General features: G+C 48.4%; 2 protein-coding genes across 20 annotated transcripts in view; both read left to right on the forward strand.

The window, feature by feature from the left end:
• The first annotated feature begins 5,184 nt into the window (after positions 1-5,184).
• On the forward strand, positions 5,185-46,506 carry NCMAP (non-compact myelin associated protein). Of its 3 annotated transcripts, none has more exons than XM_053209083.1 (4): positions 5,185-5,297; positions 37,651-37,739; positions 40,670-40,754; positions 43,736-46,506. In XM_053209083.1, the coding sequence occupies exons 2-4, from the start codon at positions 37,658-37,660 to the stop codon at positions 43,875-43,877; spliced, it is 309 nt and encodes a 102-aa protein (XP_053065058.1). In that variant the 5' UTR covers positions 5,185-5,297; positions 37,651-37,657; the 3' UTR covers positions 43,878-46,506. The 3 variants fall into 3 exon arrangements, with proteins under 3 accessions (XP_053065058.1, XP_053065055.1, XP_014930648.2); XM_053209080.1 differs by lacking the exon at positions 5,185-5,297 and adding an exon at positions 28,086-28,593; XM_015075162.3 differs by lacking the exon at positions 5,185-5,297 and adding an exon at positions 32,761-34,418.
• A 19,342-nt stretch (positions 46,507-65,848) lies between these two features.
• The window catches only part of SRRM1 (serine and arginine repetitive matrix 1), a 32,617-nt gene continuing 30,625 nt past the window's right edge, over positions 65,849-67,840 (forward strand). For 7 of the 17 annotated variants that reach the window (XM_027060054.2, XM_027060060.2, XM_053209125.1 and 4 more), the window contains exon 1: positions 66,687-66,845. In XM_027060054.2, the coding sequence (XP_026915855.1) occupies positions 66,825-66,845 (21 nt within the window). In that variant the 5' untranslated portion in view covers positions 66,687-66,824. Of the gene's footprint in view, positions 65,900-66,679; positions 66,846-67,840 lie in introns of those variants that run through there. The other 10 variants (XM_027060058.2, XM_027060059.2, XM_027060057.2 and 7 more) reach the window with 7 other exon arrangements.

Raw genomic sequence — 67,840 nt, forward strand, 5'->3', positions numbered from 1 at the left:
AATCCCCCAGGCTAAGGACTCAGTCCCCCAAAACTATTTCCTTCTCCCCACCTTCAGTTGCGAATCATAGGTCCAGATTGTTACCTCTGCTTCCAACTGGTATAAATCAGAGGTTCCCATGGTCCCCTCCTCGGGCTCAATTAATTTGCTAAAGCAGCACACAGAACTCGAGCAAACAGTTTACTTACTAGATTTACCTGTTTATTACAAAGGATATTAAAGGATACAAATGGACAGCCAGGTGAAGAAATATATAGGGTGAGGTCTAGAAGGGTCCTGAGCACAGATGCTTCTGTCCCCATGGAGTGTGGGGTGTGACACTTACTGGAACAGGGACATATTTGTGTTTACCAAATTGGAAGTTCTCCAAACTCTATCCTTTTGGATTATTATTTTTTTAATTTTTAGATGTTTATTTATTTTTGAAAGAGAGCATGTGTGCGGGAGGGGCAGAGAAAGAGGGAGACAGAAGATCCCAAGCGCGCCCTAGACTAACAGCAGAGAGCCTGATGTGGGACTCGAACTCACAAACCATGAACCTTCATGACCTGAGCTGAAGTCAGAGGCCAACTGACTGAGCCACCCACATGCCCCATATCCTTTTGGATGTTAATGGAGGCGTCATTACACAGGCATGGTTGATTAAACCATTGGCCATTGGTGATTGATTCAACCTCCAGGCCTCTTCCCCCCTTGGATGGGGAAGGACAATAAAAGGCCAACTCTGTAATCACTTGGCTGGTTCTGGCAACCAGTTTCCACCCTTGGGTGAACTAGAGACTTTCCAAAAATAATTTCATGAAAATAAACTCAGGCGTGGTTGGAAAGGGCTTGTTATAAATAACGGAAGACGCCCATTTCACCCCTATTATTCTGAAGCGATTTCAGGAATGAGGGCAAAAGCCAACTATTACAACGAAAGATGTCACTATTGCTCTCATCGGGAAATTATAAGGGTCTGGGGAGCTGTGAGCCAGGAACCATGGACAAAAACCAAAATATATATTTACTATAGATCACAACATCACATCCACACATCTCCACAAATTGCAAATAGTATCTGTATGCCTGGTGCCTCTGTTATGAAGCACAATTGGCTTGGCCGTTCTCCATCACTTGAAATTGTAGTCATTTCTAGTTTTTACAACGTGTGGAATATCACTTGGTAATTTTGTTCCTGTTGCCTGATGTAGCACCTTAGATGCCCTGTCCCTGGTGTTAACCTTACACATAAAACTGCCAGTTATTTCACCAGCAAAATAGGCTTATTCAGGAATAGCAGAGAATTACAATGCAGGACATGCAAGTCATGGCAAAACCATCAGCAACTCCAGTGAACAAAGAAGAACTTCCTTTTATAGAGGGAAGGGGGTAGTTGGGAGGGGCTGTTATAGACAAAAATTTCATTGGAGGAAACTAGGAGTTCAAATGTAATGGCTTTTCATTGGCTGAGTTGTGCCAGTCTCTCATTGGCTGGGCTGTTGCCAGGCAAGGAGAATATCTTCCTTCCTAATGCTGGGGTACTAAAGTGCAGGCTTCTTTCTGTGGGGAATATAAGGTATTGCCTTTCTCTTGATTCTGCAGTCGATAAGGAGTGGTCGAGGGTAAGAGCTGCCCCTTCCGGCCTTCCGACTCCATTTCAAATGAGGTTTCCTTTATTCCAGTTCACCACTGATTTGCCCAACAAGTAAAAATGAAAGCCCGTGGTCAGGCCAGCTCTGTACTGGGAGCCACCCAGGACAGGGGCATGTTTCCTTGCCCGCCCTGGGCTCAGGCTCTATGCGTGTAAAACCCCAGGGAGACTGGAAGGTGTCTGAGTTGTGTCCAGCTCAGTCAAAAAGGAGGGTCAGTGATTCTGGTTGTGGAAGCCTCCACTGCTCAGGACATGAACTGACTCATCAGCAACCATCCCGTGGCCTTCTCTGCATCTTCCCCCCCGTTAGCAATTGCAGTCTGCCCGTCTTCCAGAACATCTCCCAAATCTGACCACCTCACAAGAGCTGATCTCTGCCTGCCTCCGACCTTATCCTTATCCTGTCTACTCTGCCTTCAACCCCTACTCTGGTCAACCACATTGGCCTTCTGGACTTTCCCTCCTTCCGGAATGCTCTCCTGCTCTAGTGTTCCCTGTACTTTCTTGCTTGTCCTAGTTAAAAAAAAAAAAAAAAAAATCAACACAGTAAATTTGAAGATCTAATTGGCTTTCTTAAGGGATTCATGAGTCAGACAGCATCCCTCCTAGTAAGTAGAGGGGCGCTCTGAGGAGTCACACAAAACAGAAGGTTTCTATAGGAAGGAGGGTGGGGAAAGGAAGTTATTAGCAAAAAAGAAAAGGTATTGTTTCAGGCAAGGTCATTTTCCCTGTAGGGGAAGGGAAGAACAGGGCGTTTTATCATGCAGATTACCTCATCTTTCTTTGGGGAACGGAGAGGGCCCTTGTGACAGATTACCTCACTGGTGCTGACCAGAAAATTCCTGACTGATCCTTGAAGGCTACATTTCTGGGGGAGGTTGAAACTGCAATTAGATTAGGTTTAATCCTGAGTTTTGTGACTTGGCCTAGCATAAGTGACTCCATCTTGGGCCTGTGGTTTTCTTCTTAACATCCTTCAGGCTCAGCTCACCTGTCTTCTCCTGGTAGATGGTCCTTACCCTTCCTCCCCTGAAGGGACCCCTGCCTCCTACTTATAGCGATCAACGACAGCACGTTATTATTTCTTTCAAAGGACTTTTCATAGATTGTCTTTCTCTCTCACGTTGCCATCTTTTTGTGCTTGAGTATCAGCTGTTTCCCCCACCTCCGCTGGAAAGTGAGGTCTACAGGGTGGGGCAGGACCTCTGCTGACTCTTCTCCACCTTGCAGAGTGCCTGGCCTGTAGTGAACATTCAGGAGGACTTAATGAATGCATCCCCAGAAAGATGAAGGTTACCTAGAGCCTTTCCATGCTTCTGCCTCTCTGGGCTTGGCTCAGGTGTCTGACCCTGGTCCACTCTTTATGGAGGAGGCTGGTGAAGGGAGGGGTTCCGTTCCTAAATCTAGGAACAGAAGTATGTGCAAAGTCATTCTGATATAGCAGGTGTCCTATGACTTGGTTGGTCTGGGTTAAGGGAGAAAGCAGAAGGCGGCGGGGGGGGGGGGGGGGGGGGGGCGGGGCGTCAAGCCATGGATGGCAGATGGCTGAAGACCACCAAATCCCATGCAGGGGGGACCTACCCAGAGATGTCAAGGTCCCCTTTGTGTTAGCACATCCCCATCCCCAGCCCCTATCGCTTAGCATAGTAATTCTCCCATGTATCCAGCATTTTATAAATATTATCTCACTTTTTATTTTATTTTAATTGTTTTTAATGTTTATTTTTGAGAGAGACAGAGACAGAGACAGAGCACGAATAGGGGAGGGGCAGAGAGACGGAGGTAGACGCAGAATCCGAAGCAGGCTCCAGACTCTGAGCTGTCAGCACAGAGCCCGACGCGGGGCTCGAACCCATGAACCATGAGACCATGACCTGAGCCAAAGTCGGGCACTTAACTGACTGAGCCACCCAGGCGCCCCAACATCATCTCAGTTTTAATCCTCATCAGAACTATACTGGGGTAAGGATATTATCTTCATCGAACCAAAAGAGACTGAGTCTCAGAAAGGTTTAAAAAAACATCCTATCGTAGCACCTGCGTGGCTTTGTTAAGCGTCTCTTGGACTGGTCTCTGGGCTAGGTCATGAGTTTGAGCCACGCATTTGGCTCTGGGCCGACAGCGCAGAGCCTTCTTGGGATTCTCTCCCTCCCTCTCTCTCTCTGCTGTCCCCTGCTTGCTCTCTCTCTCTCTCTCAAAATAAATAAACTAAAAACATTTTTAAATAAAAATTTAAAAAAAAATTTAAAAATCCTGTCTTGCAATGAAGTTAGGATTAGAACCTGAGACCACTGACTTTCGAGCCCTTGACCACATGCACATCCCAGCAAGAGCTTCTGGTAGCATCTGGAAGTGGCCGTAGAGATCTCAGATCCCAGGGCCTGAGCAGACTGTCACTGGGTGCCCCTCCCTTCTTCATGGACCCTGCTTTGTGGACAGGTCCCCTTCTCCCGCCACAGTGAAGTTCTTTGAAGTCAAGGGTTGTGTCTCAGGTCTTTGGTGAAGCAGAATCTCAGAATTATACTTCTTTACAAAAAAATTTTTTTAAACATTTATTTATTTTTGAGAGAGAGACAGAGAGAGACAGAGAGAGAAACAGAGCACAGGCACGGGAGGGGCAGAGAGAGAGGGAGACACAGAATCCGAAGCAGGCTCCAGGCTCCGAGCTGTCAGCACAGAGCCCACGCGGGGCTCGAACTCACAAGCGTAAGATCCTGACCTGAGCCGAAGTCCGAGGCTCAACTGGCGGAGCCACCTAGGTGCCCCTCAGAATGTACACTTCCCAATCTTTGTTAATAAATACTACCTGGAGTTTCCTGTGAAAACACGGTGGACTCAGTTCTGCCAACCTGGGAGGAAGTGGGCAAGGCTTGGATGGCATTTCACAGGCGGCCCGTGGCAAAGCCAGTAGGCCCATAACCCAACACTCTCTGTAAATACTCCTGGTTCGGTCACTAACCTTCGATGTGACTTTGGGCCACTCGCCTCTGCTTCCCAGGCCTCAGTTTCCCTCTTTAGAAAAGGAGAGGGCTTGGGATTCTCCTAAGACCTCTTCCCTCTTTCTGTACATATTGGTCGAAGGCCTGTGGTGTGCCAGGGTTAGACTGCTGGGGTAGGGCAGCCAGCCGGTCTGATCGAGGACACGGGGCAGGTTCCCCAGGGCAGAGTTTTTGACCCTTGCTGGTTATCAAACCTGCTGTAACACCTGGCGGCTGTCTAAACCCCAACCTGCCCCCAAACCTTCCAATCAGATGAACACGGTCCCACTTTAAAGATAACTCCATCCGGCCTGCGGTATCTGTCAGGTGCCTTCTCCCCGCTTTCGCCCTTGGAGAAAACGGACCTGGAAGAGGTGGCCGGCTGGGCTGCGCGCCCCGGACGAGGAGCCAGAACTGGAATCCCAAAAAGGACCCAGGCCCGGGAGAGGCGCGAGGACACCACGGGGAGGCGCCGCCACTCCAGCGTCCCTACCCTGGCGCCCCCGGGGCGGTCCCCAAGGCGGTGGGACCGAGGGGCGAGCTCGGCCCCTCCCCAGGATCACCTGCGCCGGGCGGGGCGGGGCCGGGGGCGGGATCCCCGGCGGGAAGAGCCCGGGCGGCCGCGGCGGCGCCGGCGGGAGGGCGAGCGGGCGGCGGCGGCGCGGGGCGGGCGGCTCGTCGGGCAGGTAAGGGGCACCGGGACGCACCCGGGTCTGCGGGGGGCACACGGGCGGCCGGGCTCCGGCGCGGCGGCCCGCGGTCCACCTGCCGGCCGCCCTGGGCGAAGGAGAGCCCGGAGGGGGTGGGGGGCGTGAGGGGTTCCGGCTGTCGCCCCACTTTCGTTGGAGGGCCAGGAGTGTGTGCGCGGGGGCAGCGGTCAGGGCTGGCGGGAGGAAAGTTGATCGTCTCCCGTGGGGCTTGGAGATGGGGATGGGGCAGGCGTAAAGGGGCCCGGAGTGCCCGACAAGCTCAACCGAGAGCAGAGAAGCGCCCTTGGACTACGTTTGGGGGGTTGACCCTTCGGCATGGAGGAAGCAAGTCGGTCCTTTGTCCCGCCCCCCAGCACGCCTCTGCGGAGAGCCTGAGACTCCCCGGAAGAAAGGGGAGCTGACCTGGCCAGCCGGGAGGTGGAAGGGGCTTTGAACCGCTCGGGACCAGTGTTTGCTTCATCTGTGAAATGGGCGTCTTGGTGGGTGGGCCCTATGCGGAGGCCCCCACCCCTCCGGGAGGAGGATCTGCGATTCTAGGAGATGAAAAGCCACGTTAGGGTTCGGATCAGCAAGTTCAGTAGACACGTTGCAGCAGCTGCTGGGTGGCTCGCCTGACAAGCTGCTCCAGAGGAGAGAGGCAGGCAGGGCTGCTGTTCAACCACCTGGGGACCTGGGTGGGAGGAGGAGATGGGTGTGTCACAGATACTAGGGCTGGTTTAAGGGGACCAAGGAAGCCCTCTAGTCTGGGAGGAGGATCCAGAAGGCTTCCCGGAGGAGATGGGATTGAAAGCACTGTGCTTGGGGGCCGGTGCTTTGGAATCAGTCAACCTGGGTGTCGGAATCCCTGCAGCGCCCCTTAGCCGGAGGCTAACTTAGCCTTGGGCCAAAGCCTTCATTCCTCTGTGGTTCAGTTTGATGTACTCATTAAAAGAAGCTGTCTCTCCGAAAGATTAAGTACTATAATCCATATAAAGTACTCAGTACAGAGTCTGTATATCGTAGGCGCTTCACAAACATAAGCTATAATTTCCACTAGACTGAAGCTCCTGGGGGACAGGGACAATGTCACAATGTCCGTTCGGTTTGCCATTATATCGGCATAGAGTAGGTCTCACTACATCTTTTTTTGAATGAACGAATGATGAATGGGTATGTAGTAACTGTTTGACACGTGGTGAGTAGTCAGCCAATAGTAGTGAATTTAGAAATGGCCAGATCCCAACAGGAGGGTATGGATATAGAAGACAATGGTTTAAGCGGACGGAATAGTGTAAACCAAAGCCCAAAATAACAGATCCGGGATCCCTGCTTCCTATGGGGAGGAGGGGTAACATGATTAGCATATCCAGAGCATAGAGGTAGGGAAGGGCACCCAAAATCCTGGAATCCCAAATCCCACACGGATTTGGTGAAGGAGCCACATGGTCACAGGTGAAGGAGCTGGAAGTCTGGGTAGGTCAAATACCTTTCTCATGTCCTCTCAGTGACCATCTCAAAGTTATGGGGGGAAAGGAAGGAAGGGGGCCAAGAGACAGCAAAGGACCATGGGTACCTGATGGGAGCAGAAGATGAAAAGGGAAAGGAGCCCCCGGGACCCCTCCGTGGGGGTGGGGTGTTCCTCACCTTGACCCTGCTGGTGTCTGTGCGGCCGATGGTGAGGTGGTCAGAGGGGGCAGTGTGGTGCCAAGCAGGCCAACCGCTGGGTGTGTGTGTGACAAGCCAGGCACGCACTGAGCTGGGTTAGAGGAATGTGCTGTGACTTTAGGGGAATCTGCTGTAGTAGTTTTATATCAATGGCTAATCCTAGAGGCCAGTTCCTGTGCTCCCTGTCCCTCTATGGACTGTGGCCAATCCAGCCTCAGGCCGGGAGGAGCTGTGTCTTTGGGAATAGAACCACTCGAAGTGAAGTGAAGAGCCTTTCTCTTTTCTGAAGTCCCGGAAGGCAGATGTTGGGTTTCCACCTCCCCTGGGTGACCAGGAAGATGTAAGAAGCAAAGGTCGGAGGTGGAGGGGAGAGTTTGGGGGGGAATACATCCACAGGAGATCAGAGGCACTGTACCCCCCCTCGAAAGAGCCGGGTTCATAACTTCTCCTCATAGCGCTTTCCATAATTTCCATAATCATTTGTTCAGTTTGCAATTTGCCCTGGACAAATCAGTGCCCCAGAAACCCGCGGGGGTCCGAAGAGAAGGAAAACAACACCCACACTGATCCCCTCCCCACTGCTCCTGGGACACAGGGTCACAGTGTGTGAGGGCTACGGGGACTCTTGGCAGTAAGAGAGGGCACCCTCCATTTAAATTTGTTTTTTTTAATGTTTACTTATTTTTGAGAGAGAGAGAGAGAGGGAGACACACACTCTGAAGCAGGCTCCAGGCTCCGAGCCATCAGCCCAGAGCCCGATGCGGGGCTCGAATTCACGAACCGTGAGATCAGACCTGAGCCGAAGTCAGACGCTCAACCGACCGAGCCACCCAGGCGCCCCAAGAGGGCACCCTCCATTTAAAGGTGTGGAAGCAGAGGCCACCCAGGCAACCCCCTAGGCTGAACTCTTGCTGTCAGATGGGCCTGGGCAGATGCACACTTTGCAGGCTGCCATCGAAGGGCCCCTGAAGGCGGCCTCGAAGCCGCAGCCTGTTTATTTCTCCTGGACAATGTCCAAGCCCTGTGCGTGCTGCCCCATCACCTTCCCCACCTCCATCCAGCCTGCTGATGCAGTCATTGGCATCTTGGCTTCTGGCATCGCACTCTTTGCTTTGGGATCTGGCAGGATGGGTCCCTCTTTGTTTTCCCTCAAACAAATGCCTTATCGGAACCAGAGATCCTAGGCAGGCAGGAGGAGGTAGGTAGGAAGAAGGGGTCTGAGCCAAGGCAGAGAGCGGCTGTGGATTCCTGAGCAGGGCTGGGGTGTAGGTAAGGCTGAGGGAGGTGTGGCAGGGGAGGTGGGAACCTCTCCTGTGGTTTGAACTCCCGGGAGTGGTGGCTGCAGGCTGGCCTAAGGAAGGAAAAGAGGGTGTGCCTGTCTCTAAGACCGAGAGGCCTGTAATTCGGCCAGCTTCAGGGCCTGCTGTGAGCGGCCTCCTGCCTGGGCCGCCACTCCTGAGCCGCTGGGGCCCTTGGTGGGACTGCCACATCCTATGGTGGCTGCTGGGGGCCTTGAGGAAGCGGGGCAGGTGGTGCAGACCCCGGAGAGCCGGTGCGCCCTGCTCCAGGCCAGCCTTGGGCAGAAGTCAGCAGCAGGCCTGGGCGAGGAGCAAGGGCTTGGACCTCTGCTTTGGAGTTGTGGGGTCTTGTTTAAGCCATGACACCTCTCTGAGCCTCAGTTCCCTAATTTATTAGAGAGAAAACTATCCACAGCAGTCACTCAATGGATATTAGCTTCCCTTCCCCTTTATTTATTTATTTAAAATATTTATTTTGGGGAGGGGGGCGGGGAGGGGCAGAGAGAGAGAGAGGATCTGAAGCAGGCTCTGTGCTGACAGCAGAGAGCCGGATGTGGGGCTCGAACTCACAGACCCTGAGATCATGACCTGAGCCGGAAGTCAGACGCCTGACCCTCGGAGCCACCCAGGAGCCCCTTTCTTCCCCTTTTAAGAAACTTGTGTCTTGGGAACTGTGGAGCCAACCTGGAGGGCAAAGAGCCTCTGAATTTTTGAATTCCTCCACAGTTTACACACCATTCACTCATCCCACGTCTCCAGGGCTACCAACGCCCCCGGCCTGCACTGGGGATTCAGACACACCCCCAGTTTCTTGCAGACCCCCCAGCACAGCACCCTGGCTTTGCTCGGAAGCTTCTGTATATTCCTGCACCTGGGGTATCTCCTCAGTCTCTTTCTTGTGCCGTCAAAAGCAATTGTGTAACTAGTTCCCCCACTGCTGTACCTCATCCCATCATCCCTCTCCCCCAGATTCTCTAAGGTTTCAGCCTGCAGGTCACAGAGGGAAACAAAGGCGCGCGCCCACACGGTGCTAAATGCTCCCCGCATGCCTCCCTCCCTGTAACACCCACAGCATCCCAGGAAGCGAGTTAGGAGGATTCCCTAGTTCCGTACCAAGGTTCGGAGACATGTGCAACGTTCTGGTTGTCACAGAGGTAACCAGTGATGCATCCTGACTTTCCTAGGCAGTTCTGCCTTCAAGGGCCCCTTCCTCCATAAAAATATCAAAAGTTTTATTTACGACTGCATTGAATAATTAATTAATAATTAATTAAATAATTAATATTTAATTTTAAATTCAAACTTTTAATTTTTAAATTTAATATATTTAATATTTAATTGAATCTATATTTAAGTAATATATATATATTTAATATATAGTTTTGAAGTTTATGTTGAGAGAAACAGAAACAGCGTGAGTGGGAGAGGGGTGGAGAGAGGGAGAGACAGAATCCCAAGCAGGCTCTGCACAGTGTGGAGCCTGACCCGGGGTTCAAACCCACGAAGGTGCGAGACCATGACTTGAGCCAAAACCAAGATGACAACCGACTGAGCCACCTGTTGGTTAGTGGGGAGCCCACTGTCTCCCCATGTCTCCCCAATGCCCCACTGCATTGGTATATTAAAACATTTTCTTCAACCTAGAAGTTCCTCTTTTCTTCTGTTTTGAAAGAAATGGAAACATTTTTGTGGGCCCCGGGGCTTTGTCTCCTGTGCCCAGTGGCAACGTTGGCCCCAGAGCTAATAGGCCTGGAAATCCAGCCGACGCCCGTGGGGACGCTGTGAAGTTCTAACTCCTCCCTGCGCTGCTCTTTAGCAGTTAAAAAGAAAAATGAACAAAGAACTGGGGGAAAGGACTGGTTATCTGAAACCGTACCACCTGGAGTGGTATTAATAGTTCTTTCTGGAAAAGGAAACTTGATTTGTATATCCCACCCCCCCCGCCCCCCACCCTTCAACCCCCTCCCTGCCTTGCTGGTTTTGGACCAAAACTTTAAAAACATTTTTTAAAATATTTATTGATTGATTGATTGATTGATTGATTGATTTTTGAGAGAGAGAGAGAGAGAGAGGGAGACACAGAATCCGAAGCAGGCTCCAGGCTCTGAGCTGTTAGCACAGAGCCGTCCATGGGGCTCGAACCCACAAACTGTGAGATCATGACCTGAGCCGAAGTTGGATGCTAAACCGACTGAGTCACCTGGGTGCCCCTTGACCAAAACTTTTTAAAGGTCAAGCCCGCTGAATCCTCTTTCTCAAAAACTCCAGATGCCCTACCTAGGGCTTTTCTCCATGTCACGGACCTTAAGGAGAACTGGTTTGCCCAGAGGACAAAGGGGATTCATTTATTTTTTAGAAATAGCTCCAAGTTCCTGCCTAAGCCCCGAAATCAATATCGTTGGTCATAATAATAACAACAACAATAATTAACACATTTGCGCGCTCTCCGAGTGTGGGGTGCTGTGCCAATCCCTGAGTGCGCATGTTTCCTAAAAGCCTCGGTAACCCTACGGATAGATACTGTGATTATCTCCATTTTGCAGATGAAGAAACTGAGGCTTAGGGAGACTGAGTGGCCCAAGTGGCAGGGGGTCTGCTGGTTGATTGTCAAAGCATAACCTCCACGAGGGCAGGGACTGTTTCCCACTGTCTCCCCATCACCCGGCACGATGTCTTGGTACACACGAGCCTTCAATACAGAATGAATGTTTGACCCCAGAGCCTGACCTCCTAACCTCTCCTCTGTCCTGCTCTTTAGGGAAGCTTACCTGCTTCTGGTCCTGCCCTTACGGGGCAAAAATTGGTAGCTACAGCCCAGGGGGGTGGTCTGGGACGGGTCAAAGCTGGGGGCAGACTTGAACAGAACAGGCAAAGGTGGAGGCATTCACTGCCCCATCAACACCCCTCCTATCACCCCCACCCCCAGCCTATGGAACCCCACTGGGAGAGTCTACCCCTCGCCCAGGCCGCTGCCCAGCTAGGAACTCAAAGGTGCAGCCTGACAGTCACGCAGGCAGAGTGCGGCAGGAAGGGGATGGCCGAGGGTGTCTGTGTGGCTCTCCACCCTGGGGCCCATCTTTTTTCCTCTCCTGTTAGGCCTTTGGCCCTTCCCCGGGGTTCATTTACAGCCAGATAGCTGGTACCCCCAGGGGAACTTGAACTCACCTGACAAAGTAATTAGACACCTAAGAAATACAGCTACTGTAAAAGAAGGACAATAAACCAAGCTACACGTTCCATCTGAAGCAGAATTATTGAAGCAGAGGGACCAAGATTTGAAAAAAAAATTTTTTATGTTTATTATTTTGAGAGAGAGAAAGAGCGCAAGCAGGGGAGGGGCAGAGAGAGAGGGAGACACGGAATCTGAAGCAGGCTCCAGGCTCCAAGCTGTCAACACAGAGCCCGATGCGGGCTCAAACTCATGAATCATGAAATCATGGCCTGAGCCAAAGTCGGATGCTTAGCTGACTGAGCCACCCAGGTGCCCTGGGACCAAGATTTTAAAGTAAAACCTGATCATAATACTTAAGGAGATAAGAGCAGACATTTGTAAAACGATGCAAGAATAAGAAGTCATAGGTGAGAACCAAGTGGTAACATGAGCTATTTAAAATAAAGGACCGGGGCGCCTGGGTGGCACAGTCGGTTCAGCGTCCGATTTCAGCCAGGTCACGATCTCCCGGTCCGTGAGGTCCGTGAGTTCGAGCCCCGCGTCAGGCTCTGGGCTGATGGCTCGGAGCCTGGAGCCTGTTTCCGATTCTGTGTCTCCCTCTCTCTCTGCCCCTCCCCCGCTCATGCTCTGTCTCTCTCTGTCCCAAAAATAAATAAACGTTGAAAAAAAAAAATTTAAAATAAAGGACCGAATAGGCCGGTGAAAATATCAGGATGGATCCCACTGAAGAATTCACCAGTCAAGAGCCAATTCGGATTGAGAATTATCCCCCCAAAGCAGGAAAAGATAATGAGGTAACAAATAAAAAAGAAAAGCAGAGAGAGATGGAAAGTAGGAGTAGGAGTCCCCAAAGGAGAGGAAAACAGAAATGGAGAGGGGAAATAAGGAATCAGATGATGGAGAGTAAACATTCCAGAATTAAAGAAACATGGATGAACTCAGATTAAAAGGGTTCCTAGAGGAGCCAATGGTAGAAATAAGGGAAAATCCACACTGATGGGGGTGAAATTGAGACTATGAAAGACAAAGAGAAAGAGCAGAGAGAGAGAGAGAGAGATGATGACCCTCACGAAGGAACCAAGAATCTGATGGCCATTCTGTTCCTCACTATGGACTCTTGATAAAGGAAGTCACAAAGTTATTAACAACTGAAAGAGAAGGACTCTTTCCATCCAGCGTTTTAAAGCCAGCCAAACTGTCACTCACACACGAGGTCATAATAAAAATATTCCTAGGTAAATAAAACTGCCGAAGGGGAAGTACACAGACCCACACTGAAAATCTTCTTAGAGGAAATACTTCAATAATGAAAGAAGCAAATCCGGGAGAATCCTGCAACAACGAAGGCAAGTCGGTGCTTCAGGCCAGGCTGAGTGCAAGCGGCAGGGGTGGTGGTGCTCAGCATTTTAGGTGGGAAGAGGGTCTTTAAACATATTGGAAAGACTGGAGAATGCCACGACACGACGGACTGTCCAGACCAGGGAGCTATATACAGTGCCTGCTCTAATCGGGAGAGTGAGAGAATCCCAAAGCCGCCCCTAACTGTTGAAGTTAAGGACACAGTGGCCAGAGCTGTGCGATCCAGAGTCTGGAAGCTGCTCTGCTGCTCTGCTGTAACTGCCCGGATCCTGGAACTCAGAGTTACCGGAACTCAGAGTTACTGGAACTCCAGTGTCACCGACAAAACTTGCTCATCTTTTCAACAAAGAGAAGGTCAGCCCCGGGCTCAGACACTGACTGGGAGGTAACTGTCCAGCTAGAAAGCTGGAACTTAATGACATTGATCTGCTTCATCTAATTTATTTTGTTACCTTCTGTTGATGGCAATGGACATTTTTTTTTTCTGTTTTCAGAAGTGATGGGAAGTTTCTGTTTCAAATAAACTGGTAACGTATTTCAAAGGAAAAGTAGGTCCCGGAATCTCAATACAAAGTCATCATGATTAGTGTAAACACTTATTTAAAGAGGTCAGAGGTGGCAAAGGTGACCTGGGGAGGAGGGGGCGGTTAGGTCTCATGATCGAGGCAGGTTTAGCGGGCTGGAGTTGGGAAGACGTGTTCCTGGGGAGCCAACTGCTCCAAAACTTAGTGGCTTAAATCAACAATTTATTTGTCTCCTGGCCCTGTAGGTTGACCAGGTTCAGCTGGGAGGTTCTCACTCAGGATGTCTCACCAGGTTTCGGTCAGATATTCAGGCGACTGGCCTGGGTATCCGAGGTGGCTCATGTGCATGGCCACCTGTTGACCCTGGCTGCCAGTTGGGAACATAGTTGGGGCTGTCACCTCGAGCATCTACCTGTGGCCTCCCCGTGTACCTTGGGCTTCTCACGGCATAGCAGCTGGGTTCCAAGAGGGAGGTTCCCAGGAGCACTCAGGAAGCAAACGATGGCACCTAAGGGCTGGTACCCAGAACTGCCAGTGCCACTCCCGCCATATTCCAGTGGTGCTAGCTGTCACAGGGCCCGCCTAGATTCCAGGGAGTGGACAAGTAGACTCTGCCTCTTGGTGGGACGAGTGCCTCCAGGAGACATTGCTGGAGACCTTGTGGGATGGAAAACTCTGCGCAGCCAGAATCCGGGAATCCTGGGAAGCACCGGTGAGTTTGGGAGAACGGAAGTGGCTCGTTCTGCCTGGGGCAGGAGGAAAGAAGGAGATGCGTGCTGGCGGATCAGACTGAGAAAAGTTCATGGAAGATGTCGGGTGCCAAGACTAAGTCAGAAGGAACCGATGGTACTGGAGCGGCAGGGAGACCCCGGGCAGAAGACTAAGGTCTTGGCCGTTCTACACTTTGAATTCCTTTTGCAACAAGTAGGTCCCCAGGGAAGAGGCTGGTGGCTTCTGTTCCTTCGCAGTGGCATATCCCAGCCCCATGACGGAGTGAAAAACACTCTGCCCTCAATCCACTGGGCAGTCGTTGGATGGTTATCGTATGCTGGATGCTTGGCCAGACCAGGCCAGGTACTATGCAAGTAAGTCCGACTCATGAACCACTGGCTATCCTGGAAATTCCACTATTTCTACCTTCATTCTGATGCTGGCGGGCTGGGTCTGGGGACCCAGAGGGGGTCCCACAGGACCAGCCTAGAGGGTCCTTCATAAATGATAGAAATTAAACTCGAGGGGCGCCTGGATGGCTCAGTTGGTTAAGTGTCTGACTCTTGATTGCAGCTCAGGTTATAATCTCATGGTTCATGGGATCGAGCCCTGCGTCGGGCTTTGTGCTGATAGCGTGGAGCCTGCTTGGGATTCTCTCTCACTCTCTCGCTGCCCCTCCCCTGCTCACGCTCTTCCTCTCTCTCAAAATACACATTTAAAAAGAAATTAAACGCGAGCCAGCAGGAGGTGAAAACAGGCTATTGAAGATGTAGAGAGAGCAGATACAGACAGACTGGGAGACTCAGGAAAGAAGGGAGGGAGTCTCGTGTGTGTTCGGGGCCTGGGGGTTTTTACTGAAGACAGTGGTCAGCGTATGTGTCCTCTCAGGCATCCAGGAACCAGTCGGAACAAAGAAGAGGGTTCGGGTGTCGTTCCTGGGATCCAGGGGGTCTTGGCGTCCAGATGTCTATGCTGCCGTGGTCTAGAATACACGTGTAATAGCTTTCTGTGGTCATTCGCACCCGGTCCTTCCTTAGGTGTTACCTCTTCTAGAGAAGTCAAGGAAGACATATGCCCTTTGCATTACAAGGCTTGTGTAAAGTGGGGTGGGGGTGCAGTAGAGCTCAGGGAGCCCTAGTCTGGAGAGTTCAGTGCACGTTCGAAGCTGACCTTTCCTTGGCATCTGCCCGTCTCTTCCACGAAGTGTGCATTCATTCACTGATTCATTCAGGTGTCTTCTTAGATGGCAGGCCCCGCGCCGAAGGCTGGCAATACGGCTCTCAGGCAGGATCTGTCCCCCAGGGGGCCCCTAGCATAGAAGGGAAGACAGACCAGTCTACTAATTACGCTTCCATATGCCGAGTGTTCTAACCGGGGTCCCCATGAGATGCTGTGAAGATTCTCAGAGGAGATTGACCTCCTTGAGGTTGGTGGGGAGGCTCTGGGCAGGTCTTGGAGGAAAAGGAAACCAGCATTTCTGGTGCCCACTGTGCAGGCACTCTGCCGGGGGTTTGGCACGCGGGACTAAATGACTCTTGTAGGCAAAACCCCTTACGCATGCCCGGTTTATACAGCAAGGCGACGTCATTGGCACTTGTTATGAACAGCTATTATCTCATGTGACTGTTGCAACCAGGAATTAGATAGAACTCACAAAGCCCAGCTTGCATAGGAGGAAACAGGCTCCAAAGAGGTTCAGTCACAAGCCCAAGGTGACTCCATTCAGCCAGATTCCAAGCCCGGGGGAGCTCTGAAACCCCTACGTCTGTCCTAACGCTAAAACCCGTAAGTCTGCCCACTGTAGCACACTGCCAGTTCACAGGGAGCAGGGTACCTGCCAAGAGAGGGGAAAAACCTTGTGGGAAGGAAAACTCGAGAGTCCCAAAGAACCAAGCTGCGGGCTGTGTGGGTGCCAAGGGGGAATGGGAGAAGGGGCAGGAGAAGACGTGAAGGGCCTTGAATGCCAGGCCAGGGGAGGGGCGGGGCCTTTATTCTATCTGCGAAAGAGAACTGACCGAGGGATTTGTGGCTCCCAGCCCATACTGGAGTCTCTCCTCCCAGGTCACTCTCCCATGAAAGCTAATGTCCACGTCCTCTGACACGGAGCCAGGCCCTGAACACGGGTCTCCTGACTCCCAGCCCAGAACTCACTCCACACCCAGTTTCCTCCCTGCCTCGGCCTCCCTTGCAGGCTGTGGTGTTTGCTCAGAACCTGAGCCCAGGGCAGAGAGCACAGAAATATTTATTTATGTCACGGCCAACCCTGCCTCCTGGAGGCCCCCAAGGGGTACCTCACAGAGAGGTTCAGTTATATAACCCCAAGTTGACACAGCAGGAAGAAGGAAATACATTATAATTACTCATTTTTCTCAATCCTGGACACATTTTGAAACTGACTAGCTTAACATTTTCCTCTCTTCTTCTCCCTCCCTCATCTTATGGACCTCGGATTTCCAGGATCTTGGTGGTTCTAGATCAGTTGTTGATTTTAGCCTCGATTCTGGTGAGACGGGGGGTTTGGGGAGATCTTCCTACATGGGGCGGAGGGGAGAGAAGTGAAGGTATTCAAGTTCTGCTTTGTCCCAAACCCTACCCCAGGGGCTCTGTAGTCATGATCTCATTTCCCCCCCAAACAGCAACCCTATCCAGAAGGTCCCATTAATGAATGATCTTACAGAAAGGAACGGAGGTACAGAGGTTAAGTAACTTCCCAAAGGGCACCCAGTAGAGCCAGGTCAATCTGGGGTTCAAACCTCTCACATGGATATGTAACAGGGATTCTTGAGAGAGCAGGGTGCTGGCTTCTCCCAATCCCAGTAAAAGGGGCGCCTGGGTGGCTTAATTGGTTTAGCATCTGACTCTTGTTTTAGCTCAGGTCATGATCTCACAGTTTGTAGGTTCGAGCCCCACGTCAGGCTCTGTGCTGACAGCAAGAAGCCTGCTTGTGATTCTCTCTCTCCCTCTCTCTGCCCCTGACCTTCTTGCGTGCGTACTGCCTCTCTCTACCTCTCTCAATCAAAATAAACAAACATTAAAAAAAAAAAAAAATCCAGTAGGGGCGACTGGGTGGTTCAGTCGGTCAAGCATCCAACTTTGGCTCAAGTCATGGCCCCACAGTTCATGGGTTCGAGCCCCACGTCAGACTCTGTGCTGACAGATTCTGTCTCCTTTTCTGTCTGCCCCTCCCCCACTTGTGCTCTCTCTCAAAAATAAACATTAAAAAAAAAATCCCAGTAAAATATAATAGCAATACCAATAATAATAAAACTTATAAAGTTTTTAGAAAACTGCTTGGCACATACTAAGCGATCATTACATGCTTATTCTTAACATTGAACCCTCAAAATATGGAACAGACGCTAAGTCAGATTGCCTGGGTTCGTGCCCCATCTCAGTTGGTGACCTCGGACAAGTTATTTAACCTCCCTGGGCTTTGGTGTCTTTCTTTCTTTCTTTTTTTTAAAGAACATACTTTAGCTTTTTTTCTTTTCAATGTTTATTTATTTATTTTGAGAGAGAGAAGGAGGGTGGGAGCAAAGGGGGAGAGAGAGAGAGAGAGAGAGAGAGAGAGAGAGAGAGAGAGAGAGAATCCTTAGCAAGTTCCACGCTCAGCGTGGAGGCTGACATGGGCCTTGATCCCACCACTGCAAGATCGTGACCTGAGCCAAAATCAAGGGGCGGATGCTCAACCTGGGCAACCGAGTCACGGAGTCACCCAGGCCCCCTGGCCTCGGTTTCTTCGTATACAAAATTTAGATGGTAATATGCTTTCCACTTCTGGTGGATGAGACAGTCAAAGAAACATAAAGTACTTAGTAGAGAGCCTAGCACTTAGAACCAATGTCAGCTACTATTACATTACTGGGATTCAGACCCAGGTCACTCTGTACCCCCTGCCCCAACCCAAGAATTTAGTGACCACATAGTACCACTCAAACTCCACCCTCCCAAGCAGCCTGCCTTCCCCCCCCCACCCCCCCGGCACCCTCCTCAGTGCCCTTTCTGAGCTCCGCAGCACTCACAGCCTGTCTTGTGTCTTCGTGTCTCGTCTGCATCACCGTGGCAGCCACATGTGGCAGGAAAGCACAAGCCAGATGATCTGTGCTTGATCCGGGCTCGATAGGGCCATTCAGCCAGCAATTACTGAACACCTTCAGCCCCTTCACTAAGCCAGTGGTTTATTTCATTCAGCAACTATGTGTTCACACCTGCGGTGTGCCAAGCAGTTTTCAAGGCTCTAAGGATTCAAAAGGTAAAAATCAAAACCCAGACATGGTCCCTGCACCAGTGGGGAGAGAGGGACGTGGCGTTGTGAGAGTGTGCAACACGGGGATTTGAAGTGATGCTTGGGGTAAAGTATCAGATGTGTCAGTAGGTGAGGAAAGAGTGCTCGGCACGTGCAAAGGCCCTGTGGCAGGGATGGGAGGGCCTAGTAGGACTGAGCTCAGACAGAGAGGAGAGTAGAAAGGTCTACAGGATCCAGATACTGTACAGAAGACTTGTTGACCACTGTAAGTTCTAGATTGGGGTAGCCTTGAGGTTTTTGGAGACGGCTGTGGCTGCATGACGAAGGGTTGCAGGGGCTCAGGGCGGAAGCAGGCGGGACCCGTTGGGAAGTCTGGTGCCAGAGCCTCCGTTGTAGCATCCTGCACCGCTGCCCATATGGCATCATCTTCATTTCCTAAGTGCTTCCTAGGGTGCCAAGAACTGTGCCAGGCACTGGGATGTCACCTCTAGGTGAAAAAGACAAGCTCCCCACTCTTGCAGAGCTTAGGGTCTGGAGAGATGGATGGGTCACAAACAAGACAGAGCTGGTGAAGGAAATTCACGGGGGTAAGTGAGATGATTTCTGGGGGCGGGGTAAAGGGAACATCTCAGACAGAAGTGACATGGAAACTGACACAGTCATAAAATTGCATAACCACGTGGTAGTTTAGAACTCCAGCGGGGAAGAGGGGCGGGCGTAACAAACTCGTGAAGCAGCATTTTTTTTGGGGGGGGGGGAGCATGGGACATAAGTTTTTGACGTATTTGAAGGTTTGGTTTTGAAGTGTAAGTAGGAGTTCACCAGGCAGACGGGGGGTTAGGAGGTCACCCTAGAGAGAAGCACAAATACGAGAGAGACAAGTAACGTTATGAGGCGTGTACAGCACAAAGGCTTTGGCATTTTTATTTTATTTTATTTTTTAATTTTTTTTAAACGTTTATTTATTTTTGAGACAGAGAGAGACAGAGCATGAACGGGAGAGGGGCAGAGAGAGAGGGAGACACAGAATCAGAAGCAGGCTCCAGGCTCTGAGCGGTCAGCCCAGAGCCTGATGCGGGGCTCGAACTCACGGACCGCGAGATCGTGACCTGAGCTGAAGTCAGACGCTTAACCGACTGAGCCACCCAGGCGCCCTGGCTTTGGCATTTTTAAAGTGTGGTCCTTCAGCTCCATGTGGGTTCACATGCAGGGCCTGTATCGTTTCCTCTTCGTCTCCACTGTTGAGGGCCATCTCTAGCACATAGCACACGATGAGTGAGTATTTACGGAGTGGATGCGTGCACGACCAAAGGAATGAGTGAGTGAGTGTCGGTAGGGGAGGCAGCAAAGAGAACGGGTTGTCCAGTGCAATGTTCTGTGAAGCACTCACGTAGTTTTAAATTTTCTAGTAGCCACATTTAAAAAGTAAAAAAGATGAAAGGTAAAAAGAAACAGGTTAAGGGGCACCTGGGTGGCCCAACCGGTTAAGCGTCCGACTCCAGCTCAGGTCGTGATCTTGCAGTTCACGGGTTCGAGCCCCCGAGTCAGGCTCTGTGCTGACAGCTTGGAGCCTGGAGCCTGTTTCTGATTCTGTGCCTTCCTCTCTCTCTGCCCTTCCCCCGCTTGCGTCTGTGTCTCAAAAATGAATAAACATTAAAAAAAGAAGAAGGGGCGCCTGGGTGGCTCGGTCGGTTGAGCGTCCGACTTCAGCTCAGGTCACGATCTCACGGTTTGTTGAGTTCGAGCCCAGCGTCGGGCTCTGTGCTGACAGCTCAGAGCCTGGAGCCTGCTTCCGATTCTGTGTCTCCCTCTCTCTCTGCCTCTCTCAAAAATAAACATTACAAAAAAAAGAGTTAAAAAAAAAGAAGAAAAAACAGGCCAAATACATTTTGAGAGTATATTTTATTTAACTCAGTATATTCCAAATAGCATCAAACAGGTAATCAAAGTTTAAAAATTCCTACTGAGATATTTTCAATTCTTTTTACTTTGTACTAAGTCCTGGGGGTCCCATGGGTATTTTACAGGCACCACACATCTCGATTCAGACCAGCCACATTTCCAGAAGTCAGTAGCCACATGTGGCTGCCATATTGGAAAGCACATGTCTAAATGCTGCCAGGCAGTAAGAAAAGCTGCTGAGGAGTTCGGACTTCACTCATCTTAGCTGACGAGAGGCCGCTGAAGGTCTAGGCAGGGGAGAGCAGGGTCAGATCTGTTGCCTCGGGTGGCTGTGCAGCAGATCGTTTTGCGAGTGGATAGGCCCATTCTGTTCTCTCCGCTGTGGGAAGGAGGGTCACACTCAGGGCGTATCTCACTCCACCAGGCTGTGGTGTGACCGGAGAGGGGAAGATAGGGCACTCTCCCCAACTAGGAATCCTCCCTCCCTTGCTAACTCCAGAGCCCAAGGCTCCCACCCCCGCAATCAGCCACTTCTGTGACTCAGCCTGTCTCTCCTGAGGCCATCAGTGGTCCCTGAACAGGACAGGCTTTGGCTGAGCACGGCATCTGTGTAATTTGTAGGTAAACAGATGTGGCTCTGGGCAGCTGGGCAAGGAAATGAAGCACCTATTAGCGTGTTTAGCAACAGCCCCACCTGGCCTAGCTCCCTCGGGGTCTCCTGGGGACACACTGGCCCACGGAGGCACATGCTCACATACTCGCCTCCCTGCCCCGTGCAGCTCAGTACCCCCAGGAGTGTTGCAGGTGCCCCTGTATACCCCTTACATCCTTCCCTGGACCCCAAACTCACGCTGCCTTGCCTCTTCTGCACGCCCTAAAGGTCTCTTCCACGTTCCCTCCAACTTCAAGGAGGGCAGAGTGGGTGCTGGGAGGTGTCTGGTTTGGGAAGCAGAAGACCAGGCCCCAACCCTGCCCTGGTAGCTCTGCGACTCCGGGTGGGTTACGGCCTCTCTGAGCCTCAGTTTCCTTGGGTGAGAAGCAGAATGGGTGCCATACGGATTAGATGAGACTGTGAGCGTGAAGGCCTAAGTACAGAGCTGGGCACAGGGGAGGGGCCCAACAGAAGCAGTCATGACTGCCTGCTAAGTGGCCACCATCCGCCACCCCCCTCCTGGGGACCCAGGCCCCCTGCACACACCCAAGGCCCTGGATTCTTCCAGCCTGCACGCCTGTGGTCTTCCCAGGTTGTCAGCCTCAGGACGGGGCTCACCCGGCATTGAAGCTAGGGGGTCCTGCAAAGACGGGGGTCCCTGTGCTCAGCTCTGTGGGTGTGAGGTATGAGGTGTTGGTATTCCAGGACTCTGAGTTCCACGGGCGACTCTTCAGAGAGGACACCGGGGCCCTCAGGCCTTAGAGACAGCACCCGGGACAGGTCAGCACCGAGAGAACCCTGAAACAATATCGGGCTGGCTTACCCACTGGGCATGACAGACACAAGGCTCATGAAACTTGTAAGGACTCCCAAAATATTTTAATTTCTTTTAAAATCGGGGTGGGGGCTGGGGCGCCTGGGTGGCTCAGTCAGTTAGGTGTCTGACTTTGGCTCAGGTCATGATCTCACGGGTCGGGGGTTCGAGCCCTGCATCGGGCTCCGTGCTGACAGCTCAGAGCCTGGAGCCTGCCTCGAGTTCTGCGTCTCCCTCTCCCTCTAGCCCTCCCGTGCTCATGCTCTGTCTCTCTCTGTCTCTCCAAAGTAAATAAACGTTAAAAAAAATTTTTTTTTTTAAATCGGGGTGGGGGGCAAAGAAAACCAACTTTGAGTGCAGAAGAAGATGTTTCCAATTTTTTTCCTCACATCAGGTAAGGAAGATTTAGAAAATATTTAGAGCCCATGAAGATTTATTCTGAGGTGGGGGGAACCCACAAAAGCCATGACGCGGCTCTGACTGATTCTTCGTTCAGATGCTTTTGTTGGGCAAGGTACTTTCTGTCAGTTCTTGTTCAAGCCTTACACCCTGGTCCAGCCACACACCTCTCTCTGTTACCTCAGATGAGGAAAATGAGACGCACAAAGGGTCACTGAGTTGCCGGGGACAGGGAGCTTAGAGGTGACAGCGGTGGGATGTGGGCTTGGGTCCATCTGAGTCCACACGCTTTTACTTCGTGACAACACACTATTTGCAAGTTCGTCATTTTACTTAATTTGGTCCCCACGGCAGAAGAGGGGGACAGTCCCTCCCATTTGAAAGCTGCGGAAACTGAGGCCTGGGAAGGAGAAGGAAGTGCCTTGCTCGCAGTCACTTGCCTTGTCGGTGAGGGAGTCGGGGACTAGCCCTCTCCTCCCGAACCCTGCCTACGGCCCCGTTGCCTCCACCCTCGCCCCGACTGTGCCACCCTCACCTCGGCCACCCGGCGTGCACGTATGGCTCCCCTGCCCTCCTTCCCAACCTCTGTCTGCCTGTGTTCCCACCTACAGAGGGGACGCTCGGGTCTGTGCTGTGTCCACATCCCCGCTCCTAGCAAAGGTGGGGGCTGGTACTGCCACCCGAGACGGTGGGGAGGAAAGAGAGGCCCTGGGCCAAAGGCCAGAGTGAAGGTTTGAACGAAACCATGGGTCCCCCGGACAAATGCCCCTCTGTATCTCAAGGCCTGTTGTGACAGGCCAGGGGCCAGCTCTCACCGCAGGCGGCTTAAACGGCCGGGGTGGTTTCCTCACCTCCTGTCCTCTGCAGGCCAGTGCCTGCCAGGCCCGAGCTTGGGCAGGAAAGGGCAGGGGTGTTCCCTCTGGAATGGAGGGTGTGGGAGGCAAACAAGAGTTGGAAAGGCCGAGGGGCCATGTCCTGAACCAAACTGGGAGACTGCACGAGTCACAAGACGGAAGGTGAGTGAGAGGGAGGTCACTGAGTCCCCGCTCTGCGTCTTGCGGGAGAACAAGTCAAAGCCCAGACAGAACAAGCGACTTGCCCAAGGTCACGCAGCAAGTGCGTAACAGAGGAACTCGTGACTTCTAGCCCAGGGTCCCCACCCGCCGCAGCAGGCGTCCCTGTCAGAGAGGCGGCGGTGGCTCTGTTAAATAGGTAAGGTGGTGAGCTCCACGGACCAGGCGAGAGTGTCACATGTTAAAATTACAAAGTACTGAGTTTCCTAGAATTCCGTGTGAACGTACAGATACTCCAGACGCAGTTTACATCCTACACTCATTAATTACAAACACTTTGAGGTTAGCCCAGCCCTTGGGAAAGGCAGAGGAAGAGGCAGAGAACCAAAAGCAAGACCACTGAGGGGCACCTGGGTGGCCCAGTCGGTTGAGCGTCCGACTTGTGCTCAGGTCGTGATCTCATGGCTCGTGAGATCAGTGAGAACTCATGCGAGTTCAAGCCCCACATCGGGCTCACTGCTGTTAGCACAGAGCCTGCTTCGGATCCTCTGTCCCCCCTCTCTGCCCCTCCCCTGCTTGCACACTCTCAAAAAGAAACACTCTAAAAAGAAAAAGAAAAAAAAAAAAAGCAAGACCATTGAAAGGTTGGTATTAGGGACAAGTCCAGATTGTTCGAAAATATACCACATGAACTACCCACTTTCCTGTCTCCGTGCCCCTGGTGCCTCACCGGCCGGCAGTTTCTTCATTTGTGAGGAGAGGGCCGTGGACCGAGTTGTATTCAGGCTGGCTTCCGTGGGATCCTGCGACCGCAAGGAGTTGCCCCCCCAGGACCACCCCAGGGGTGTGGGGAGGGGTGAACGAGAAATAGAGGCGGGGGTTGGAAGGGAGGCGTTTGGTTCCCCAAGCCCTTTGGGGAAGCTTTTCTATCATAAATTCATTCCCCAAACTCTCCCAGAGAAGAGTGGGTTTCCTTTCAGTCTGGACCCACACACCAGAAAAGCAGCCAGTTGCCCTTTCTCTGGCTGGCGGAACCCCCTACACCTCCGTCCTCCCCCGAGTAGGACAGGTGACCACCAGGCTGCTGCAGGGCACCGTGCTGGGCTCCCCCGGGTCCCCAGATCCCGTGTCCTTCTCACACCTTGTTTGTTCCTCCCGGTCGGCGGGGCCTGTCCTCCAGGAGCTCCTGGGGAAAGGTGACTGGGGTGGGGTGGGTTTTTTTTGAAGCTTCGCATGGCAGAAAATGTCATTCTTCTACACTTCCACTCAATATTTAGTTTGGCTTGCTGTACCCTTCCAGGCTGGAAATTATTTTCCCTCAGAACTTGGGAGCCTCGTCTCAGAGCTCCCGGTATTGCTGCTGTCAGACTCTGATTTCGTCTGATTGTTGGGCCTTTTATTGGTATTCAACCTTATCATTATTGTTTTTTTAACCCACAGACATGTATGAGATATTGTCTCTAGGCCCTGTGTTCTGAAAGGTCACAACGATGAGCCCTATGGTGGCGGGTCTGCTTTACTTACTCATTGTTCTGGGGACTCAGAGGGGCCTCTCCTTCTGAAAACTCATGGCCTTCATTTCTGGGAGGCTTTCGGGTGTTCTTTGATAATTTCCTCTTCTCGATTTTCTTTTTTTTTAAACATTTCTGGAATTCTTACCAACATGATGTTGGGCCTCCAGGAGCAATCCGTTCTCACCTATTTTCTTTACCTTTTTTGTTCCACCTTCTGAGAGATTTTCCCCTCTTTCAACCCTCCTATTGAAGTTTTTGTTTTGTCATATTTTTATTTCTTGGCACCCTTTCTTGTTCTCACAATATTCTTTTCTTATAGCACCCTGTTCTTGTTTTATAGATGCAGTGTCTTATCTCTCTGAAGACAAGGAAGTTTTCTTCTGCCCTTTGTATTGCCTGCTTGGTTGTTGTTTTTTTTTATGTTTATTTATTTTTGAGAGAGAGAGAGAGAGCATGAGCGGAGGAGGGGCAGAGGGAGAGAGGGAGACACAGAATCTGAAGCAGGCTCCAGGCTCTGAGCTGTCAGCACAGAGCCGGACGCAGGGCTCCAACTCAAAAACCATAAGATCATGACCTGAGCCGAAGTCAGAGGCTTACCCGACTGAGCCACCCAGGCGCCCCTGTCTGCTTGTTTTAAATGCCTCCAGCTGTTCATTTGTTTTGTTTACTGTCTGTTCAATCACGTTTGAGGCTTTTCCCCCCAAAGGTCTATAGACCCTTAACTGTCTGTTTTTGCATTAGAAAGCTCATTTATTTTTTTCTAAGTTTATTTATTTTGAGAGGGGGGACGGAAAGAGAGAATCCCAAGCAGGCTCAGAGCTGGCAATCCAGAGCCCAAAGTGGGGCTCGATCCCACCAACGGTGAGATCATGACCTAAGCCGAAACCAACTCTTGGATGCTTTACCAGCTGAGCCACCCAGGTGTCCCTAAAAAATTCATTAAAAAAAAAAAAAAATCACGAGAAGCTCTGGGTGTGGGGGTGGGCTTTTCAACTCATGACGCCATTGGCTGATTGGCAGGAACCTGGTCATTTCATTGGAGGATCCTGTAACTTGAGGCAGTATCTGTGTCTGTTCTCTTTGGCTGGTCAGGCTCCCCGGCCCCTCTCTAATTTCCTGTAAGGAGGTTAAGCCTGATTGTCCAGAGTTCTGGCCCAAGGAGCTAAGGGGACTGGGTGAGCCCCATGCTTCAGGATTTAGACTTTCCCCTAGCCCCCTTTTCAGCCAGGAATTGACCACCACCAGCCCTAGGTTTCTCTCCTCTGAGTCCCGAAGTCAGGTGTGCATTGAATCACGTAGGGATCTTGTAAAAGGTGGTTTCATGTCCAGGTTCTTGTCCAGTATTCCTGACGTGGCCCGAGATTCTGTAGTCCTACCAAGGTCCTCAGAGTCGCCGATGCTGCTGGCCCACCAGCCATGTTTTGGGAAGCCAGGGTCTAGGGCAGTGCTGCCCCATACAACTGTGTGCACCAGTGGACCCTGCACCCACCAGTAGGGGGCCACAGTGCACATTCAGCACTTGAAATGTGGCTGGTGCGACCAAGGCACTGAACTGTGATTTTATTGAACTTTACTTGGTTTTCATTTAAATTTGGGTGTCCACAGGGGGCCGTCACCTAGGGCAGTGAAGGTCTCACCGTACTGTGCAGGACAGAGAGGCCAGTGGCAGGGAGGATGGGGGAGCGGGCCTGGAGCTGAGCCTCTTAGAAACTTTCACCTTCCTTTTTTGAGCCCCATTTGGCACCCTGCCTTTCGGTGGCACTCGTTGCCACCTGTTCGTGAGCTTTCCTGAGCTTCTTCAGCTTCTTTTGTCGGTTTCCCCCGATCTGCAGGTTTGGGCCACCTCGCCTTTTCCAGCTGCAGAGTCATCAGCTCGTCCAGCTTTCAAACCTGGGTCGGCCCCTCCCCAATGTGGCTTCTTCTCGCCTTTCCCTTTGGCCGTGTGGATACACATTTGATTCCTTTACTGTCCTCCATGGGGTTTGGGGAGGACGCAGAGATGAATGTTTGTTCTCCCTCCATCTGCTATGTGTAACCAGAAGGCCCTCTGCAGTTTTGTTTTGTTTTTTAAGATTTTATTTTTTTAAGTAATCTCTACACCCAACTTGGGGCTCAAACTCACAATCCTGAGATCAAGAGTCACGTGCTCTACCAACAGAGCTAGCCAGGCACCCCCTCTCTGCAGTTTTTGAAAGATAAAAATATATCCCAGACTTCGTTCCTCCCGGGATGATGCAAAGCTGAATTTGGCTGTTCCCTGTCATTTCCTATGGGCCGAGAGATTTGTCACGCTCGGTAGCCTGGAGAAACCATCCCTAAGTCACTGCAGAGCCTGAGAGCCGCTGGACAAAGTCAAAGGCTCTGCCTGTCTGGGGCGAGAGAGCCTGGCTCACCCACTCAGGGTGGTTTCTCTATTCTGTGAAGGGACTGGGGAGCCCATGGAGGGACCAGACAGCTGAAGGCATCCTCACACATCAGAGCAGGGCAGGGAGTGGATTTTCAAGACTGAAGGCTTTCTAAGCCCTTGGCAGGGGGGAGGTTTGGAAAGGACAGATTGAGAATGGTTGCCAGTTGACTGGGCAAACAAATCATGCAGATGGGACCAAATCCTGGCTGGCAGGGGCTGGGCTGGGGTGGTCCTTCGGGACAGACGAACTACAGATGGATGTATTTGAAGCTTAGGTTGGAGGTAGGTGCTGAGGCTTATGGGAAATCAGCTTGCGTGGCGGGAGTTGCCCACCTGAGCCCACATCCGCACCCATGTCCCCGCTGACCCAGGGTCCCCAGGACTCTCTCTGCTCCTCTCCAAAGCATTTCTCACATACTCCTTCCCAATGCATGCTGGTGCCCACCAATCTCTGGCTACGTGACCCACCTCCACATCCCCCACAGCGGCTAGGTACATCTCTTCAGGCACAGGAGGGGAGGCAAGAGTGGATTGAGTACAAACCTTGGGGCCAGAGAGATGAGAGTCTAAGTTCTATGTATTGGGCTGAGTGATGGCCCCCCATGGGATCCACATCCTACCCCCCAAAATGTGGGATCATGTTCCCTTACATGGCAAAGAGGAGTTTAAATTAACAGTTATGAGGGGCGCTGGGGTGGCTCAGCCGGTTAAGCATCGAACTTCGGCTCAGGTCATGATTCATGATTCATCTCATGCTTCAGATTGTGCGTTTCCCTCTCTCTCTCTGCCCCTCCCCTGCTCGCACTCTGTCTCTTCTGTCAAAAAAGAAAGAAAGAAACATTAAAAAAATTTTTTAGGGGCGCCTGGGTAGCTCAGTCGGTTGAGCGACCGACTTCGGCTCAGGTCACGATCTCATGGTTTGTGAGTTCGAGGTGAGTTCGAGCCCCGCGTCAGGCTCTGCGCTGACAGCTCAGAGCCTGGAGCCTACTTCTGATTCTGTGTCTCCGTCTCTCTCTGCCCCTCCCCCACTCATGCTCTGTCTCTCTCTGACTCAGAAATAAATAAACCTAAAAAAATTTTTTTAAATAAATAAAACAATAAAAATAAATTTAAATAAATTAATGGTTATGAGGTGGGGAAATTATACTGGGTTGCCTGGGTGGGGCCGATATAATCAAAAGTCTTTAGAAGAGTAAGGCAGGAGAGCCAGAGAGAAGGAGGCAAGATGATGGAAGCAGAGGTCAGGGACAGAGAGACAGGAAGATGCTACACTGTGAACTTGAGGGAACTCCACCGAGGGTGGACCTGGACGGCCAAGGAATGCCAGTGACCTGCCTGAGCTGGAAAAGACTAGGAAACGAGATTCTCCTCTAGAGCCTCCAAAAGGACCATGGCCCTGCCCTCACCTTGTTTTTAGCCCAGTGAGACTGATCTAGACTGCTGACGTCTAGAACTGTCAGAAAATTAACCTGTGTTGTTTTGAGTCACTTCCTTTGTGGTAATTCTTTACAGCAGCCCTAGGAAACGAACACCTAGATCGGCCATATGTTAGCACTGAGACCGTGGGCTGGCTGCCTAACTTCTCTGAGCCTCAGGTCCCTCGTCTGGAAGATAGAGGTAATATACATGAGGAAGTACATGGGAAGTCCTCGGCGTGGGAGTGGGTATACAGCAAGCCCTGGATGAACGGGCAGCTGTTGTGTTTGTGGTCATAGTCACCGTCGTCGTCACCACTGAGCGTCTGTCCGCAGACGTAAGTACAGACGGGACATTTCCCTTGTTGCCTGGACTTTCTCGGGTCGCAAGGACAGGGAACTGTCAAGACGTGGGCCGATCGCTCGACTCCAGTATTTCTCGACCTGGGGCGATCTGCCTCCCAGAAGATGCCTGGAAAGTCTAGAGACATTTTTTTTTTTTTAATGTTTATTTATTTTTGCCAGAGAGAGAGAGAGAGAGAGAGAGACAGAGCATGAGCGGGGGAGGGGCAGAGAGAGACAGAGACACAGAATCCAAAGCGGGCTCCAGGCTCTGAGCTGTCAGCACAGAGCCCGACGCGGGGCTCGAACTCACAAACCTTGAGATCATGACCTGAGCTGAAGTCGGATGCTCAACCGACTGAGCCACCCAGGTGCCCCTAAAGACATTTTTGGCTCTCACACCCCAAGGGTGCTGCTGGCATCTAGTGGGTAGAGGCCGGGGATGCCGGCCAAAGCCCCGGGCAGCCCCCGCAACAAAGAGTTGTCAAATGTAAACCGTGCCACGGTGGAGGAGCCCTGCCATCCGCTGAAGGTTCGTTGTGGCTCTTGGGCTCAACTATTAACGAGTAGAAAGAAGAGTGATCACAGGGCAGGCCCCTCAGAGTGTCCCCAGGAATATTGCTTACCTCCTGTGATGCTTGGCAGCCACGGGCAGCCTCAAGGTGGAAGGTGTGAGTTTGAGATGCAGCTTCTCCACTCGCTTGCTGTAAGACTTCGGGCGAGTCACTTCACGTCTCTGAGCCTCTGTTTTCCTGTCAGCAAAGTGGAGACGAGAAGGCCTGCCTTGTACTGATCAGATGAGAAAACGCGTGGAAGCCCGGTGCCTCGCACTTTGTCGGTGTCCCCTTAAATGGTCGTTCCCTTCCCTTCCTGACTAGAAGGTCAAGGGGGAATTAATTACTTCCCTCTGACGTATTCACGTAGGGGCATAAACTTTCTAACCTTTTAAACTTCTTCCCCCTTTGGGACAGTGGGACACACGGAGACTTACATGAGGGCCCGGATGTGGTTTGAGGACTTTTGGGAGCTGGCCCTTGGCTTGGGCCCCAAGACCGAGGGGCAAATGGAAGCCACGGGTCACATTCCAGCTCTAGGTCGGTCTCAACCACAACGCCCACAGGTCTCCCTCCTGCTGACTCCTGGCACGGCCCGTGTTGCCCTTCTGGCCCTAGGCAAAAATCCGCCTTGTGACCCCTTTCCTCTGGGATTTCTATTTATAACTTTTCATACATGGAACTTCCCAGGCTTGTAGGTCTTGGTTGGAAGCTCTTGGGACACCTTTCTTTCCGGTGTGGGCCACAAAAAATCAAAAAGGAAGGGTGTTCGAGCCAGAATTTGGCAGGATGGGTAAAAAAGACTTAAAAGATATGGTGGGCTTGAAACCCAGACTTCCAGATCCAAAGGCTACTCACCGCTTTTTCCTTAGGACTTTCGTATGATATTGACCAGACACCCCAGTGATCAGTGCTGGGTGAGGCATGAGGGGGGTGATCCCCACGAAATACTGATTGGAGGAAAGATCCTTAAAGGAAACAATTCCATTCTCAAACTCTGTGTCTGAGCTCTGGAGACGTGATCCCCATGGTTTTTCTTTGAATCCTCTTAGCGCGGTGTACACGGTGGGCCTGGTTGGATGAATGACAGGGAAAATGGACAGAGGAACAGGTGGAAGGATGAAAGTGTTTATAGTAGAGGGTGGGTGGCCGGGTATATGAGTGGATGGGTGGGTAAAAGAATGGATAAATACACGACATAAGAAATTTGCTTCCTCGTTTCAGGGAACCAACCAGAAGGATTCAGCATGTAATTGTGTATGACCCCAAATTCAGGAGAGCATTAAGCCAATTCAGACCCCACCTTTGGGAGCTGTGACACACAATGGGACAGAGTCACGCAGATAGGGCAGGCGGGGTGGGGGAGACGATGCAAAACCTAACAGGAATGGAGAGTCTAGGTGGTGGCCATTTAGGGTTCAGCTAGACTTGGGTCAACAGAACGTTTGAAGGCTCATTCCTAAGCGTCCTGTATGCGATGCTGCTGACAAGTCAGAACGCCTCTGTGTTCTCGGTTTGTTCCCAGTCTCAGCTGCCTTCGAGGAAGGATTCCTGCCGTCCAGCCTGAACGGCACACACTCTCCTCTCTCTCCTAACATCTCCAGAGTCAATATCTGCAAAGAAGAATGGGCTTTTGGAAAACACTGGTTCTTAAGAGAAGCTATGAATGGCTGCAGTGTAATAAATAGAACCACAGATTTGAAAATCCCTTAGTGATCACTAAGGGGGGTCATTTTATAGACAGGAAAAGGACCCAATGATCACTGGGTCATTTTATAGACAGGAAAACCAAGGTCCAGAGAAGGGAGAGGACTTTCCAGAGTCCCATGGCCAGTCAGTGGCAATGAGAGCCCTGGTCTCCTGGTTCTCACCCCAAGTTATGAATCTGTGGCACACGCTTCCCCACCCCATCCGGCAACCCTCATGCTCTACCCGTCCCTTTAGGATTTTGCCTTCCTGGCAGAGGTTTTACTGTTCCTCAGTGGAAATGCAAGAGCAGGTCAAACCCTCCAGAAGTCTAGTAAATCCCTCTTCCATTCCCCTCCCTGGGACACCATATTCATGGTTTGATTCTCTGACCTCCCTGTTCATACTTCAGTTTGGCCAAATGCAGCAAACACTTGACCCGGTGGAGGACTCGGGGCTCAAGGGCCAAGGAGAGCAGGGAGAGCACAGACTGATGTCAGAAGAAAAAAAAGAAGGGCCAGGAACTGACATTTACCGCTCACCCACCATCCACCAGGCACCCTGCTGGGTAATTATATCTCACTGATTCTCACAACCTTATGGGATAAAGGGTGTCATCCCTGTCTTACAAATGGAAACACCAAGGCCCACAAAACTGCCTCGGCTTATAGAGCTGGTCAGCGATGAGGCCAAGATCAAAACCCAGGTCTACCTGACCCCAAAGCCCTTGCCGGGTCATGAGCTCCTAGACAACGTGCGCTGTTATGACAGAGCACCAAAAGTTCTCAAGAGCCACCCAGAAGGAGCTGAGGACCCACATCAACAAGATCAAGGTTACCAGGGGCCAATGCAAAGTCTTGTATTTGAGCTCAAAATGACATTTGCACAAGAGCGTCGTGGAGACCTGGTTATTGGGCAGCAGCGGATCATAATATTGTCCGCATCGCAACGCAGCTGCTCTTGCCTTCTACTTCCAAAGCACTTTGCAGTTTAGAAAGCCTTTCCATTTACCAACCTCAGGGCTTTGACTGACTGGAAACGAGCATAAGACTAAGTCCGAAAAAGGTTTGGGGTTGTATCAATGGGGGCGGGGGGGGGGGGTGTGAACAGTATGCTGTGATTGCCGATAATGAGCTATTTGTTTGCATTAACCCAGGGTGATCTCAACAGACTTTGTGCACAGCCACTGTGCCAAATATATTACATGTTTTATCTCTGTTGATTCTCACAACGGACCCCGTGGAGCTTGCAACTCCTGTTTTACAGATCAGAAGACCAAGAGGTAAAGAAAGTCGACCAAGGCCACATAGCTAGAATTCAGGCTCAGGTCTGATAAGTATCAAGACAGATGTCATTCTGGACATTTCAGGCCCCCTCTGGAGTTATGTGTCCCGTTTGGGGTGCTTTATCTAAGGGAGACATTGGCACACAGCGAAATGAGGAAACCATGAAGGAAACTATCATTATGAAGATTGTTTGAAGGAGCTTAGAATATTTATCCTGGAAAAAAATAACCAGAGAACATATCACTGCTGTGTCCAAGGGCAGAAAGCTCCTTTAAAAGCAGATTGGGTTCGCAGGACTTTTACCAACCGTTTTGGGGTGGGGTTAAACGGGGTATACTGTAGCCAACTGCTATCGCCACCTATTGGTGGGAGGTAAAATTGCTGTGCTGTTACCGGCTGCTGTCATTGTTCTATCCTTGAAGTTTTGCGTTTCACCGTTCATACGTAGAGGTGCTTTCATTATTTTTTTTATTTTTTAAATGTTTATTTATTTTTAAGAGAGACAGAGCGCGAGCCAAGGTGGGGGGAGAGAGAGAGAGAGAGACACAGAATCTGAAGCAGGCTCCGAGCCGTCAGCACAGAGCCTGACGTGGGGTTCAAACTCACAAACCGTGAGATCATGACCTGAGCTAAAGTTGGATGTTTAACTGACTGAGCCACCAGGAACCCCCATAGAAGTGCTTTTAAACCCATCAGGGTGTCATGTGTAAGAGGTAGCACATTTACCTTCGTGGGAAGAGAATTAGGACTGATGGGTGAAAATTACAAGGTGGGATATTTTGGTTTCAACATGAAGGTTAATTTTCTGAAAAAAACATCCCCCAAACTCAAGAGGCTACTTGGGAATAGTGGGGCTCAAGTCTGTGGAAGAAACCACGTCATGCCGAGTTTTCCATGGTTCAGGAGGTGGGGAGAAATCGATCCCAGTGTTTTGGTGGGTGTAGGACATTCATGGGTGACCTACTCTGAGTTACCATTGGCCAGTTGCATAGCGGTCTGCCAGTGTTGGTCGTGTCTTTGTCGTCTTATCCAGGAGGGAGCTTTTAGGCCAGGCCAGAGGGAAAGAGGGTACCACTGAGGCAGAGGAGTAAGGGAAATATTTGGGACCGGTGGGATCTGGCAATGTTTATCTTCCAGATACGGCTCTAACACTTGACCAAGGGCTAGGGAGAGAGGAATGACTCAGAGAGTAAATGGTCCTGACCTTCCGTCACTTCCCAAACCAACCTCCCACACAGGACCGTTTGTAAACAACGCAAGGGAACAACAGTTCCTTGTAGATTCTGTAAATGTGATTAAGGTTCTGCTGAAGACAGAGGTTCAGAGTGTGCCCAAGGGTAGGGGCCAGGAGATAGGACCAGTCAGGGGTCTGGGGTCCGGGGCAAGGGCTGAGCTGCAGCCTGTGTGAGTTTTCTCATCAAAGCGTTACGCTGATTTAGGCCCTGGGTATTGGGCCATTTGTGTCCTGTGCGTTCCCTCGGAGGCAGTCCAGTGCGGGTTTATGGAGAAGGGGCTGCAGAATAGGACAGCCCCTGGCTTGACTCTGAGCCTGGCTACATATTAGCCTTGTGGGTTTAGGTTAATTGCTTCTCTACTGTGAGTCTGTTTCTTCATCTGTAGAAAGGGCAGTGATTGTGCCCTCCTTACCTGATAGGTATGGGGACTGAATGAGACCTCCCTTCATAAGGCACTGAGCACCATGTCTGGCACACGATTTATTATTATTATTGTTATTATTATTATTAAATTAACCTCTGTCTGTGAAAACCATTCTCCCCCTCCTGCACCCTCTTTGCTTTTCTATGGCCGTGAACCTCGTCACAGGCACATTTGACACTGAAATCCCCCTGCTGGACCTCACTTGGTTAACAAGAATCACTGGGTCCCACACATGAAAACACCCACATCCTTGGCCATCAGTGTTCCGCCACCCTCCCTCCCACCTTCTCTGATGTGGCAGGAACAGAGATGTCATTCAGAGCCTCGGGTCCGGACATAAGGCAAGAAATGCCCTGAGGTTACTCACTGTTCACTCAGAAGGAAGAGTAGCCGGCCCATCCGTAAGGAGGTCTGCACCCAGCACTGGGCACCCCCGAGGTCACCTTGAAGGGCCTGCAGAGGAATCTGTGTCCTGGTGGCCTTAGGCAGCTGCACTACTGGTCAGTGTGTGTATGTGTGTGTGTGTGTGTGTGTGTGTGTACATGTGCACATGTGCATATTTCTGTAGTTACCTGTCATGACCCCCTCTAGATGCCCAGGTGCCAAGAGCAGGTTGATGCCGTGGGAATTACACAGGCTTTGAAGTTTGCAGGGCCAGGTGCAAATGCCAGGTCTGTATCTTCCAGGCTGTATAAGCAGGGAGAGAGAGCTTGATATCCCCAAGCCTCAGGGCCCTCATTTGATCAAGGCAAGAGGAAAACCTGTTTTGCAATGCATTTGCTAATTGAATCAAGGCATGGATTAAAAAACAAACAAACAAAAACCTGGCAAAAGGTCTTGGCACATAGCAGGCACTTGGATAGTGGCTTCTGTCATTTTTGTGCATGTTGTTTCAGTGGCAGATGTGTCCACAGGCAGGGGTTAGCTTGTCCAGGGATTACACCATGTCTCTGTCACTAAGCGATCCTTGATCTGTGGCCACCTATTTGCTTCTCTTTTCTGTTTCTAAAAGGAATTGGAAGAAAGGATTATTGGTGAATCTTCTCAGCTTGATATTGGTAGGGATAGAAGCAGAAGGTTTTGGCAAAGCACAATAAAACTCTTTCCGATGGGACGGGGAGTGGGGGAGGTGGGGGCAGGTGCCTCTCACTGGGACTGGGAGTGGGGGGGCAGGGGGTGGGGGAAGACTTTCATCCCACGTTCCCCTACGGGTCCCTGTGTATTTTTGGAAAAAGAATTTTTTCTTGCTTTGACCTCCAGATCCACCTGTTTCTCATTGAGTTCGGTAAATGTTTGCTAATACCCACTACAATCCTGAGAACTACCATTTATTGAGCACTGAAAGCACTTTCCGTACTTAACCTCGAACCCTCAGCTCCCTTGGGAAAAGCTACCTCGTTTTACAAATGTGCAGCAAACCAAGCTGGGAGAAGTCCAGTCACTCGCTCCAGAACTTCTAACTGGCAGCGGTGAGAAGAGCCAGACGCTGTATCTGGGAGAGGTAGAAGGATATGAAAAAGACCCCGAGTAGCCTCTACCTTCAGGGCCCCGACAGTGAACACGGAAGGTTAACTAGCAGACACAGCGACTGAGACACGTGCCGTGGTGGCTTCTTGGCAGGGCGCTGCCGTGGGGGCAGAGGACAGATGGCTGATTCCGGCTGGGGGACGGGGAGTCCGCCTAGGGGTGGCTGGGCTCAATCTTGAAGGATGTGTTCATTTTGGAGGGGGAGCAGGCAGTGGAACATGGCCCGCGGGCCTGTTTCAGACAGTCAGGAGACAGGAAGCCCAGCCAGGAAGAAAGGTTGGCCCTTGCGGGAAGGTCAGGCAGAGCCCTGCAGGGCTCCTCGGGAGAGCCCGAGTTGCGTGGGTCCTAAGGCCCTAGGGTCTTTGGTAGGAAGAGACAGACAAGAACTGGGGGTTTTAGGCAGGGCCCCATGGCTTAAAGGAGGGCAGAGAAAGTGAAGGCAGAGGGGGTCTTTCTGAGTCTGAGGCCCCCACGGGGCGGGGCAAGCCACAGACTCCAGAGCCCCAGCCTGGGTGCAGTGACCTGTCCCCCCCCTCCCAAATGGAGGGACACTGACCCTTTTCCATCAGGAGCTGGGGGCCTAGGGAGCTGCTCTCAGGAGAGGCCCACGGGGGGGACCTGGGGAGGCCAAAGCCTGGGGCAGCCAGTCCGCCGACCGCAAAGACCAGGAACGACGGGGGAGGATGGAGTGGTCCGTTGTCACAGAGGTTGGGCAGAACTTGGTGTGAGGAGGCTAGGAAGAGGGCATGGAAACAGCCAGGGAAGGGTTTGTCCTGCCAGATACGCAAGTGTGGGCGCTGAGAGACAATTGTGTTGGAGCCCAAGAATGCCGTGATCAAACCTACGGCCTCTCTCACTAGAATGTGAGTTTCTGGAGGCAGGGAGTCTGTCTCGTATCTCGTAGTGTTGTTCCCAGCGCCTAGCACAGCGTCGGTCACTGAGTAGGTGTTCGATTCTGGAGGGATCTGGTGGGAGGATCTGGACGCTTGTTTCTGGGGGGGTGTGAGGTACTAGCCGCGTACCTCCTGGCTCACTCCTCAAGTGTAAGACCACGGGGGTGTGAGTTTGGATTCCTGTCGCTTTCGGGGCAAGGGGATAAGACCGTGCACTCGGCGAGTATGTTTGAGTCCAAGCTCCACGTCTTCCTCGCTGTGTGACTTTCGTCGAGTCACTCAACCGCCCTGAGCCTCAGTTTGCTCAGCAGCAAAATGAGATGATGCTTGAGAAGATTAATGAGTGAGCTGATAGAGCGTGTGAAGGTGCCTGTGACAGAGCCTGGTGGTCGCTCAACACGCATTATCTGTCCTCCTGCCGAGGGCTTTGTGCCACCTGGCCTTCGTCCTCTCTCCTCTCCTCCCAAACCGGGCCCGTCACTCAAGGCTCATTTCAATTTAGCTTTTCCTCGAAATCGTCGGTCACAACCCAATGATGGCTCATGTCACTGGCTGCTTAACAATAGTAGTCAAGGTTTCCCTCTGCTTATTTACTTGTTTATGTCCACCTCCTTAGATTGGAAACTTCTGAAAACAGGAACATCATTTCGAGCGTCGTAGGGGGTTTCTGACAGTCCCACCGGCATGGGAGGCGGGCGCCCTGGGTTACGTTCTAACTTGGGGCTCCATGAAGCTTTGGGGGCTTCACTTTCATCCGGAAGATGGCAATAATAGCCTCCCTCACAGAGTTTCTAGAAGACCAATTTAGACGTTCTGTGTGAAACCCAGGAGACATTTAATAAATATTGTTGAATTAATTTAAACTGCTCCGAAACATAAAGTTCTTCACAAATGTCAGGCATTAGTTTTAATTCTCCCTAGGAGACAGCGAAAGGCCTTTTATTTACTTGCTGCGAGGAGAAACCGCGTGCTTGAATATTCTCCCGTCATCCAGGTGAAGAACGAAAGAGGCGTTGTACAGGGATTATAAAGCTCACTCTGGTTGGTTTTTTTTTTTTTTTTTAACGTTTATTTATTTTTGAGACAGAGAGAGACACGGCATGAACGGGGGAGGGGCAGAGAGAGAGGGAGACACAGAATCGGAAGCAGGCTCCAGGCTCTGAGCCATCAGCCCAGAGCCCGACGCGGGGCTCGAACTCGCGGACCGCGAGATCGTGACCTGAGCTGAAGTCGGATGCTTAACCGACTGAGCCACCCAGGCGCCCCAAGCTCACTCTGGTTTTAAACAAAATGTCATCTTTGTTCTTACCAGGGTCGAGATGACCACGGCCACCCCGTTGGGGGGGACTACCTTCTTCTCACTGAACGTGACCACCAGAGAACAGGACTTTCTGTACAAGAGTAAGGTCAACTTGGCTTGGCGACCGGGGGAGGGAATGGCGGGAAGAGGACCGGGGGCAAGCTCATGGTGTAGAGGTCAAGAGCATGGGCTCTGGAGATGGACTGCCTGGGTCTCAGTCTTCGTTCGACCAGATGCCCGACATGACCACTGCGTGACCCTGAGCACATGACCTCACCGCTTTGTGTCTGATTTTTTGTCAGTAAGATGGGGATATCACGGAAGCTACTGCATGAGGTAGATGGGAAGACGAAACAATATAATCCATGTCAAGAGCTTAGAATAGTCTCGAGGCACACAAAGTACCTGATGAGTATTATTATTATCATTACTGCTATTACTGTTATTATCATCAGGGAGTTTGGGGGTCTAGAGGGCAATGGACTTTTGACTCTCACGTGAGATGTCTTTAAATGAGTCACCTTAAAATGTAACTATTTTCATCCCACGTTTGTAAGGCGAAAACATCCCATCAATTCACAAAGGAGTAAATGAGTAAAGCTGGGAGTAGTCTGGGAGACACCTGCCAGGAACAAGAGGTCCCCAGAAAGAAAAACTTGATGACCGCTCTTCAGAAAACCGCTGAATTGTATTAGGGGAAGTTGGGCCCATTTCTGTCATTTCTGTCGATGTCTCTGCACACGGAACAGGCCTCCCGACACTGAAGTGTTTCCCCGGTAAGAACAGCTCCAGACCATGTTAGTGGCAGGATGTGTCTCTTCCATGGAGACCCAGAAAACATCACTCTCGGGACACGGTCCCACATTAGCCTGCTTCCTGCCAGGTGGGGGGACCTTCAGAAACCTGCTGAAGTATTTCACAACAGTTCTCAAGGGAAATGTAGGGTAGCTAGAATTTTTGTCAGCAAGATGGGAATAATTCTGCTTTCATTTCACTAAAAGTGATGACTCTCAGCTAGGCAATTTGCCCCCTAGACAAAATTGCCAGATTTAGAAAATAAAATACAGGACACCCAGTTAAATTTGAGTTTAAGATAACCAATATTTGTTGAGTATAAGGATGTGCCAAGCAATGTTTGAGACACGCCAAAAAAATAATTCATGATTTGTCAGAAAGTCTCATTTTAAATAGGTATTCCATACTTCATCTGGCCACTCGACTACCAGGGGACACTTGACGATGTTTGGACACTTGCCTGTCACAGCTGGTGGGGAGGGAGAAGGTGTCATTGACATCTAGTGAGGGCAGAGATGGTGCTAAATATCCTACCATGCACAGGACAGTCCCCACAACAAAGGATTACCCAGACAAGGTTGAAAAACCATGAACTAAAAGTATTATCACTGGGCTCCACAGGAAGGAAAAAAAACCAAGTTATTCTATGATGGATCCCCCACCCCACCCCCTCTTTCTTTCCTTCTAGTCTTACTTCCTGTCAATATTTGCACGTAGTTTTGTTTTTGTTTTTGTTTGGTAAACCTTTTATAAGAGCATTGCATACCTTCCAAAAAATGCATGAATCCTAAGTGCACAGCTGGATGAATTTTCACAAAGTGAACACGCTTGTGTAACCAGCCCCCAGATCAAGAAACGAACCACGACCAGTTTCCCAGAAGTCCCAGCACCCCTTGCCACACGATCCCCACCTGCTCAAGGGAATCTGCTGTTCTGACCTCTCACACCAGACCTTAGTTCTACCTGGTTTTGAGCTTTATGTAAATAGAAACATATCATACATAGGCTTGGGTCTGGCTTCTTTTACTCAACATTATGTTTGCATGCACATATTTTAATGGTTGCAACACAATGTGTATATGCGGGTGTGGACATAATCTCGTATTCTATTTTTCACACATCATTCAAATTATAGTGTGATATTTCGTGAGAGGCATGCCACACCTTAGTAAACCATTCCTATATCTGGAATATAAATAGTTATCGTAACTAACATCGTCATTCATATAGCTTTTTCTGTATTTAGGATTATCCCCCAAGATAAACTCCCCAGAATCAAATAGATTGGCTTAAAGTATGACTCCCCCTTTGTGGTTTTTTTTTTTGCATTTTCAGTATCAATTCTGACAAGCATGTTGATCTTGAACATGGACTTAGAGGTGGACATTGGGAGTGGGCATTGATATTGAAATTAGAATCTGAGATATTAAGCTACAAGGACATTCACCATAGCCTTGTTTTTAATAGGGTAAAATTGAAAACAACATAAATATGCTTAATAGAGAATTGGTAAACGAGTCCAAACAATGGAGTGCTACATAACCATCAAAAGTCATGGAAAAAAATGCAACTGCATGGAAAGATGATTAGGATAGTGTTGTAAAACTGTGTATGGAACATTGTTCCATTTTTATCAAGTGCACATTTTCCCACTTTTATGACTACTTCCTTGAGGTGGATTTTCAGACATAGGATTAATACCTTTATTCAAAAAAGACCGGTAGATAGGTATTTAATATGCATATATGCATATACATGATCACACTGGAGAACGTCCATATGTGTAGATGATCAACAGTTCCTGGGGCCAAGAGTTCTTTATCCTCCCCCACCTTTTTTTTGCTTGCATTTATATTTTCAAAATATAACTACAAAAATCACATATTTCTTTTGTGTCATCAAGAAGAGGGACAGGCGCTTTGCTTGCCTGTTGACACAGGAAGCTTGATGCTATGTTAGGACTGATAACAACAGGATGGCCTGAGACAGAATTTTGGCAGGTGATGTGCTGAGGACTCTGCCCTCAAGCCCCATTGGGGGTAGGGGTACTCTGCCACTGTACATATGTATGTCTGTGTGCTGGGGTCAGCAGTCAGGGTCCCAGGACATCACATTCTCTGCCCCCCCTTGATCCAATGAGGATGCAGGATGCCCTGTGTAAGCCCCCCTGCCAGTCTCTGAACACTTCTCTTTATTTCAGTTCACACGTTTGCCATTTCCACCCCTCTCCTCGTAGGTTCCGGAGCCATCGTTGCTGCCATTGTCGTGGTTGTCATTATCATCTTCACCGTGATTCTGATCCTGCTGAAGATGTACAACAGGTACGGGACGCCCTGGGCTCTAGATGGTCTTGTCCCATCGGTGATGTCAGAATGAATGGGAACTGACACTGTGAGTGCCAGTCGCGTGCCCAGCGGTATCCCTAAGTCCGTCGTCAAGCGCTCTAACCCTTTGGGTGTCCTTTTTTGACATCTGTTCTGCTGTAGGAACCTCATGGTAATATTTTTGCATCTGGAGAAATATTTTTTACATACAATAATCATAATGACAATGATAATGGCCTTGAGCACTGTGGGAAGCCCTTGTATGTAACTTACAGTAATAGAGGAATATTTCAATCCTTTTCTCTCAGGGAGCCTTCTGCTAGGTTGTGTTGAGCAGACTACGTAAGTAGTTGAGGTTTCAAATACTGGAATGCCTGTACCCCAGCTCCACTTTCTGGGACCAAATAAGACAAAATATAATTTGATTTCATAAAGAATAAATGTTGGGGCCCCCGGGTGGCTCTGTCGGTTACACATCCAACTTTAGCTCAGGTCACGATCTGACGGTTCATGGGTTCAAGCCCCGCGTCGGGCTCTGTGCTGACAGCTCGGAGCCTGGAGCCTGCTTCAGATTCTCTGTCTCCCTCTCTCTCTGCCCCTCCCCTGCTCAGGCTCTGTCATTCTCTCTCTTAAGAACAAACAAACATTAAAAAAATGTTTTTAAATAAAGAATAAATGTTGTGTTATCACCTTATGTGTTAGCACCTCTAAGTCGCAACTTTGCTAGAAGGTATTCTTTCTAGGCAAGAAATTAAAATAAAGAGACTATAAACACAACCACATCATAGCAGACTTGGAAGCCGTTAAAAAAAAAAAAGATATTATAGAAGAGTTTTATTGATGAGGACAACCATTTACAGTATATCGTCGGTTTACAAAAATAATGTATACGTTATGACTATACATGTGGATTACACACACACACTCAAGAAACATTCAAACGATACACAGCAAAGTATTGACAACCAGTGTGTCTGCACAATGGGATTGCTATTTGGTTTGTTGGTTGGTTTTTGCAGAGGTGCATATATTTATTTATTTTCGAGGAGGTGGAAACATGCATTGTTTTTATTTATTTTTAAATGTTTACTTATTTTTGAAGGAAAGAGAGAGCATGAGCAGGGGAGGGGCAGAGAGAGAGGGAGACACAGAATCCGAAGCAGGCTTCAGGCTCTGAGCTATCAGCGCAGAGCCTGATGTGGGGCTTGAACCCACGAACTGCGAGATCATGACCTGAGCTGAAGTCAGTCACTTAACTGACTGAGCCACCCAGGTGGCCCAAGATGCATTGCTTTTATAATAATGTTAATGTTATTTATAAAACATGTATTATATGTTTTATATTATATATTATGTATATATTATATATATATATCTCATATATATTATATAACATATATTGATCTCTTAATATGTGCCAGGCATGATTCCAAGCTCCTTGTATGTATTAACTCATTTAATCCCCCACAACAACCCCACAAGGGGGTAATTTTATACCCCCCCAATTTTGTAGGTGTGAAACAGGCACCAGGAAATGAGCTAACTACTCAGCCCTCCGTGACAGAGTTGGGATTCAAAGCCAGTACATGTGGTTTCAAAGAAAATGCTCCCACCACTACATGTAATAATAATAACACTTAATAAGTTATTATTAATAGGGGGGGGGTATTGCAATTTGGATCCATCCCAGACCAGGAAGTGGCATCAAACCACAATGTCTGCCCTTCATTCCTGTCCATCATTCCTGCGCTCTGAGTCTGTTTTCTGGAGTGTAATTGGATGGAGACTCTACTCACCAGTTTACAGTGATGCCTGGGCTGAAATGGAGAGACCAGGGTTCAGTCTTTGGTCTCTTAAAGGCAGCCAAGTCATTTAACCTCTCTGTGCCTCAGTTTTGTCATCTTTATTTTTTTAAGTTTATTTATTTATTCTGAGAGAGAGCAGGGGGAAGAGAGAGAGAGAGAGAACGCACAAGCAGCAGGGGAGGGGAAGAAAGAGGGAGAGAGAATCCCAAGCAGGCTCCGCACTTTCATCGAGGATCCTGATGCAGGGCTCCATCTCATGAACCGTGAGATCATGACCTGAGCCGAAATCAGGAGTCTGGTGCTTGTCCGACTGAGCCATCCAGGCGCCCTGATTATGTCATCTTTAAAGTGGAAAGCTCTCCAAGTGTGATAACTGAGTGATGATTACATCGAGAATGCCATTGTTTTGAGGAATATTCAGGGGTGAAGTGGCATGACCTTTGCAACTAACTCAAATGGTTCATGATTAAAAAAAAACAACTGTGTGCGCGCGCGCGCGTGTGTGTGTGTGTGTGTGTGTGTGTGTGTGTGTGAATGGAGAGAGGGGGGCAGGAGAGAGAGAAGGCAAATGTGGCAAACTGCCAGCCATCAGAAAATTGTTCCATGAAGGATGTTCAGATACTAATTGTACTGTTTGTGCAACTTTTCTGAGCATTTGAAATTAAAAAAAAAAAAGAATTATGTTAGGTCAACAAGATGAAATTTCATGCAGACGTTAGAATTAATGATTGTTGCCAGTCACTGCGTTTTCTGGCATATAAAATGAAAGACTGGATATACATTTTGAGTCCGTTCTCTTTTCAACTACATAAAAAGTTCTTAAATATTTCTAGCAATAAACTTAGGAAGCACAATGAAACTGCAAAATGTAACTCACGCTACGGCTTTGGACAGAAAAAAAACCATAACATCTTCATTTCGTCTCTAATAATAGTCACCTATCTGACACCATTCGTTAACAGGGGGAAAAATACAATTAAATATCTAATCTAGGTTACACAAAAAATGGAAGGGTCAGACTAGCTGAAGTCTAAGGGCCCTCCCACTTGCAAAATTCTGTAGTTGGCCATCAAGCAATGCGATTTAACGATGATCCACGTCAATCCCGTCAGAGCCAAAATCATTGAGTCTATGGGGCAGAAGACTCCAACATGCATGCGTATCTCGTTCCAGGAAAATGAGGACAAGGCGGGAACTGGAACCCAAGGGGCCCAGGCCATCCTCCCCTTCTGCCTTGGGCCCAAACAGCAACAGCGGCCAACACCCTGCAACTGTGACCTTCAGCCCTGTTGACGTCCACATGGAGACTCGGTGACCCCCACCCTGGTGCTATCTTGGCCACCATCCAAAGAGCCTTCTCCCGTCAAGACCCAGAAGCACATTTCTCCTCTGGCAGCTTCATTATGAGTTCCTTCTGGTCGACAGGGGCGTCTCTTATTCAATTCCTGATGCTTCAGGCAACCCCTAACCCTGTCCCACCCTGCACCACCCTGGCTATGTCCATATCCCTATTGCCCCCCCTTACAAAAAGCTATGGAACATTCTTTTGTGATCTGATGAGGTAGACCCAGGTTGGGAATCCACTGAAATGGATGTGGCTGTCTTCCCCAAACACAGTTGCTAGACAGACAGACAGACGCATAGCCCAGGAGTCTTCTGGTCAGGAGGCAGGGGTTAGGGCATGCCCCCGAGTGTACAACAGGGTCTGCCACTGGGGTCAGATCAGAATGAGTGCCATCTATATCCACGGCTTTGCAGAGCAAAGTATTCAGTCCCATTAATCAGGCACGGGGGAACTAACTTGGGCTAACTAACCAGAAAACCAGCTTGTTAATTTATAACTTGTTCCAGTACTGGAGGACCGCTAGCTAGCTCACGACAACCGGTCAGCACGTTTCTCCCTCTTTGAGAAACGCTATGGGAGAAACTAAATTCTTCTTGAAATGTTTCTACTTCATTTGTAAAGAGTCCGAGAGGGACTAGGGTGACCTTGAGGAATGATGGCCTCTAGGGCAAAAGCTTATTGCTGTGTCGCTGGGCCTTGAATGAGTCTGGGGCTAGTCAGAGCCCCTCTTCTCCCTTTGGGGCTGCGTTAAGCCTGACTCAGCCTCATTTCCTGGCTCTCCTCTATTTGGATTCCCAGCAATCCTCTCTGTCCGGGTAAACCTTCCTTCCAAGGACCAGTATTAGAGACTGATAAGATTACAGCCCCGTGTATGTTACCTGCGCCCTTCCCGGTCACCTTGCAGAGATTCAGGGCACGGTCTCAGCACCACATTCGCACACCATGTCTCTGCACAGAGCTGATCTTTTCGACTCTTTAGCCTGGAGAACAATCTGTTGAGAGGGGAAAGCATTTTTGAGATTAAGAAGACTTGTCTCCCAAGACCTGCCGCCTGGTCGTGTGGCCTTGGAAGAGTGACTTGAGCGCTCCATAGTTGGTTTGCTAACCCCAAAGTGGGAATGATGACATCTGCCCCCCCGGGGTTACGATAATCAGCCACGGACGTAGTGAAGCACCAGGGGTAGTGCACGGCACCCAACAGATGCTTAATAAATGACAGCCAGCATTGTTTATGGCAGTCAGAATAGGTCTTAAAATCAATGGGTCCGTTACCGTAGTTGTACTCTTTCTCTCTCAAAAAGCTGGTTTTTAATCAGTTGTGCATCTTACCGTTGAAGGCATCTTGGAAGCAAGGTAATAAATCCTTCTCCCGTTCTAGAAAGTAACACACGCTGCCCTTTAACCTCACATTCTAGGAGTGTCTCCCTCTTGGAGTCAGAAATCTCCTTTGAGGGGAAATCGAGGGTCAGGAAGGTAAAAAGACTGACCCAGGGTCACAGAGTCCTGCCATCCCATGATAAAAATGCTCACTTGAATATGTCTGGAAAAATGCTTGCAAATTCGTCCTCCCCAGACAACATTTGTCCCTACTGTGTTTAAATATCCACCAAGTACCAGGTCCTTGGCAAGATGCTTTCACATAAATTGTCCCACAGGATTTATTTTTCCCAATAATCCTGGGAGGTATTATTTTTTTCTGTTTGCAGGTGAGAATTGCAAACTCAAGGAGAAAGGTACTTGCCCAAAGTCCCACAGCTATTAAGTTGCAAAGACAAGACTCAAACTCACGTCTCTTCGACTCCAAAGTCCCTCTCTCTCTGTTGTACCAAATTATTCCCTAACCTCCTGGCTCAAAACACAAGAGTGTGAGCCAAACAAGAGGAGGACAGGGGTCCATGTGTCTGAGCGGAAGTCAGGAATCTAGCTTCCAAACTAACAGTGGGGACAAAGCCATTCTGGTAGCCTCCTTTGGGCTTCCATGATTGGAGCCAAAGGACCCCTTTCTAAGCCCATGGAAGCCCTAAGGATTCTCGTCTCATTTCCCCTAACATTTTCCCCAAGGAGCAAGGGGTAGAATGGCATCCAACCAGGGCAAAGCCATTTCCTTAAGGGCTCAAACCCCAAATAGATATGTTTCCCAAAGATATTCTGCTTTAAAAAAAAAAGACGTTGGGAATGTTCCAGCCCTAAAACCAAACTCTTCTACCCATAGTGAAATCTAGTAATTCCGACCAGAGGAATTATCCTCTGGTCTATGTTGTTCTGCTAAATGAAAGCTTGGAAGTGAAGGAGGGGAGAGAGGGAAAGAGGAAAGAGGAAGGCCAAGAAAAGGGTTTTAGTGTTTTCTTTTTAACTAATGGAGATAACTCAGTAATCCTTTATGGGCCCCTATGTGGAAGTTGAGGTGCCACTAAACACATTAAGTCATGGTCCCCGTTCTCAAAGAGTCTGCAGCCGGTCTCCCGAGACAGGGATCTTGCAACACTGCAGAATTATTTCATTTCTGACAGGTGCATTTCCTAACAGCAGATGCTGCCTTATTGGGCCACTGAGTCAATAAAAGATACTAAACATCTAAAGAAAAATGTCTAAAAATAAAGAGGTTCAAACCAAACATTCCTTGAGTTGACTTCAATTTCATTTAGAGTTAACAAATACCTTTCCTAGGAACTTCCTTTCCCTGACACTGTAAATAGGGTTCTGCAGGGAAGCCTGAGCTATTTTGAAACTGTGCCGTCGCTTCTAAAGGCCGATGGAAAGGGTGGGCTGCCAGGCCTTCCGTGAGTTAGGAAACTTGTTAATTTGATTAACTATTAGAAAAGGAATCTCACTTGAAAGCCTGCTGTTAAACACGAGACGAACTAAGATGTCAAAGTTTGGGGACCGCTGGGAGATATATATATATATATATATATAGGCATTTTATACCCACCAGCTCCTCTAAACACAACTCCCATGCGTAGGACCCATCATTATTTCTACTTTTTTGGATAAGGAAACGGTCTCAGGGAGGTAGCTTGTCATTGGGTGATGCCATGGACGTGTGTCCCTCTTTTGGTGGCCATTCTTGCGTTTAGAGAGTCTGCTACTTTAAGAGGCAAGAACACCTCCTGCTAAAGCTGAAGAGGACAGACACTTATTTTCCTGGAGTCCCCCGCTGCTAGGGTGAGGGCACAGCGCCCAGGCCTTGCCAATCGGGGGCACTCCCGCCGTGGGCTTTGAATCGAGAAGTTGGTGACATCCACGGATACGCTTCGTGCGACATATGCTCTGGGCTGGTGTGTTGGCATGCGGCCTTGCGAGAGGCCGCCACATCAGGGGTTCTGGCGGCAACGGCAGCCTCATTCTTGAGTCCAGGCCAGTGTCCACGGAGTTGGCCACGTGAGCTTAGTTTGACCACAGCAGCCACGGTGTCTGTACCAAACTGGTTCTTTAGTGTGACTTTAGGCACCATACCTGACATACCAGTGAAGGTTCTAGCCTTCTGGAAATTCCAGCAACTTGCTCATTCCCTCCTCTGCTTACATCAGCACTCCCTGCTGCTTGTACCTAAGTACTGTGTGGCTTGCTCATGGCCACCCACCTCGGAAGTGGCTGGCACAAGGACCCAGGTCTTCAGAGCTCTCGCTCTTTCCTTACACATGCTTCCGGCTGAGGCTAAGTGATCAAGGGGTCCACAGAGTGCTATGTAGACAAGATAGAGTTGCCTCCGATTACATGTATCTCGGAGACTTTGTGACTGTCAACGAGGAAGTATTTAAAAGGACCTGGAAGAATGGGTAGGATTTTTTAAAAAAATTTTTAATGTTTATTTATTGTTGAGAGAGGGGGAGAGAGAGCTGGAGCATGGGGAGAGGCAGAGAGACACAGAATCGGAAGCAGGCTCCAGGCTCTGGGCTGTCAGCCCAGAGCCCAACCCATGAGCCGTGAGATGGTGACCTGAGCCAAAGTTGGACGCTTACCTGCCTGAGCCACCCAGGTGCCCCCGTTACCATTTTTTAAATAACAGCTTTATTGAGATATAATTTGCATGCCATCAGGCTTACCCTTTAAAAATATACAAGTGGGTGGTTGTGAGTGTATTCACGGAGCTGTGCCGCCATCACCACGAATCAAATTCCAGAACATTTTCATCACAAGCTCCATACCCGTTAGCAAATATTTCCCATTGTCCCCTCTCCCCAGACCCTGACAACCACTAATCTACGTTTTGTCCCTATGGACTTTCCCATTCTGGACATTTCATATAAATGGAGTCATATAGCATGTGCCCTTTTATGACTGGCTTCTTTCACTCAGCTTAATGTTTTCGAGGTTCATCCATGTTGTGGCATGAAACAGGACTCCATTCCTTGTGGTGGATGAATTTTATGCCATTATACGGCTATACCACAGTTTGTTTATCCATTCTCCAGTTGATGGACGTTTGGATTGTTTCTACTTTTTTTTGCTATTGTGAATAATGCTGCTGTGAACATTCATTTACAAGTTTGGTGTAGACGTTTCATTTCTCTCGGGCATTTACCTTAGCGGTGGAATGGCTGCATTATGGGATAACCCTGTTTAATCTTTTAAGAGAACGCCAAACTTAGTTCCTGAAGTACGTTTCCACCAGCACTATGAGGGTTCCAACAGCTCCACATCCTTGCCAACATTTTATTGTCCATCTTTTTTTAATTTTACTACAGCCGTACTTGTGGTTGTGGAATGGTATCTCATTATGATTTCAACCTGAATTTCCCTAATGACTAATGATGTCTTAGTTTAGATTAATGGTGTCTTTTCATATGCACATTGGCCATTTTATATCACTTTTGAAGAAATGCCTATTCAAATCCTTTGCCCATTTTTAAATTGGGTTATTTGGGGTTTTTAAATGAATATTGTTGACCTTTAAGAAATCTTTATATATTCTGGTTACAAATCCCTTACCAGATATATGATCCGCGATCGTTTTCTGCCATTTTGTGGGTTGCCTTTTCACTTTCGTTAACTTTCACGTTTGTAGCACAAAAGTTTTTCATTTTGAGAAAACTCAATTTATCTTTTTTTCCTGTTGTCACTTGTGCTTTTGGTATCGTATTTAAGAAACCACTGCCTAATCCAAGGTCATGAATATTTACTCCTATGTTTTCTTAGAAGAGTTTTATGGTTTTAGTTCTTAAATTAATGATATGACCCAATTTGAATTAAGTTTTGTATATGGCGTGAGACAGGTATTCAATCTCATCTTTTGCACATGGATATACAATTGTTCCAACGCTATTTGTTGAAAAGACTATTTTAGCCCCATTTAATTGACTTGGTATCCTTGTCAAAAATTAATTGACCATAAATACAAGGGTTTATTTCTGGACTCTGAATTCTGTTTCATTGATCTATATTTCCATTCTTCTGCCAGTACCACACTGTCTTGATATGTAGCAAGTTTTGGAATCTGGAAGGGTGAGTCCTCCAACTTTTTTTTTCTTGCCCAAGATATTTTGGCTAGTTTTTTTTCTTGCTCAAGATATTTTGGCTATTTTTTTTTTTCTTGCTCAAGATATTTTGGCTATTCTGGGTCCCTTATATGTCTACATGAATTTTAGTATTAGCTTGTCAATTTTCCAAAAATGGCAGCTGAGATTTTGATAGGGACTGCATTGAGCTTGTAGATCATTTTGGGGAGTATTGCCATCTTAATACTATTAAATCTTGTGATCCATAAATATGGGATGCTTTTCCATTTATTTTGGTCTTCTTTAAATTTTTTCAATGAAATTTGTAGTTTTCGTTGGGTAAGTCTTACACTCATTTTGTTAAATTTACCCTACTGTTTTATTGTTTTTGATGCTATTATAAATGAAATTGTTTTCTTAATTTCCTTTTTGGGTTGTTAATTGCCAGTGTGTAGAAATCCAACTGATTTTTTGTGTGTTGATTTCATATCCTGCAACTTTGCTGAATTTGTTTATTAGCTCTGATAGTGTTTTGTGTGACCCCTTTAGGGTTTCCACATATAAGATCATGCCATTGTGAATAGAGATCATTTTACTTCTCCCTTTACAATTTGGACGCTTTTCATCTCTTGTTCTTGCCTAACTGCTCTGGTTAAAACTTCCAGTACTATTTTGAATGTAGGGATTGGGAGCAGACATCTTTGTCTTCTTCCTGGTCTCAGGGGGAAAACAGCCAGTCTTTCACCATTAAGTATGATGTTAGCTGTGTTCATAGATGGCCGTCGTTACATTGAGGAAATTTACTCGTATTCCTAGCTTAAGTATTTTTATCAGGAAAGGGAGTTGAATTTTGTCAAATGATTTTCTGTATCTGTAAGATGACTATATTGTTTTTGTCCTTTATTGATATGGTATATATACTACATTGATGGATTTTCATATGTTAAACCAAACTCCCATTCCTGGAATAAATTTCAATCATGGTGTAAGATCCTTTTTCTATGTTTGTTGCTAGATCCTTTTTGCAGTATTTTGTTGAGAATTTTTGCATCTGTATTCTAAGAGATGTTGTCTATAATTTTCTTCTGGTGTCTTTGTCTGTTTTGGGACCAGAATAATACTGTCCTCATAGAGTGAGTTGGCAGGTATTTCCTCTTCTGTTTTTTGAAAGGGTTGATGTTAATTATTTAGACATTTGGTAGAATTTACCAGTGAGGACATCTGATTATTTGGGTCTGGGCTTTTCTTTGTTGGAAGTTGTTGCTGTGGTTTTTTAATTACTATTACTAATTCAATCATTTTACTTGTAGATTTATTCAGATTTTCTATATCTTCTTCAGTTTGGTAACTCATGTCTTTTTAGGAATTTGTCCATTCCCTCCAGGTTAGCTAGTTTGTTGGCATACAATTTTTTATAGTATTCTAATTCTTTTTATTTCTGAAAGATCAATAGTGATGTTTCCTCTTTCATTTCTGATTTTAGTAATTTGAGCCTTTTTTTTTTCTTAGTTCATCTAAAGGTTTGTCAATTTTATTAATTGTTATAAAAAACTGACTTTTGGTTCTGTTGACTGTCTATTATTTCTCTATTGTGTCTGCCTTGCTAATTCACTTACTGGTGTGCTTGAATGAAAATAAGTTAAAAAAAATTTTTTTTAACGTTTATTATTGAGAGACGGAGAGACGCAGAGCATGAGCAGGGGAAGGGTAGAGAGACAGGGAGACACAGAACCTGAAGCAGGCTCCAGGCTCTGAGCTGTCAGCACAGAGCCCGACCCGGAGCTCGAACTCACAAACCGCGAGATCATGACCTGAGCTGAAGTTGGTGGCCTAAACAACTGTGCCACCCAGGCGCCCCTAATGAAAATAAGTTTTTAACGTGAATGATAATTTACCAGTGTTTTCCTTTTTTGTATCCTGTTTAAGGACTTTTTGTATCCTGTTTCAGAAATCGTTGCCTACCTAAAGGTTTTGAAGATTTTTTTTTCCCATACGTTTTCTTCCAAAAGTCTTAGTGCTTTACTTTTCCTATTTAAATATACAGTCCACCTGAAATTGATTTTGGTGTGTGTGCAAGGTAAAGTCAAGATTCATTCCTTCCAGATAGACGTCCTATTGACCCAGAAATGTTTTTTGAGAACACCATTCTTCCCGTGCTTTACTGCAGCATGAACTTTCTCATGAATCAAGGGACTGAGTACATGTGGTTTGGGTAGGAATTTTATGGACAGGAATGGTCAGGTAGGGGAAAGAAAAACTTGGGAGTCAAGGAAGACTGTTCAGTTCACTTGCTCTTTCTTGATTGCTTGCATTCATGAGTCCATAGCAGAGCCTGGAGATCCAGCGGTAAGCAAGGTAGATATGGTCCCTGACCTCGCAGAACTTACCGTGTAGCAGGGAAGACAAACAAGCAAACGAATACAATTTGGAACCACCAGTTTTGCGACAGGAGGAATTTCAGGGTTTTATAGAAGCCTCTCGCTGGAGTACCTAGTTCAGCTCGGAGTTTGGTAGGTAGGGAGCAGAGCTCCCCAGAAGAAATAACATGTAAACTAAGAGCGAAAGATTGAACTGGAGTGAGTCCAGGGAAGAGTGGAAATTTAGAAAGCGAGAGCGAGAACCCTGCTGCAGAGAAGCTTTAGCCTAGCACAGGTCCAAGCGAGCAGTGGGAGATGGGCGGGGAAGAGAAGAGAGGCTCCAGTATGAAGGATCTTCAATGCGTGGTTATTTTAAAGGCAGTGGGGAGCCACCGAAGGTGCTCGAGCATTGGAGTGACAAGATCAGATCTGTGCTTTCGGGAGACTAATCCCGCTGTAGTGTGCAGAATGGGTTGGCGTGGGAGAGACTGGAGGCCGGGAGAACAATTTCGAGTCCATTGCAAGAAGTAACAGGCGCATCTGTGTATGTTAGTTTTTAAATGCTTTTTCTAAATAGCCCTCTAATTGTAAAGCTTTGTGCTTTTCCCTTTTTTAAGTAGCTCTTCGTGGGTGTGCAGTAACCCAACAAAAATGTCTCCAGGAATTGCCTGGGGCCCACTGGATGGGAACACACAGCAGGGGCATTGTGTCAGCTCTGTAGCCTTTTGTCCCAAGACACCCATTCCCTGCACAGAAAATTTCCTGGCAAAGAAAAAAACTGCTGTGGTTGAGCAGATAGTCCTGTCCCGGACTCTGACAGTCAGCCCACGTTCGGGTGAAGCAGGTAGAAACATGACTGACCTTCAGATCTCTAGTGATATGAACCCCTCGGTCTGGGGACAGCCCAGGTACTGTCAGAGAGCGTTCCCTCCCTGCTCAAAATCTCCTCTTGAATGAATTTTAGTGGGGCCCCTTCAAGAATGCTGTGATGCCTTAATTGATCTCCAAGAAATGTAATTACCAACTTATTCCTTCTTTGCAGCTTTCCAGTTCTTGCCTTGGTAGTCACTTGAAAGCAAAAGAGATTTACAAAAAATATTTTACACATTTATTTATTTCTGAGAGACAGAGAGAGACAGAGCACAAGCAGGGGAGGGGCAGAGAGAGAGAGGGAGACGCAGAACCCGAAGCAGGCTCCAGGCTCCGAGCTGTCGGCACAGAGCCTGAGGCCCACTTCAGATTCTGTGCCTCCCTCTTGATCTGCCCCTTCCCCGCCCGTGCTCTCTCTCTCAAAAATAAACAAACATTTAAAAAAAATTGTTTTAATAAAAACAGAAATTATCCTTGCCAGATCTACTCCTTGTTCATCTCCTCTACTCACACCAGGATGAGGGATGGCCTATCACTCCTTCCTGCTGGAAATACTTTCTCACTTGGCCCCCAGGGCCCTTCCCTCTCTTAGTTCTGCCCTCAGTGACCATTCCTTCCCCGTCTCCCGTGCTGGCTCCTCATCACCTTCCTTCCTTCTTCTTCTTCTTCTTCTTCTTCTTCTTCTTCTTCTTATGTTTATTTATTCTTGAGAGAGAGAGACACACACACACACACACACAGAGAGACAGCACAAGTGGGGGAGGGGCAGAGAGAGAGGGACACACAGAGTCCGAGCAGGCCCCAGGCTCTGAACCATTAGCACAGAGCCCGATGCAGGGCTCAAACCCACAAACCGTGAGATCATGACCTGATCTGAAGTCAGGCGCCCAACTGACTGACCCACCCAGGTGCCCCCACCTTCCTAACTTCTGAATGACGAGCGCCTCAGGGCTTGGTCTCAGACTTCTTTGCCGTCTGTCCTCACTCTCTTGGTGACTTCCTCTGATCCCGTGATGTAAGTACCATCTATATGCCGCAACTCTCAACTGAGCATCATCGGACCTCTCCCCAGATTCTAGACATACATGGCCAACAAACCACGTAATAGCGCCACTTGGATATCTAACGCGTATCTCAAACAGCCCAAAGCAAACTCTTGCTTTTCCACCTAAAGCTACTTCTCCCCAGTCTTTCCCATCCTGTGAAGAGCAACTTGGTTCTCCCAGTTGTTCAGGCCCGAACCCTCAGCCACATCCCTGATTCTTTTCTTTCTCTCACACCCACCCATTAGTAAGTCATCTGCTCTATTTTTAAATTGTGTATCTTTTCCCACTTTGCAACTTGTCTTTTTCCTCTTTGTGGTATCTTTTGATGAACAGACTGTAGTCATATTTATCAATGTCTTTTTTTTTTTTATGGCTAGCACTTTTAAAACCATCTTGTTTCAAGAGGTATTCCCTATCCCTAGTCCTTAAAGATACTCTCCTGAAGCTTTTTTTTCTTTTCTCTTTTTTCTCTTTCTTTTCTTCTTTTTTTTTTCCCTTTTCTCTTCTCTTTTCTTCTCTTCTTCTCTTTCTTTTCTTTTCTTCTCTGTTCTTTTCCTTTCACCTTTGACATCTTTTCCATAACCCTACTCTAAATCACCATCACCTCTGTCCTGGGTCACTGTAATAGCCTCCTCCCTGCTCTTCTGGCCTCTAGTCTTGCCTCTGCACAGTAACCACGATGATCTAAGCTGGATCGCTTCAGTCCCCTGCTAAAAAGCCTCTAAGGGATTCTCATTTCATTCCCAGCAAAATCCCGGCCGCCGTAACCTCTCTCACTTCCTGTAGCTCCCTCTCTCACTCCACTCCAGCCACACACCGATCTCCTTAATGCTTCTAAAACATGTCAAACACACGCCCATCTCAGGACCTTTGCACCTACTGTTCTCTTTGCCTGGAATTCTCCTCCTCCACATAGCCACAGTGTGGCTCCTCCTCTCAAAGCAGACTCAAAGGTCACTTTATCAGAGAGGACTTTCGTGGCCACCCTTTGTCAAAACAGTACATCTTGTTCATCAACAGTGTCCGTCTCGTGCACCTCATTAATTCTTCCTGATTATCTGTCTTCTTGCAATAGAAGCTCCACAAAAACCAGAATTTTGTTGTTTGCTGCTGTATTCCCAATGTCAAGGGTGGTGCCTCACATAACAAATAATGAAAAAATACTTAACGAATCCATAATTGAATGAATGAATGTGCCTTAAAAAAAATACAATGTTCTTTTTTTTTTTAAGTTGTATGTATTTATTTTTTAAGAGAGACAGAGAGAGGAGCAGGGGAAGGGCAGAGAGACAGGGGACAGAAGATCTGAAGCAGGTTCCAGGCTCTGAGCTGTCAGCACAGACTTCTGACACAGGGCTCGAACTCACGGACTGTGAGATCGTGACCTAAGCCGAACTCACGGACGGCGAGATCATGACCTGAGCTGAAGTCGGACGCTTAACCCACTGAGCCACCCAGGCGCCTCTTCTCATCCATCATCTACACAGTTTGCCTCCAGATCCAACTACACACACAAAATAAAAGAAACATTCTCAAATACACACCCTCACTCATCTGTATGTGAGGTCTTTTTGGTATGGGGGTGGAGAAGGGGGAACATTTTTATGCCTTGGCGTAGAATTGCTGAGTCATAGAACACACATTATATTTAATTTGACTAAGTACAGCCAGAAGGCCTTCCTTCTAGAAAGGCACACAGTTTATACCTCCAGGTATAAACAGGGAAAAAGCACACACAGTTTCTACCTCCATCAGCAATTAGTGGAAAATACCCTGTTTCCTCCATATCCTTATGGGCCCTTTGAATTATCTTGGGTTTCTAATTTTTTGGCAATATTATGGTTATAAAATATTATCTAATTGCTGCTTTAGTTTGAATTTCTCTGATTACCAAGAAAGGGCACTTAGAGTTTTAGTTCTAGAATCTGTGATATTTTAGATTTTGGGGGGCGGGGGGTGGGGTGGGGAGGAGTTCAAGTTTTTAGACACTAATAAAATTGTTTAAGTCATTTATTCGCCTTTACCACCCCCCGCATATGTCATTGCTTTCTTCTGCATTCAGTTCTCTTCTTTAGGAGTGATTTCAAAGAAGGTTTTTATGTGGCAACATTTCTGAGGCCCTGAGTAAATATTTATTTTACTCGAGTATTGAAATGACAGTGTAACTAGAGATAAAATTCTAGTTTCAGAGTTCTTTTCCTCCATTACTTTGGAATATTACCCCATTGTCTTTTTGCACAGCAGCCCTTAAGAAGTCCTTCTGTCAACAATCTAACCATATGGCCAGGAGTTTCCCCCACCCCCGCCATACTGTGTTATATTTGTAAAATACCAAATAAAATATGTAACATTAAAAAAAAAAAACGGCTCTGAACACACTCCACACAACTCCAGAGTTGGAGCATTATCAATACTGTTTAATAATTTACTTCTGTGTTCTTTCCCTATCTCCTCCTCCATTCTGACCCCGGGGGGAGCCACTTTCCTGAACGTTCTTTTGTCGTAAGGGCACGCTTCCCTGAAACAATACGTTGTTGAGTTTTGCTAGCTTTTTCTTTTTTTTTTTTCTTTTTTTTTTAATGTTTTTATTTATTTTTGCGACAGAGAGAGACAGAACATGAGCAGGGGAGGGCCAGAGAGAGAGGGAGACACAGAATCGGAAGCAGGCTCCAGGCTCTGAGCTGTCAGCACAGAGCCCGATGCGGGGCTCGAACCCACAGACTGTGAGATCAGGACCTGAGCCGAAGTCAGACGCTTAACCGACGAGCCACCCAGGCACCCCTTGCTAGCTTTTTCTTTTCATTTTTTGATAAATGAGCTCACACTGTGCATAGTCTTTTGCAACTTGTTTTGTTTTTTTCAGTCTCAATTTAATTTTTTTAATGTTTATTTATTTTTGAGAGAGAGAGAGAGAGAGAGAGAGAGAGAACAAGCAGGGGAGGAGCAGGGAGACAAGGGAACAGAGGATCTGAAGCCAGACACGGGCCTAGCAGAAGACGGACATGCGACCGACTGAGCCACCCAGGTGTCCCTTTCCAATTTTAAAGTTTTACCTATTTTGTGCCATGCACCTGTACTCCATTCCATTTCCTTTGAAATTCCATTTTAAAAACATACTGCCATCTATTTATATCCACGATCCTGGTGACAGACACTTATGTGATATCCGGTTTTTTGCCAGTAGGAAAAATACTGCTTTGCATATTTTGCACATGGCCCCGGTACACACATGCACTGTTTGGAGTGGAAATGCTGGGTCACGGGGTTTGCACATCTTTGATTTTATTCGATAATGCCAAATGACGGATAGTATTTCACAGTGTGGGCACCGAATTACTCTGCTGCCAGTTAATCTGCAGAGTTCCAGTTAATCTGCATCTTCAGTAACACTTCGTATTACCAGACTTCTTAACGTGGAAGAGGTAGTCCAGTCCATATCAATTGGCATCGTGTGATCTTGATTTGCTTTTCCCAGATCGCTAAAGAGGTTGATAGACTCTTCTGTGGAACGCTGGCCGGTTCAAGACTTTGCCCATCTTTCCATTGGGTTGTCTGCTTTTTTCTTACTGGCGTGTGACCGTTTTGAAAGAGTGTTCAGTTACAGTGACATTGTCACAAATGTCTTCTCCCGGTTTGCAACTTGTCTTTTTTACTCTGTGGTATCTTTGGACAAGCAAACATGCTTTAAAGTCAATGGACATTTTAAGAATTTAAGAACAAAAAGTTGGCTTTTAATTTTTTTGTAAATGCTTGTTTATTTTTCAGAGAGAGAGAGAGAGACAGAGAGAGAGACAGAGCGTGAGAGGGAGAGGAGCAGAGAGAGAGAGGGAGACACAGAATCCAAAGCGGGCTCCAGGGTCTGGGCTGTCAGCGCAGAGCCCGATGCGGGGCTTGAACTCACAGGCCATGAGATCATGACCTGAGCCAAAGTCGGACGCTTAACTGAGTCAGCCACCCAGGCACCCCAATTGTTGCTCATTTTAAATGAAGTCAAGAATGATTTGAATCACTGATCGCTTAGGGCCACTACTGCCCTGATGGTCCAGGGCCCGACACAAAGAAAATTCACCCAAGCCCCTCTGGCTTTCCCTTTCTTTCACCCGGTTTGGGTGCAGACTGGGAGGCATTTGATGACCGGCTACATTCCCTCCTCCAGCTATTTGCTTAAACGCCTACAGATCAGCCATTAGTGATGTCTTGGTCCCAACTCTCAGCAGACAGACCAAACCCTAAAAGTGAGTTCTGTCGTATGCGGGCTGTGTGACTTTAGGTAACGCATTTCTCCTTCCTGGGCCTCCTTCTGCTCATTTCTACAACTGGGATAGCGATGTATTAATTTTCAAGAGCTGCTGTAACAGATGACCACAGACTGGGCGATTTGAACCACAGAAATTTATTTTCTCACAATTCTGGAGGCTAGAAGTACAAGGTCAAGGTGTTAGCAGGGTTGGTTTATTCCGAAGCCTGTCTCCTTGGCTTGTAGATGGCCGCCTTCCCCCTGCACCTTTGCATGGTGTTCCTGTCGTGTGTCTGTGTCCTGATTTCCTCATGTAAGGACCCAGTCGTATTGGATGAAGGCCCACCTAGTGACCTCACTTTAACTTAATTACCTCTCTAAAGACTCTATCTCCAAATACAGTCACATTATGATGTACCAAGGGGTGAGGACTTCAACATGTGAATGTGGGGTAGGGGGACACAATTCAGCCCGCAACAGCCTACTAGGTATTATTGTTAGGACTGAGTTAGCTAATGCGTTTAAAGCGCTAATGATGGGGTTTTTGGGGTGATGTTGGGGGTTCGGAGCTGACGGCCAAGAAAGAATTCTTGAAGACGTCTTTGGTGCAAAAGGGTGATTTTATTAAAGCACGGGGGATTGGGGCGCCTGGGTGGCTCAGTCCGTTGAGCGTCCGACTTCGGCTCAGATCGTGATTTCGCAGTCTTTGAGTTCGAGCCCCGCGTCAGCTGACAGCTCGGAGCCTGGAGCCTGCTTTGGAGTCTATGTCTCCCTCTCTCTCTAGCCCTCCCCCGCTCATGCTTTGTCTCTCTCTCTCTCTCTCTGTCAAAAATAAACATTAAAAAAAATTTTTTTTTAAAAAGCACGGGGGACAGGACAGAAAGAGCTGCACCGAGGCTGTGAAGGGTGACTGATTACACACCTTCAGGCTGCGAGGCGGTTAGCGATAGCATAAGTCTCAAAGGAATTTTGGAAACAAGGTTTCCAGGACCTTGAGGGGGTAGGTGTTGTTAGGAAAATGTCATTTATTACTGTTTAGTGAAACCTCAGTCATGAGACCCTTCAGATGTATATCAGGGGCCATATGCCTGGAGTATAATTGCCAATATATACTTGGGGGCTGACGATAAAGGAAGTTTGCAAAGGAATTTTTATGTGTTTAGGGACACTCACGGGATCCTGGGGGCATCAGGATAATGTTAAGCCAAGATTCCCTTTTGCCCCTAGCAAGGTGTCATCATCGAGGCAGCTGAGCTCCTAGAGGGAGGCCACTCTGCCTGTTTCAAGGACTCCTCGATGGGCTGTAGGCAGTAAGGGAACTTAATTTTTCATTTGCCTTTGTTTCTCCCATCACCGTGGCAAGCACCTAAACCCCCTTCCATCTTGATGAGGGTGATATGAGGCCTCCAGGAAACGGAGTCTACAGGTTTCTGGAGAATAGGCTATGGATAAGATTGTCCTTTTCTTGCCGTTTACTAAGTCATCCGTAAACTGAAGGAGACTTCTGTCCTGCGTGACTGTGATCTCTGACGCGGGATCGTGGGGCAAGCTGAGGGCAAAGTACAGGCTAAGAGCACCTCCCCGCCAACACCAGGTGGGATACATGTGATATTCCTCAGACACTCCTGGCTGCCCAAGGACAGGGGAAAGGAAAGAAAGTAAATGGTTGACTGACTCTTTTAAAAACATGCCAACACAGGGGCACTGGGTGGCTCAGTCCCACTTCGGCTCAGGTCATGACCTCACGGTTCATGAGTTCAGGCCCCGAGTCAGGCTCTGTGCTGACAGCTTGGAGCTTGGAGCCTGCTTCAGATTCTGTGTCTTCCTCTTTGACCCTCGCCCACTCATGTCTGTCTCTCTCTGTCTCTCTCAAAAATAAACATTAAAAAAATTTTTTAAATAAAAAGTAAAAAGTAAAATTAAAATTAAAATTAAAAAAATATGCCAACACAGGGGCACCTGGGTGGCTCAGTCGGTTAAGTGTCTGGCTTCGGCGCAGGTCATGATCTCACAGTTCGTGAGTTCGAGCCCCACCTCGGGCTCCGTGCTGACAGCTCCGAGCCTGGAGCCTGCTTCGGATTCTGTGTCTACCTCTCTCTTTCTGCACCTCCCCCGCTCATTCTCTCCTTCTATCTCTCTCTCTCTCTCTCTCTCTCAAAAAATATATAAACATTAAACAATTTTTTTTTTTAATATGCCAACACAGTGCCTGAATATAACATCTGTGGGGGAACTTTCTACGGGATGGAAAGCAAAGCAGGCAGTTACACTGTTGTTATTACATGTGCCTGTTGCTGTTACCTTTCTGGCTATATTATAAGCTCCCTGAGGACTACCTTAAAACTTCCCTTGTTATACCCACGAACTACATGGTGAGCACATAGTCAGGGCTCAGTAAAAACCAACCAAACCACAGTTGTCTTTATGATAGTTTACTTCCTTCTGAGAGGATAGAACGCCATCTAGTGAATCTTGTATTAGACTCAGAAAGTGAGATTCAGAAAATCCCAGACTTGTTCCATGTCTTACATAGCTGATATTTATATATGCAAAAGCAACTAGAAATCTCTTATAGTTTGAGCTTGATATTTTTTCATTTATTAGTTTCTTAAAATTTACATCCAAATTAGTTAACATATAGTGCAATAATGATTTCAGGAATAGAATTTAGTGATTCATCACTCACATGTAACACCGAGTGCTCATCCCAACAAGTGTTGGAATGCCCCTTGGCCATTTAGCCCATCCCCCCCACCCACAACCCCTCCAGCAACCCTCAGTTTGTTCTCTGTATTTAAGAGTCTGTTATGGTTTGTCCCCCTCCCTGTTTTCATATTATTATTGACAGCTTGATATATTAATGACAAATTCAAGTAAGCTTTTATTTTCCTTTATTGCCGAGAGATTTCTGGCTTTCGTAGAGTTAACCTCATAGTGAATCTGATTATTTATAGAATGGAAATGCCATAAGTAAAAGTGTCATGCAACTATGAATGACAATAAAATAAACATGGAGACGGCCATGAGAAATTCAGCAATCATAAAGTGTCCATTTAGTATTAAAAATGTGCAGCATAGGGGCACCCGACTGGCTCAGTCAGTGGAGCATTCAACTCTTGTTCTCAGGTTCATGAGTTTGAGTCCCACATTGGGTGTAGAGTTGTTTTTTGTTTTTTTTTTTTAATGTGCATTATAGTGAGTGCAGGAACACTATAGTGCCAAGAAGCTATTATTCCTGCCTGTACTATAATGCCAGACTTAATTTGACTACTAAAGACTTTAACAATAAAGTTGTAATTACAGCTGTTGTTAAAATTTTATACTTTCTTGATACAAGTTTATTCTGTATCCAAAAACTTGCTCTATGATGGCAATCTTCAGCTTTAGCAGAATATTGTTTTTAATACTCAACTATTGTGCATATGGCCAAAGTGTGTATTTGATGCACATATACTTAGAACCTATTATTTGTCAAACTCTGTTTTGGGCACTGATGATAAAGAGAGGAGACATAGTTCCCACCTTCAAAGAGTTTTGTGTGGTGGTAGGGGGTCGATGGGGTAGGAAGTAGAGATGAGCACATACATGATTAGAATATAATGGAAAATATGCTAATAGGTAGAATATGAGGAATCTGTTTGGGAAGGTCTACCATTGGGGTTCTGGGGTCTCAGCAACCCCCTAAAAGATACTCAGATGGAAAAAAACAAAACAAAACAACTCAGATGGCAAGTACTAAGTCCCACCTCCAGAAATGCTTCCTGGAAGAGATTACATCTAAATTAGAAGGGCGCCTGGGTGACTCAGACAGTTAAGCATCTGACTTTGGCTCAGGTCATGATCTCGTGGTTTGTGGGTTCAAGCTCCCTGCCAGGCTCTGTGCTGACAGCTCAGAGCCTGGAGCCTGCTTCAGATTCTGGGTGTCCCTCTCTCTTTCTGCCCCTCCCCCGCTCATGCTGTGTGTCTCTCTCTCTCTCAAAAATAAACATTAAAATTAATTAATTAATTAAACCCTAGAGGAAGAATTAGAGCTGGCTAGTTAAAAAGGATTAAAGGTAGAGGGACAAGGTGGGGAGGGCAAGGCAAAGCTTGGAAGGGAGGTAACAGTGGTTCTGGATCAAGGGAACAGAATACGTGCAAATGTTTCTGAGGAGAGAGAAAGAATGCAATCCTTTCTAAATCTAAAAGTATACAAACTCTTGTACTTACATATTTTTTTTATTTTTATTTTATTTATTTAAGTAATCTTTACACCCAACGTGGGGCTCAAACTCATAACCCTGAGATCAAGAGTCGCATGCTCTTCTGACTGAGCCACCCAGGTGCCCCTACATTTGCAACTTACTTATCCCAGTAATACTTATCCCAGTAGCCAGCCTCCAAGATGGCCCCCAATGATCCGCAGCTGCTAGTATCCACACTCTTGTGCTGTCCGCTCCAAAACTGATTACGAGTAACCTGTGTCACCAATAGGATAGTGTGGAAACTATGGTGTGTGTCTTCTGAAGTTAGGCATTAAAAGACACCATGGCTTCTGTCTTGCTCTCTTTTGGATCATTTGCTCTGGGGGATGCTACCAGGTCATGAAGACACCCAAACAGCCTATGGAGAAGTCATTGTGGCAAGGAACTGGGGCCTCATGCCAATAGCCATGTGAGTGAACCTTCTTGGAAACACATTTTCCAGGCCCAGTTGACTGTAACCTAGGCCAATATCTTGACTACATTCTCTTAAAAGGCCTTGAGCCAGAACCATCCAAAGAAGCCACTCCGGATTCCTGATTCACAGAAATAGTGCATGATAGATAACAAATATTTAATGTTTCAAGTTGCTAAATGTGGGGAGTTATTCGGCAATAGATAACACACTCACTGATGTGCTCAAAGACACCTTCCAGAGCAAAATGCATCAGCTTTTATCCATCAGGCATTTTCATTTCAGTTATGGCATTATTTTAGTCCGTGGCTTGTTTGCTAAATTTGCACTTGGTTTTTGAGATATTTTGTGAAGACTGTTCATCTGTTTTATGTAGGAAACACAAATGCAGAGCTGAAAGAAAGAAGCAAATGACAGAGACAGATGCAGAGACGAGAACAAAAGCTGAAAGGGGTGAGAAAATCACACAAGATGCACCTCCTGGAGGGATGGTTATCTTCAGGACCAGTGGCTTTAAAGGACAGAGGGAATAGGGACCAGGTGAAACACTTCTATCAGGAACAGCAATCAATGAACAATGAGGAAAAGTGGTTGATGAAATGAAGAAGTCTTGGACTCTGGGCCTAGAGGATCAACACTCAGGTTGGCTGCCCATTAGCTTTTAGAGGCTCAGAACATATTTGAGGACTTAAAGACCAGACCTAGCAAAGAACCACCAGAGGCTCACTGGGGATGGCTTCTTGGCTTTAAGACCCATTTTGATCTGCACAGCATCAAAGTGAGCAGGAGATAGCATCTGCAAATACCTTCACTGCCAAGTACTTCTACACTGCACCTGCTGGGAGAAGGCTTATTTGCCTCAGCAGAGTTTTCAATGTGGACTCCCCTTATAGAATCAAAGGTTACTATTTCAAAGAACAGACTCACTCATTGGTAGAAATGCCTGTCGTTACTGGTCCTGACTCTTACTCACGCATTTATTCACCAAATATTTACTGAGCTCTAAGAATGTAGCAGATACTCTTCTAGACACTAAGGCTTTGATGGTGAACAAGAAACTCATAGTTTCTTCTTTTTTTTTTTTTTAATGGGGGCAAAACGGTAAGCATGTAAACAAAATAGATAACAATGTCAGATACTATTAATTGCTATGAAGAAAAAATAAAGCCAGGTATGATAGAGTGAGTGGGGAGAGGGTTCAGCTATTTTCAGAAGGCTGGTCAGAAAAGGCTCTTTGAGGAAGTGATATGAGTCACCTCCTAGTAACTTTAGATTTACCAACATACAGACAAGAAACTGACTTTTGAAACCTAACCTGTTCGTAATCAGACCACATCTGTAGTTCAGTGTGGCTGCAGCTTAGAAGTGAAGGATGTGGCCAGGAAGAGGATTGGTCCATGTGATGAGTCTGAAGAAGGGAGCAATAAACAAATCATAAAGGGTTTTGTAGGCCACAATAACTAGCTTGGGCTTTATCTAGAGGACAATAGGGAGCCACAGAAAGGTTTTCAAATTGAAGGGTGAAAGGATTAAGACTATTACCTTAGAAAATCACTCTCAATATAGGGTGGAGACATCAACTCTGAAGGGAGGGGAAATCTTAATAGGTTGTGGCTGCAATGGCCCAGACAGTAATCCAAATTAAGGAGGCAATGGGGCAAGAAGGAAAGCAACAGAAATGAAAAGGCAGGAGTCTGAAGAGTATGAATGATGACAGATAGAAAGGTAGGCTCATTCATTGAAAAATGGGAAAAAAAGGGTTGAGGCAAGTGAAAGAAGATGAAGACATTTTGGGACATGTTGAGTGTGAGGTACCTATAGGACGTCCCAAGTGAATGTCAACAAGAAGTTGCACATATGGGTCTGGGGCAGAAATTTGTCTCAAATATATAGGTTTGGAAGATGAAATGGTCATGGAACCAAGAGAAGACAGATAGGTCATCTTTGCTGAGTAAAAAGTAAAAAGGGTCAATGGCAGGACTGTAAGAAAGCAACATTTATGGGATTGGCAGCACAAGAGCAGAGATAGTAAAGATAAAACACAATGACTGATCAGAACCACAGATCACAGTGAGATTTCATAGTTCCAACTGGTCAACTGGCTTGTTCTGTGGAAGCCAGTTAGCTCCCCATCTTTGATGCTTTGACAATGCTGTCATTCATTCAATAAATTTTATGCAGGGGTGCCTGGGTGGCTCAGTGGGTTAAACGTCTGACTTTGACTCAGGTCATGATTTAATGACTCATGGGTTCCAGCCCCCACATCCGGCTCTGTGCTGAGAGCTCAGAGCCTGCATCCGATTCTGTCTCTGTCTCTCTCTGCCCTATTCTGCTCGTGGTCTGTCTCCTTCTCTCAAAAATAAATAAACATTAACAAAAAGTTAAAAAAAAATAAATCTTATTGAGCCTCTACGACGTGCCAGACATTGTCCTAGGTGCTAGGGACGCATCAGTGAGCAAGAAAGACAAATGCCCTGACTTTAAGGAGTTTACGTTCTAGTGTGGGGAACACACAATAAACGTTAAAGATAGGTAAATAAATATTACAGGGTGGTAAAAGCTATGAGAAAAAGCAAAGTAGATTAGAGGCATCAGGGTTCTGGAGAGTGTGCAAGCAATTTCCAGGAGGATAGTCAAGGTAGACCTCATTGACTAGGTGATACTTGAGTAAAACCCTGAAATTTACCAAGGAGGTATCTGATGGTAGAGCGTTCTAGGCAGAAGTTACAACCAGTGCAAAGGTTGTGAGGCAATAGCAAGCTTTTAGAAAGTTCAAGCAGTGAGCAGTGTTAGGGCCCCAGGAAGAGGATCACAGAAATAGGGGAGCCATCAGGTAGGATTTTAACCTTTGTTCTGAGAAAAATGAGGGACTTTGGGGAGGTTTGGGGCTTAAGAGCGACCTGACTAAGGGTTTCTAATAGGATCACTCTGACTGCTGCATTTAGAAAAGATGCTCAGTGACAAGGGTAGAAGAAGGGAGACCAGTTAGGAAGCCGGTGCGGAGGTTCGGGCAAAAGATGACGGCACCTCGAGCCAGGATCATAGCTGAGTGGGTTTCCCGGCAGTCTGGAAGTGGGGTGAAAGAAAGAGAAGTCGGGAGTAACACCAAGGCTCGTGGCCTCAACACAGGAAAGATGTTGCCATCGACGGAGGCGGGGGATCTTGGGAGGGGCAGGTCGGTCTTCTGGGGTGCGTGAGGAGTGAGGGGGAAGAGAAGGGTGGGCATCAGGGGTTCGGTTCCGGGACACGTTAAGTTGGGGATGTCTCTCCAAGTGGAAATGCCAAGCAGGAAGCTGCCTGTACCAGCTGGAAGACCGGGAGAGGAGCCCGAGCTCGACTTTGTTAGCACAGAACTCGTATTCAGAGCCGCGGGAACGACATCCACACGGTTCGGGGCGTGATGCGGGCCATGGCAGGGCGGGCAAGGAGAGCGTGAGCGCGCAGGGAGAGCTAACTTTATAAAATATGGCCAGAGGGACACGCGCCTTCCCGCGCTGGGCGGCGAGCCGGCGGAGCCCTGCCCGACCCGCAGCCCCGGGCCCGGGCGCTCTCGTCCGCTTCCTGCCCGTCGGCGTGGTTACCGGGCGGCCGGAGCCGAAACTCCTCCGACGGGCGTTTGCATTTTCGGCCAGCTCCCAAACCGAGGGAGCTGTGCGCCGACCGGGGGAGGAAGCCCAGGAGACCGGGGCCACGGGGCGGACTTCATTCACACTACACAGCTCCACTACGTTAGAGCCGATCTTAGTCACCCGTGGACTCGTAAAACCAACACAGTCACAACTTTCAGGATGACAAGAGAGGCCGGCAGGCTTCTCTTCCGCGCGCGGGCCGCGCCGCCCGCGTCACTCTGAGGTAACAGCCTTTCTCTTCAATCGCTCCATGGAGCCCCCAGGGCGGGAGGCCTCCTCCACTACCGGTCGAAGGATGGGTCAAGTGGCGCTGCGCGAGCAAGGCTGATCCAGTGCCACAAAAGGATTCGCAGGGCGGGGCTACCCAACTCTCTCTCTCTCTTTCTCTGTGTCCCTCTCTCTCTTTTTCTCTCGTTCTTATTGGCTGCGGTCGCGAGACTCTCCTCCCCGGCCTGGCTACTCGGGAGTCTCGGAGTCCGGCAGCGGCTCGCCCCTTGGGCGCGCATGCGCACGCGTGGCGGGTGCTCCCCGCACTGAGCAGGCGCGGCCTCGTGTCGGCCGAAGGGGCGGGTGGAACGGCGCGCGCTGCGTCCCGGCGCTCGGCTTTCCCTGCCGGTCCCGCCCTCCGTCGCGGCGGCGCGGTGTATCTTGGGATAGGGAGCGATCTCCGAGCGAGGCAGCAAGATGGACGCGGGATTCTTCCGCGTAAGTAGAAGCGCGGGGATCTGGGGTGAGGTGAGGGCCTCATCGGTGAGGCCCAACAGGAGGCCTAAACTCGGGACGGTGTGGCCATCGAGGGGAGGCTTCGAAGATCCTGACGGCCCTCCGTGCCGGCGGACGCTCCCCCCTGCCCTGCGGCGGAGACCGGTGCGCCCCTGCGCAGTCTCCTCCTCCGGGATCGTCCCCCCTACGCGGCAGCGACGGTCGCCGGAAAATGGCGGCGGGAATGGGCCAGAGCCGTACCTCGGCGCTCGCCTGCCCAGTGGGGCCTGCAGGCCGAGCCGCGCGCGCCGCCGGGTCCTGGGGCCTAGTTGGGCCGCGAGGAGGAAGTCCCTGGGGGGAGGCCGGAGGGAAGCCCTGAGGTGACTGGCGGCGGGAGGATTCTGGAGAGTACGGGCCAGGGGTACCGCCCCAGGAGAGCGTGTTAGAGAGAGAGGAGAGGACAGGAAACGGCGTTCAGCGGCTTCTCTCTCGAGAGCGGCGCCAACCACCCCCTCCCCCGTCGTTCCTCCTGGTCCTAAGTCTTCGCGAAGGCGCGGGGTCAGAGTTCGCGGGAACTCCCGCCCAATTTGATACCCCTTTAGGGAGGGGAACTCAGATAATACGCCGTTGGAACGTTTGAATCTGAGACTCTAAGGGCAGCGGGTGCAACAAAAAGTGTGCACGTGTATGGAGGCAGGGGCACGGGGTAGAGCCTCTCTCCCTCCCGCACGCCGCTCCCCACCCCCCACCCCCGTTTGTTTCTTTCTTTTGAAGTCCGCTGGAGGAAAGGGGCCCCTTACCTACCTAGATTGTCCCAGGGCCACGCTCCCAGCACCTGCGGGCGGGGGAGCTACCTCGTCGAAGTTGGTGCTCAGGGCCCAGACTTTATCCGGCTGGTACTGCAGGGCCTGTTTGCCCCGTATTCCGCTTCTGTAGGAAACGAGTACCTAGGAGAGACCTAGATGGATGGGAAGTGACACTGATAGGACTAGAGTTTG

The sequence above is a fragment of the Acinonyx jubatus genome, chromosome C1 (assembly GCF_027475565.1).
Source record: "Acinonyx jubatus isolate Ajub_Pintada_27869175 chromosome C1, VMU_Ajub_asm_v1.0, whole genome shotgun sequence".
In the NCBI taxonomy this organism is placed as follows: domain Eukaryota; kingdom Metazoa; phylum Chordata; class Mammalia; order Carnivora; family Felidae; genus Acinonyx; species Acinonyx jubatus.

Coding starts and splice junctions, on each gene's coding strand:
- NCMAP (XM_053209083.1), top strand. CDS start 37,658: ATGACCACGGCCACCCCGTTGGGGGGGACTACCTTCTTCTCACTGAAC. Junction 37,740..40,669: donor ACAGGACTTTCTGTACAAGA/GTAAGGTCAACT, acceptor CTCTCCTCGTAG/GTTCCGGAGCCATCGTTGCT. Junction 40,755..43,735: donor CTGCTGAAGATGTACAACAG/GTACGGGACGCC, acceptor ATCTCGTTCCAG/GAAAATGAGGACAAGGCGGG.